This window comes from Triticum urartu, chromosome 3A, assembly GCF_056163025.1.
Source record: "Triticum urartu cultivar PI428250 chromosome 3A, HENAU_Tu73, whole genome shotgun sequence".
Lineage (NCBI taxonomy): Eukaryota > Viridiplantae > Streptophyta > Magnoliopsida > Poales > Poaceae > Triticum > Triticum urartu.
This window is the reverse complement of record NC_141875.1, coordinates 533,010,222-533,080,950: the sequence shown is the minus strand read 5'-3', so window position 1 is coordinate 533,080,950 and position 70,729 is coordinate 533,010,222. Positions and strand designations below refer to the sequence as shown.

General features: G+C 48.5%; 5 protein-coding genes and 1 pseudogene across 5 annotated transcripts; 2 read left to right on the top strand and 4 right to left on the bottom strand.

Annotated features, from left to right (window-relative positions):
- The first annotated feature begins 28,981 nt into the window (after window positions 1-28,981).
- LOC147980394 (uncharacterized) lies at window positions 28,982-29,293 on the top strand (annotated as a pseudogene).
- Window positions 29,294-29,952: 659 nt separating this feature from the next.
- On the bottom strand, window positions 29,953-31,275 carry LOC125548664 (PLASMODESMATA CALLOSE-BINDING PROTEIN 1-like). The gene is made up of 4 exons (XM_048712227.2): window positions 31,062-31,275; window positions 30,709-30,951; window positions 30,544-30,577; window positions 29,953-30,442 (listed from the first exon to the last, which is right to left on the bottom strand). Exons 1-4 carry the CDS (start codon window positions 31,120-31,122, stop codon window positions 30,190-30,192), a joined length of 591 nt encoding a protein of 196 aa, XP_048568184.2. The 5' UTR covers window positions 31,123-31,275; the 3' UTR covers window positions 29,953-30,189.
- A 2,381-nt stretch (window positions 31,276-33,656) lies between these two features.
- Window positions 33,657-38,531, top strand: LOC147980393 (uncharacterized). Its single transcript, XM_087515593.1, has 6 exons — window positions 33,657-34,752; window positions 36,803-36,875; window positions 36,963-37,286; window positions 37,422-37,654; window positions 38,097-38,294; window positions 38,455-38,531. Exons 1-6 carry the CDS (start codon window positions 33,657-33,659, stop codon window positions 38,529-38,531), a joined length of 2,001 nt encoding a protein of 666 aa, XP_087371719.1.
- A 29-nt stretch (window positions 38,532-38,560) lies between these two features.
- Window positions 38,561-42,733, bottom strand: LOC125544882 (glutathione S-transferase 1-like). The gene is made up of 3 exons (XM_048708662.2): window positions 42,429-42,733; window positions 40,449-40,497; window positions 38,561-39,338 (listed from the first exon to the last, which is right to left on the bottom strand). The coding sequence occupies exons 1-3, from the start codon at window positions 42,576-42,578 to the stop codon at window positions 38,881-38,883; spliced, it is 657 nt and encodes a 218-aa protein (XP_048564619.1). The 5' UTR covers window positions 42,579-42,733; the 3' UTR covers window positions 38,561-38,880.
- Window positions 42,734-55,382: 12,649 nt separating this feature from the next.
- LOC147980392 (uncharacterized) lies at window positions 55,383-56,033 on the bottom strand. Its single transcript, XM_087515592.1, has one exon. It carries the CDS (start codon window positions 56,031-56,033, stop codon window positions 55,383-55,385), a length of 651 nt encoding a protein of 216 aa, XP_087371718.1.
- A 7,236-nt stretch (window positions 56,034-63,269) lies between these two features.
- On the bottom strand, window positions 63,270-63,998 carry LOC147980391 (uncharacterized). Its single transcript, XM_087515591.1, has one exon. The coding sequence runs from the start codon at window positions 63,996-63,998 to the stop codon at window positions 63,270-63,272; it is 729 nt and encodes a 242-aa protein (XP_087371717.1).
- Between the last annotated feature and the right edge of the window lie 6,731 nt (window positions 63,999-70,729).

Genomic DNA, 70,729 nt, shown 5'->3' with positions numbered 1-70,729 from the left:
CCGATCATCACGTGGTGCTTCGAAACGACGAACTTTAGCAACGGTGCACAGTTAGGGGAGAACACATTCTTGAAATTGTAATGAGGGATCATCTTATTTACTACCGTCGTTCTAAGCAAATAAGATGTATAAACATGATGAACATCACGTGCAATCAAATAATAGTGACATGATATGGCCAATATCATATAGCTCCTTTGATCTCCATCTTGGGGCTCCATGATCATCTTGTCACCGGCATGACACCATGATCTCCATCATCATGATCTCCATCATCGTGTCTTCTTGAAGTTGTCTCGTCATCTATTACTTCTACTACTATGGCAAACGCTTTAGCAATAAAGTAAAGTAATTACATGACGTTTAATTTGACACGCAGGTCATAAATAAATAAAGACAACTCCTATGGCTCCTGCCGGTTGTCATACTCATCGACATGCAAGTCGTGATACCTATTACAAGAACATGATCAATCTCATACATCACATATATCATTCATCACATCCTTTTGGCCATATCACATCACATAGCATACCCTGGAAAAACAAGTTAGACGTCCTCTAATTGTTGTTTGCATATTTTACGTGGCTGCTATGGGTTTCTAGCAAGAACGTTTCTTACCTACGCAAAAACCACAACGTGATATGCCAATTGCTATTTACCCTTCATAAGGACCCTTTTCATCGAATCCGATCCGACTAAAGTGGGAGAGACTGGCACCCTCTAGCCACCTTATGGAACTAGTGCATGTCAGTCGGTGGAACCTGTCTCACGTAAGAGTACGTGTAAGGTCGGTCCGGGCCGCTTCATCCCACGATGCCGCCGAATCAAGATAAGACTAGTAACGGCAAGCATATTGAACAAAATCAACGCCCACAACTTCTTTGTGTTCTACTCGTGCATAGAATCTACGCATAAACCTGGCTCTGATACCACTGTTGGGGAACGTAGCAGAAATTCAAAATTTTCTACGCAACACCAAGATCAATCTATGGAGTAATCTAGCAACGAGGGAAGGAGAGTGCATCTACATACCCTTGTAGATCGCTAAGCGGAAGCGTTCAAGAGAACGGGGTTGATGGAGTCGTACTCGTCGTGATCCAAATCACCGATGATCCTAGTGCTGAACGGACAGCACCTCCGCGTTCAACACACGTACAACCCGGTGACGTCTCCCATGCCTTGATCCAGCAAGGAGAGAGGGAGAGGTTGAGGAAGACTCCATCCAGCAGCAGCACAACGGCGTGGTGGTGATGGAGGAGCGTGGCAATCCTGCAGGGCTTCGCCAAGCACCGCAGAAGAGGAGGAGGAGAGGGATGCAGGGCTGCACCAACGAGAGATCGAATCGCGTCTGTTATGGGCAGCCCTAGGCCTCATATATATAGGGGAAGGGGAGGGGCTGCGCCCCCTCTAGGGTTTCCACCCCTAGGGGGGGCGGCAGCCCTAGATGGGGAGCAAGGGGGCGGCCAAGAGGGGATGGGAGAGGGAGGCGCACCAATATGGGCCCTAAGGCCCATATCCCATTAGGGTTTGCCCCTCTCTATCTCTTAGGCGCATGGGCCTTAGTGGGGCTGGTGCCCTTGGCCCATGTAGGCCAAGGAACACTCCCTACAGCCCATGTGGCCCCCCCGGGGCTGGTGGCCCCACTTGGTGGACCCCCGGGACCCTCCCGGTGGTCCCGGTACGTTACCGATAAACCCCGAAACTCTTCCGGTGACCAAAAAAGGACTTCCCATATATAAATCTTTACCTCCGGACCATTCCGGAACTCCTCGTGACGTCCGGGATCTCATCCGGGACTCCGAACAACATTTGGTAACCACATACAAACTTCCTTTACAACCCTAGCGTCATCGAACCTTAAGTGTGTAGACCCTACGGGTTCGGGAGACATGCAGACATGACCGAGACGTTCTCCGGTCAATAACCAACAGCGGGATCTGGATACCCATGTTGGCTCCCACATGTTCCATGATGATCTCATCGGATGAACCACGATGTCAAGGACTTAATCAATCCCGTATTCAATTCCCTTTGTCTAGCGGTACGATACTTGCCCGAGATTTGATCGTCGGTATCCTGATACCTTGTTCAATCTCGTTACCGGCAAGTCTCTTTACTCGTTCGGTAACACATCATCCCGTGATCAACTCCTTGATCACATTGTGCACATTATGATGATGTCCTACCGAGTGGGCCCAGAGATACCTCTCCGTTTACACGGAGTGACAAATCCCAGTCTCGATTCGTGCCAACCCAACAGACACTTTCGGAGATACCTTTAGTGCACCTTTATAGTCACCCAGTTACGTTGTGACGTTTGATACACCCAAAGCACTCCTACGGTATCCGGGAGTTGCACAATCTCATGGTCTAAGGAAATGATACTTGACATTAGAAAAGCTTTAGCATACGAACTACACGATCTAGTGCTATGCTTAGGATTGGGTCTTGTCCATCACATCATTCTCCTAATGATGTGATCCCGTTATCAACGACATCCAATGTCCATGGTTAGGAAACCATAACCATCTATTGATCAACGAGCTAGTCAACTAGAGGCTCACTAGGGACATGGTGTTGTCTATGTATCCACACATGTATCTGAGTTTCCTATCAATACAATTATAGCATGGATAATAAACGATTATCATGAACAAGGAAATATAATAATAATCAATTTATTATTGCCTCTAGGGCATATTTCCAACAAAAATAATATAAGTGAATCATGAGAGTTCATCTATTTCTATAAAATAAAACCACCACCGTGCTCTAAAAATATATAAGTGAAGCACTAGAACAAATAACAAACTACTCCGAAAGATATAAGTGAAGACTCTCTAACATTTAAGAATTTAAGATCTTGGTATTTTATTCAAACAGCAAGCAAAAAAAAGTAAATAAAATGACGCTCTAAGCAAAACACATATCATGTGGCGAATAAAAATATAGCTCCAAGTAAAGTTACCGATGAATGAAGACGAAAGAGGGGATGCCTTCCGGGGCATCCCCAAGCTTAGGCTCTTGGTTGCCCTTGAATATTACCTTGGGGTGCCTTCGGCATACCCAAGCTTAGGCTCTTTCCACTCCATATTCCATAGTCCATCGAATCTTCACCCAAACTTGAAAACTTCAGAACACAAAACTGAACAGAAAACTCGTAAGCTCCGTTAGTATAAGAAAATAAATCACCACTTAGGTACTGTAATTAACTCATTCTAAATTCATATTGGTGTAATATCTAATTTATTCCAACTTATCTATGGTTCATACCCTCCGATACTACTCATAGATTCATCAAAATAAGCGAACAACACATCGAAAACAGAATCTGTCAAAAACAGAACAGTCTGTAGTAATCTGGATCAAACGTATACTTCTGGAACCCCAAAAATTCTAAAATAAATTTCTGGACCTGAGGAATTTATCTATTAATCATCTGAAAAAATAATTAACTAAATGTCACTCTCCAAATAAAAATGGCAGCAATTCTCTTGAGCGCTAAAGTTTCTGTTTTTTTACAGCATGATCATAAAGACTTCACCCAAGTCTTCCCAAAGGTTCTACTTGGCACAAACACTAATTAAAACATAAAACCACATCTAAACAGAGGCTATATGAATTATTTATTACTAAACAGGAGCAAAAAGTAAGGAACAAAAATAAAATTGGGTTGCCTCCCAACAAGCGCTATCGTTTAACGCCCCTAGCTAGGCATGATGATTTCAATGATGCTCACATAAAAGATAAGATTTGAAACATAAAGAGAGCATCATGAAGAATATAACTTGCACATTTAAGCCTAACCCACTTCCTATGCATAGGGATTTTGTGAGCAAACAACTTATGGGAACAATAATCAACTAGCATAGGAAGGCAAAACAAGCATAACTCCAAAACATTAAGCACATAGAGAGGAAACTTGATATTATTGCAATTCCTACAAGCATATGTTACTCCCTCATAATAATTTTCAGTAGCATCATGAATGAATTCAACAATATAACCAGCATCTAAAGCATTCTTTTCATGATCTACAAGCATAGAAAATTTACTACTCTCCACATAAGCAAATTTCTTCTCATGAATAATAGTGGGAGCAAACTCAACAAAATGACTATCATGTGATTGAAAATTAAGATCAAGATGACAAGTTTCATGGTTATCATTGTTCTTTAAAGCATATGTGTCATCACAATAATCATCATAGATAGGAGGCATGCTTTCATCATAATAAATTTTCTCATCAAAACTTGGGGGACAAAAAATATCATCTTCATCAAACATAGCTTCCCCAAGCTTTTGGCTTTGAATATCATTAGCATCATAGATATTCAAAGAATTCATACTAACAACATTGCAATCATGCTCATCATTCAAAGATTTAGTGCCAAACATTTTAATGCATTCTTCTTCTAACACTTCAGCACAATTTTCCTTTCCATCATACTCACGAAAGATATTAAAAAGATGAAGCGTATGAGACAAACTCAATTCCATTTTTTGTAATTTTCTTTTATAAACTAAACTAGTGATAAAACAAGAAACTAAAAGACTCGATTGCAAGATCTAAAGATATACCTTCAAGCACTCACCTCCCCGGCAACGGCGCCAGAAAAGAGCTTGATGTCTACTACACAACCTTCTTCTTGTAGACATTGTTGGGCCTCCAAGTGCAGAGGTTTGTAGGACAGTAGCAAATTTCCCTCAAGTGGATGACCTAAGGTTTATCATTCCGCAGGAGGCGTACGATGAAGATGGTCTCTCTCAAGCAACCCTGCAACCAAATAACAAAGAGTCTCTTGTGTCCCCAACACACCCAATACAATGGTAAATTGTATAGGTGCACTAGTTCGGCTAAGAGATGATGATACAAGTGGTATATGGATAGTAGATAATGGTTTTTGTAATCTGAAAATATAAAAACAACAAGGTAGCTAATGATAAAAGTGAGCATAAACAGTATTGCAATGCGTTGTAACAAGGCCTAGGGTTCATACTTTCACTAGTGCAAGCCCTCTCAACAATAATAACATAATTGGATCACATAACTATCCCTCAATATGCAACAAAGAGTCACTCCAAAGTCATTAATACCGGAAAACAAACAAAGATATTATGGTAGGGTACGAAACCACCTCAAAGTTATTCTTTCCAATCAATCCGTTGGGCTATTCCTATAAGTGTCACAAACAACCCTAGAGTTCGTACTAGAATAACACCTTAAGACACAAATCAACCAAAACCCTAATGTCACCTAGATACTCCAATGTCACCTCAAGTATCCGCGGGTATGATTATACGATATGCATCACACAATCTCAGATTCATCTATTCAACCAACACATAGAACCTCAAAGAGTGCCCCAAAGTTTCTACCGGAGAATCACGATGAAAACGTGTTCCAACCCCTATGCATAGGTTCATGGGCGGAACCCGCAAGTTGATCACCAAAACATACATCAAGTGAATCACGTGGTATCCCATTGTCACCACAGATACGCATAGCAAGACATACATCAAGTGTTCTCAAATCTTTAAAGACTCGATCCGATAAGATAACTTCAAAGGGGAAACTCAATCCATTACAAGAGAGTAGAGGGGGGAGAAAACATCATAAGATCCAACTATAATAGCAAAGCTCGTGATACATCAAGATCGTGCCAAATCAAGAACACGAGAGAGAGAGAGAGAGAGAGATCAAACACATAGCTACTGGTACATACCCTCAGCCCCGAGGGAGAACTACTCCCTCCTCGTCATGGAGAGCACCGGGATGATGAAGATGGCCACCGGAGAAGGATTTCCCCCTCCGGCAGGGTGCCGGAACGGGTCTAGATTGGATTTGGTGGCTATAGAGGCTTCTGGCGGCGGAACTCCCGATCTATTGTGCTCCCCGATCGTTTTAGGGTATATGGAGATATATAGGCGGAAGAAGTACGTCAGGGGGCCACGAGGGGCCCATGAGGGTGGAGGGCGCCCAGGGGGGTGGGCGCGCCCCCTGCCTCGTGGCTTCCTCGTGGCTTCCCTTACGTGGACTCCAAGTCTCCCAGGTTGCTTTCCTTCCAAGAATAAGTTCCGTGAAGTTTCAGGTCAATTGGACTCCGTTTGATTTTCCTTTTCTGCGACACTCTAAAACAAGGAAAAAATAGCAACTGGCACTAGGCTCTGGGTTAATAGGTTAGTCCCAAAAATAATACAGAAGTGTATAATAAAGCCCATAAACATCCAAAACAGAAGATAATATAGCATGGAGCAATCAAAAATTATAGATACGTTGGAGGCGTATCAGGCACCTCCGCTGTCGGTGTCAAAACCGGCGGATCTCGGGTAGGGGGTCCCGAACTGTGCATCTAGGCGGATGGTAACAGGAGGCAGGGGACACGATGTTTTACCCAGGTTCGGGCCCTCTTGATGGAGGTAAAACCCTACATCCTGCTTGATTTATTCTTGATGATATGGGTATTACAAGAGTTGATCTACCACGAGATCGAAGAGGCTAAAGCCTAGAATCTAGCCTATGGTATGATTGTATGTTGTCCTATGGACTAAAACCCTCCGGTTTATATAGTCACCGGAGGGGCTACAAAGGAGGAGATATCCATATCCGTACTTCCTAAGCTTGCCTTCCACACCAAGTAGAGTCCCATCCAGACACGAGATGAAGTCTTCAATCTTGTATCTTCATAGTCTAACAGTCTGGCCAAAGGATATAGTCCGGCTGTCCGGAGACCCCTAATCCAGGACTCCCTTAGTAGCCCCTGAACCAGGCTTCAATGACGATGAGTCCGGCGCGCAGTGTTGTCTTCGGCATTGCAAGGCGGGTTCCTCCTCCGAACACATGACAGAAGAGTTTGAATACCAGGATAGTGTCCGACCCTGCAAAATAAATTCCACATACCACCGTAGAGAGAATAATATTTCCACAAATCTTAATCTGCTGACATGCTTTGGCAACATGACATCAGGCCATGGCTCGGTGATCATTTGAATCGTTTTTCTTCAACCAGCTCCACACATAACGTGAGGCGGTTTCTTGACATGTCTTGTCAAAGCAGAGATCGTGTTCCCCTAATTACGGGATTCTCATCAATACGGTCGTGGGTAACCCAACCGGGCCTAGGACTCCTAGATTTTAGGCAAGTCCCAAACGGCCACTAGGAGGACGCTTGATATTCACCCTCTTTATAAAGGGACAAGGCTTTTACTTTTCCCTCTCGTGCTCAATCGAATCCTTCCCCCGCCTCGAGTTCTAACACCCAAAGCCCAGGTCAGGTGCTTCGGACCTTCAATCATGTCCGAATCTAGCCTTCATGGCCAGTGGATGCCCTCCTCCGTTACGGAAGAGGATATCAAGAAGTTGAGGGAGGCCAGATACCTGACCGCCGAGGTTTCGCATCGGCTGCCTGCCCGAGGGCAGGTCGTCCCTACTCCCGAACCCAACGAGAACGTTGTGTTCATCTCCCACTTCCTCCGAGGTCTAGGCCTCACTCTGGATCCCTTCGTTAGGGGTTTGATGTTCTATTACGGGCTAGATTTCCATGATCTAGCCCCGAACACCTTTCTCCACATCTCGGCATTTATTGTCGTATGTGAGGCCTTCCTCCGCATTACCCCTCACTTCGGCCTGTGGCTCAAGACCTTTGACGTGAAGCCGAAGATGGTCGAGGGGCAGCATGTAGCGTGCGAAGGCACATTAATAAGCAAGATCGCTGGAGCTCCATGGCCAAAGGGTTCCTTTCGAGAGGTGTCCAGATTATAGCAACGGGAGTGGTTTTACATCACAGCTCCCAGAAGTGCCAAGTGGGTGGCTGCCCCTGCTTTCCGCTCGGGCCCTCCACCACAACTGATGTCATGGATTAGCAGAGGGCTGAGCTGGGGTCCAGCCAAGGACGTTCCTATACTACAGAGCTGCATTCAAGATCTCTTTGAAGGAGATTTCAGTCTGGTTACGGTGGTGCAAGTCATGCTGGTTCGTCGAGTCCAGCCTTGCAAACGCCGGCCCCTCCGCATGTGGGAGTTCAACCCAGAAGGACCGTGCACTATTCAGAATTTCCTCGGCCTGATGCACGAGGAGATGTATAAATCATTCTTCGGACCCCAAATAGAGTGTCCGGATACTACCGAGGATGTGGGCCTAAGCAGCAACCGCACTGCCGACCAAGTAAGTAATCCTCTAGCCGAACACACCGTCTTTCATTTATCATGACGTCATTCTGAGAAATCGCTCTTTGACCAGGACTGGCTAACAAAGGCGAAGATGATTCGATGTTCGGCCCCCCTTCCTGAGGGTTTGGACAATCCGGTACTGGAAAAGATGCTCGAGCTAGCACCTTGCCCGGAGCCCTCAAAGGAAGATAAAGGGGGGAATAATGAGGGCAAAAGCGGGCCCCCACCGCTACCAATTCCAACCGAGGGAATGAGCGCCTCCACGAGGGAGGATAACAAAGGGGAAGAATCCGACATTCTTTTGCCCCAGGGAAGGAAGAGGACCGCCTCTAAAGATCCGAAAGCCAAGGCTTCCAAACGGGAGAAGAAATCTCCACCAGAGGGTCCGGCCCCGGAGGATGCTCTTGCCACACAAAGTTCGTGCGGAGATCAGCCCTCTAACGAGCTGTAAGTTATCGAAAAATACTTGATAGTAAAGATATTCTACCTTTCTTCCAAGCAAAATAACCGAAGCATTTCTCTTGCAGTTCGAATCTCAGCCCTTCTCAACAAAGCTCCTCTTCGGGGGATCTTCTACCAGAGATGATGGAGAGCAAAACGCCTCCCCCGGACTCCTCCGCTCAAGAAGCGGGCAACCTTGAAGTGTCGTCTCGGAGGGCCTCCCCGGATCCGGTGAGGCCAGAAGATAATCCTATGGTCACCCGAAGTCCCCAGTATCCGGCTCTTGAAGAGAGCAAACAGAAGAGTCCGGCACCGTCTGGTATGCGGTCGGACATACTGAGGGAGCTGTTGGAGCGAGCGGCCATCTCAGAAGAACACTGTATGTTGATGGGTACGGTGACGGAAAGAATTTTGTCAGCCGAAAGCGGATTGCATGAGGCCTTTATGAGTCTACTGACGGGATTTGAGGTATGTGAAATGATATACTTTTTGATAGTACCGCACATTTTTAGGTGTGCCCTGTGTAGATAGTAGCCCCTGAGACTCTAGTTGTCGTCGAGAACGGCGGCGAACAGAGGATCGTAGTCCCAGGCAATAACCAAACTGCCTTTATGTGCAGGTGGCTGGAGCTCCGGTGGCTGGCCGGACTCATGAGACTGCCAAACTAAAGCGGCAACTGGATGTGGCGGATGCCGACATCGAGCTTGTTAATAAGCGGCTTGACGAGGCACAGGGTAAGTGATATTTTCTGGTGAATGTCACATAGTAAGAGCAGCGTGATGCCAGTATCTTTAATATGTTGTGACTGCAGATGGAGCTGCCACCATGGAGACCCTTCGGGCGGAACTTGCCCGAGCCAAAGAACAAACAAGAATTAGTAATGCGGCCGCTTTAAAGGCGGCCGAAGACTTAAGAGCCGAGAAGGCCGCGCATGGCGAGACCAAAGAGAAGATGGCCGAAATGGATGTAAAGTTAAAAAGACACTGCCGACCGTTGCCAGTTCCTTGAAGAAGAAAACCGAGCGAAGGCGACGGACCTTGAAAAGGCCACGATGGCGACCAAAGACACCCGCTCTGCTACGAGAGCGAAGAAGGAGGAGCTGCATGAAGCCAGTGATATTGTGGCTGGGAAGCCCTTTATGCTGCGGAGGAAGTTCGGAGATCCGCGGTATGCCCCTCTAGATCGGCTGTGGAGTTCGGCAGACGCATATCTGGACTTGGCGGCGAGCGCGGTCGATGCGGCCGAATACTTCCGAGATCAAACAGATCGTGAAGTGGACAAGCTGTTCTGGTCACAGTTTAACGTTCCAGAGCGTCCGCTTCCATTGACTGATCAGCTAGCCGAATGGGCCGAACTCAATAGGTTGTCTAGACTCGCCATGAGGTCTGTCATGGATCAGCTGTGGCCGGAAAGGCCAAAGCTGAACAGCTATTTTAGCCTGGTGCAGCAGTTCCTTGGTGCGGTGCCGCGCATCAATGCGATGAAGAGGTCGGCGTGCATAGAAGGCTCGCGGATGGCCCTTGCCCATGTCAAAGCATACTGGGAGGAGATGGATGCTACCACTGTTGCGGCGCAGGGTTCGGCCATAGGCCGAGTGGCTGCTGAGCACTCTTTTGAGGAAGTTCTTGAGGGTGCTCGTTTGATAGAGGCCCAGTGCTCGAAGAATATTATGTTTGAGTGACATGTATTCCCATTGTAAAAACAATGTTTTTATTAAATTTATCAAGGCTGTATTTATACTTTTGTCCGAAAGTAATATGATGCCTCCTGTGCGGCCGTTTACGTATATATATATGTATATCCTGAAAGATTGCAGTCGTCGGCTTCAGCCCCCACACATATAATGCGGGGGTGTTCGCAGAAGATGCGTGTTCACAATTAATCCAACGTCTTGGTCCTATTAAGGAGGTGATAGCGCAGCGAACTAGGCAACCGGACTATAATGCTTTAACACTTTCACTTAGCCAGAGGAGTTTGACAGTGGGGCTACTATATAGCCCCTGGTGGCTCCGCACTCACCCGAATTCGGGGTGCGTACATGCCTGGCCGGGAAACGGCCCTTCGTTAAGGTGGAGGAATTCTAAGATTCCGATAGGTCATCGAGTGGTTGACCAGTCTCACGCTATATCATGACAGTCAGTTTTTGGCTTTCTCTACTGAGGTGTTCGTCCGGATGAACCAGGGCACAGTCGCAGTAGTTCTCCTGGTGCCGCCTTAGCCGATAGAGCGGAACGTAAGGCAGCAAAACACAGGAGCCGGGCAAACCCAACATTTGACCAAAGACATGATTCGGAGCTGATGCATATAAGGCCAAACTCGCGACACCGAACACTCCCTAAGGTATTCGGTCTTTATTGTGGGCCCGAACAGTGCCCTTTGTAAGAAGCCCCTGGTGTCCAGGTACGTGCATTACTCTGACGTGGCCACATGCCAAGACGTCAGCATCCTTCTCAATTGTACTGAGAATCCGAGGGATGTGTATCAACAAGAGACAGTAAAAGAGGTTGACGCAGGGTCTTAATCTAAAAAGAATCCTTGGAACGGGTCCCTGCTGCACGTCTGCGCCTGTGTCTCCGTTGTGTCGTATCCTGGACGGGTGTAGCACGATGGTCATTTGTAAAAGAGAGGAACTTAGGCGAAAAGTTCTCGTGCAAAAGGTTAGGTTTAAAGAACCATGTACAATTCAAGATGAGTAAAAATTGCCACTTGTCTGCACGCGTTGAGCCCCTTGTATTTGTAATAGGGGTGTGGCCATCAAACCTGTATGAATTACATATAGCTGCGTCGGACTCGTCTAACCGTGTCCATAGTCTTGACGACCTATCGAATGCTTTAGTTGGTGAGGCCATTTTAGTGTGCGGCTGCCAAGGCAGCCGCACTCTCTTCGGCGCGCAGGGATCGCTCAATATTTCCATTTACTGTAATGATGACACGTGGACTGGGCATCTTAAGCGTGAGGGAAGCGTAATGCGGTATTGCATTAAAGCGAGCGAAAGCTTCGCGTCCAAGTAGTGCTTGATAGCCACTTTGGAACGGAGCAATGTGGAAGGTTAAATTTTCACTATGGAAGTTACCGGGGAAGCCGAATATAACCTCTAGTAGTAGGGAGCCCGTGCAATGAGCCCCTGGGCCTGGCGTTACTCCTTTAAAGGTAGTATTGTTGTGGCAAATTTTCGTTGGGTCTATCCCGATTTTGCGGATTGTGTCCTGATATATCAGGTTTAGACTGCTGCCACCGTCCATCGGGACTCGTGTGAAGTGGTATCCGTCAATTATTGGATCTAATACCAAGGCAGCCCATCCTGCGCCGGATACTTGCCGAGTAATCCTGATGGTCGAAGGTGATCGGTTGAGACGGCCAGTGGCAGAACTCCGCGGTGATAGGCCCTTGGGCATATTTATCTAGGAGTGCCGCTTTGTTTCTCCCCTTTATCACATGTAACACATTTACTGTTTTGACTTCAGGTGGAAATTTCTTCTGTTCCCCAGTGCTTTGCTTGCGAGGCTCATCCTCGTCTTCGCTTGGTGTATCCTGCCCCTTATGTTCGGCGTTGAGCTTGCCGGATTGCTTGAAGACCCAACATTCTCTGTGGGTATGATTTGCAGGTTTATCGGGGGTGCTATGGATCTGACATATTTGGTCCAAAAATTTTTTTAGGCTGGACAATTCATCTCTGGCGCCTTTAGAGGGCGGCTTTTGCTGACCTGGCCGAGAACTTCTGAATCCGGCGTTTACCGCCGTGCTCTTCGGGCTGTCTTCTTTATTCCGGCGCTTATTATTTTTGCTGCATCGTTATTTCCCGTTTCCATCTCTAACTTTGGATGTACTTGGGTCGCTGGTGCTGCATCGGGCTATCCAGCTGTCCTCGCCCGCGTAAAAGAGGGTCATGAGGCTTGTTAATGCTGCCATTGTTCTCGGCTTTTCTTGGCCGAGGTGTCTGGCAAGCCATTCGTCTCGGACGCTGTGTTTAAAAGCTGCCAAGGCTTCGGCGTCCGGACAGTCGACTATTTGGTTCTTTTTAGTAAGAAACATGTTCCAAAGCTTTCGGGATGACTCTCCGGGCTGTTGAGTTATATGACTTAAATCATCCGCATCCGGAGGTCAGACATAAGTCCCTTGAAAATATGCCCGAAAAGCGTCTTTGAGCTATTCCCAGCTTCCAATGGAGCTTTCGGGGAGGCTTTTAAGCCAGTGCCGAGCTGGCCCTTTGAGTTTGAGGGGTAAATACTTAATGGCATGGAGATCATCTCCTCGAGCCATATGGATATGGAGGACATAGTCCTCAATCCAGACCCCAGGGTCTGTTGTTCCGTCGTATGCCTCTATGTTTACGGGTTTGAATCCCTCTGGAAATTCATGGTCCAGCACCTCGTCGGTGAAACATAGGGGGTGTGCGGCACCCCTGTATCCGTGTTGTTCGGATGTTTGTTGTGTTGCATCGTATGCTAGAGCGCGCTTGCGTAGTCCATAGATGGATCTGGTTGTGCCATCCTTTTGATGCGAGCCTTCGCGTGGATCGTGTATTGGCTTATGTGCGGCGTTGTTTGCCGCTCTATGTTGGCCGTGAGGTCGTCTATCCGGCCAGATGGCCATTTTAATTTTTGTTTGCGGGGCATCTAAGGCCTCCTCATCAAATTCAGGTAGCAACTTCCGCTTCGGGTAGCTCTTGGTGGGGCGATTACCACCGTACTTCGCTGCTGTGTTGAGTACTTTACTCCATCTGATTCTGAGTGTGTCTTGCGTAGCCTTGAGCCTTTGCTTTTGCTTTTTAGACTCCTCGCGGTGGCAACAAGCCTTTGACGGGCATTCTGTTGCTCCCGGTGTCTGTCCGGTGTGATGTCGTCCGGACTATTATCTTTGACAGAGTCGGGTTGTTCTGTTTGATTCTCCGTGTTGCCGTGGTCCGGCGATGGTTCACCCTGCTCTAACGCTGGGTCTATATGATCGTTGTTTCTGTCGAGGTGGGATTTGGAGCGGCGCTTACGCCACTGCTTTGACTGCTTCTCGATGGGACAACCCTTCGTTGCGTCCTTCCGTTCCTCATCGTCGTTTTCTTTTGGTGTGTCCACCATGTATACGTCATGTGATGAAGTGGGCGTCCAGTGCCCTGTGGGCAGTGGTTCCTGTTCGTCTCCTGCATCGTTGTCCATACCGTCGATGTCTTCGGAGTCGAAGTCGAGCATGTCGGTTAAGTCATCGACAGTGGCTACTAAGTGGGTGGTGGGTGGGCGGCGAATTTCTTTGTCATCCGCATCCCAATCATGCCGGACATAGTTCGGCTAGGACTCTCCTGACAAGGAGAGAGACTTTAATGAATTCAGTATGTCACCGAAGGGCAAGTGCTGAAAGATATCCGCGGAGGTGAACTCCATGATTGGCGCCCAGTCGGATTTGATAGGCACGGGCGCAGGCGGTTCAGAGTCCGTGGCCGGAGGAGGATCGGGCAGTTTGGCAACACGGCTCTCGTGAAGGGTAAGGTCGATATTCGGCTCGATCGCCGCTGAGGATACGGCCTCCGTGATGGGGTCTATCCACCCGTCCATGGACGGTGCAACTGGCTCCGAATTGAGGCTCGGAGTGGCTGCCGGTGCGATATTCTGAATGTGGTCCGACGGTAGAGCTAAATCATACTCATCGTGACCGCGTGGCGCACAAGGCAGGGGCTCGAATCCGTCGAAGATCAAGTCTCCGCGGATATCGGCCGTGTAATTTAAGCTTCCAAACCTGACCTGATGGCCAGGGCGTAGCTTTCGATCTGCTCCTGATGGCCAAGCGAGTTGGCCCGCAGTGCGAAGCCGCCGAACACAAAGATCTGTCCGGGGAGAAAAGTCTCACCTTGGACTGCATCGCTATCAATGATAGAAGGAGCCATCAAGCCTAATGGCGACAACACAGAGGAACTCTCAATGAAAGCACCAATGTTGGTGTCAAAACCGGCGGATCTCGGGTAGGTGGTCCCGAACTGTGTGTCTAAGGCGGATGGTAATAGGAGGCAGGGGACACGATGTTTTACCCAGGCTTAGGCCCTCTTGATGGAGGTAAAACCCTACGTCCTGCTTGATTTATTCTTGATGATATGGGTATTACAAGAGTTGATCTACCACGAGATCGAAGAGGCTAAAGCCTAGAAGCTAGCCTATGGTATGATTGTATGTTGTCCTACGGACTAAAACCCTCCGGTTTATATAGACACTGGAGGGGGCTAGGGTTACACAAGGTCGGTTACAAAGGAGGAGATATACATATCTGTATTGCCTAAGCTTGCCTTCCACGCCAAGTAGAGTCCCATCCAGACACGAGACGAAGTCTTCAATCTTGTATCTTCATAGTCCAACAATCCGTCCAAAGGATATAGTCCGGCTGTCCAGAGACCCCCTAATCCAGGACTCCCTCAGTAGCCCCCGAACCAGGCTTCAATGACGATGAGTCCGACGCGCAGTGTTGTCTTCGGCATTGCAAGGCGGGTTCTCCATATTTCAAGCATTTGTAAAGCAGTGTCCGATCCCATAAATGTTTGGACCTCTTGGCTTCTGTGCCCAATAAGGGCTATCTCCCGCGCGTCGAATGAATACGAGGCGCGAGGGCGTTTTTACATTCGCCCCCCTAGCTAGATAAATAAATTGTCTATTAAAGGGATGTGGATTCTTAGATCCGATCCATACCATCCTCCCCCAGCGAGAATCCATCAGAGCGCGTTTCGGAAAGATCCATTCCAGCATGGACGACCTCCGCAGCTCCTCCTCCTGCCCCCGTAGCCCTAAGCCCGGTGATTGGGAGAGGTGTTCAGTCCCGCACAGTCGATTGGTCGAACTGCAGACTAAGGGATTTCTCCCTCCGGCGTATATGGTGCCCGTTCGAGCCGGGCTTGCCACCTACAATGGCGGGGAGCAACGGAGAGCTTTCCCTGTCCCTCCATGGGGGAACGGGTCTGCCTTGTTCCTTATTTACTAAGGGGACTCGGATTTCCAATTCATCCGTTCCTCCGCGGGCTCCTGGAGTTCTACGGCCTCCAATTACACAATCTCACCCCTGCCTCCATTCTACATATCGCCGGCTATGTTGCTCTCTGCGAGTTGTTCCTGGGTTGCGAGGCTCACTTCGTGCTGTGGAAAAGGCTATTTTGCCTCATCCCTCGCATACAGAGGAGATCACTTTATCAAGTGGGCGGAGCCGAAATATGGCGCATCGCCGATACCGGATACCTGTCCGGTACCCCGAAGAACTCGTCCGAAGACTGGCCTTCAGAATGGTTTTATATGGAGGACGTTCCCCTTCCGGACCCTGTTCGGCGGGGTCTTCCTGAGTTCAATAATGCTCCTCTGAAGAAGCGCCGAAGTTGGCATCCAGGGAGCCCCCAGGCAGAAGACAACAGAGAAGTCCTCTATCTGATGAATCGGATCAAAGCACTGGCTCAATCAGGATTGATAGTAATCAAAGTTATGTCGATTTGCATAATGCGGGGAGTGCAGCCACTTCAATATCATGGGCACCCCTTGTGGTGTTATAACGGGGCGGATGACGCCACCCGCTGCAGACGTAAGGGTCCGGACAATGCTGCCGCTCTAGCAAAAATTCTGTCCGAACTGTTCAAGGGTGAGGAAGAGGAGTTCACCCGCATCAAGCCACGGGATGGATTCTCCATGTACAATCCTCCAAGCTGGGTAAGTTATATCTCCCTGCTCCCATTTTTCCCGCATTCTTTGTCGTAAGTATTCACCTTGCCACTTTGCGGCAGGAACTGCAAAAAGCCATAAAGGAGGTCAGCAGCCCTTCTCCACAACCAGAGGACCCCAACCGGGCCCTCGACTCCGGACTTCAAGAAGATTCGGTTATATTCGTGGAGCTGATAGACTGGCAGTTCTATCAATTAAGCTGGGACGATGCCATGGTGGCCATTATGGCCGACTATCCCGGACTGCTCCCTGCATCGCAAGTAAGAAAAGACAAAAATCCCAACTCCAAAACTAGGATCCCCTTTTAGGCACTTCACCCACCATATACACATTATAGGGAAGGCATTCGGGACGCCTTGCCGAACCCGCAGCAACGTGCCAACAGGAGGCACCGAGGCCGGGTAGGCCAAAAAGGAAGGCGGTCAGGACGAAGACGCCGGCGCAAAGGTATAACAAACCACGCTCCGTGGTTTTCATCTTTCTCGAAATGTAATGACGCCCGTGTTTCTTTAACAGAAAAAACGCTCACCAGAATATGTCCGGCGATGTTGCCAATCACGCGTCCGCCAGTCGGGCACCAGGATCGGACATGGAGGCAGAAGCCGATATGGGGCAGGCGCCGGATAATCCCCCTACAGAGGATGCGGATAGATTATCCGCTACAAACTCAGAAGTGGAAAGCGCCATGAATCATAGGCGCCGTCGGACCGTACTCCGTGACGCTTGTTTCCCACCAGGGGCGTTTGATGCCTTCAATTCTGGAGAGGCGTACCTCCGTGCCACTCAAGATGGTCTAGCCAGAGCCACGGATCAGTATGTAAAGGATGTACGGGTGAGTAAATCTGGTGATTTATATGTATCAGTAGCCCCTGAGACTTGAAATAGTTAGCAGAACTGATTTAAGGATCATCTTTATTGTGCAGGTTCTTACAGAGAAGAATACTAGGCTGTCACAGGAGCTGGAGGAATGCAAGACCCAACTGCGGGCTGCTATGGCCGCATTGCAGGAACCGAAAAAGTCACCTGCTAGTAACATTTACTTTAAAGAATGATGGTTACCATATAACGTGCGGCATGACTGCAGATCTAACAACAGATGTTGCAGATGAATCCGGAGAGAACCCGGAGGACCAGCATGTTATGTGACAGCTAGAGGCTGGCAAACGCATGCTGACTGAGGTTAGGCGGGAGAAAAACAATCTCCAAGATGCCAATATTAAGCTGAGCGTGGAACTAAAAGACGTTCGGGGCCAGCTTGCAGACTCCGAGAAGGAGAATAAGCGGCTTCAGCGCGGCATTTTCAGTAAGTGCTTGAACGAATCCTTTTAAAGGAGTTCGGCGAAGAAGCCGACTAACAGCGTTATGTCTGTAGGTATGCTGATGGGTCGTCCCGCTGAGGAGATGCCCGGGTCTGCGGGTGATCTTCTGTCCGAGCTGTCACATCTGCACGAACAAGTTCGGCAGGTGGTGTAGGGTGTTGCCCAGGCCTTGTGGCCGTCCGTCTCCCTGCTAGAGGGTGTTGCAGAGCTTGCGGAGAAGCTCAAGGGAGCACGGCGGCGCTTTTGATTATGGAAGATATCAGCCTGCCGACAAGGTGCCAGAGAAGCCTGGGCCATGGTGAAGACGCGGTATACCAAGGCAGACCCAAATCACATGGCCGAGGTCGGACCTGTGGGGCCTTACGGAAAAGAGGTCCCCGTTAGCTTAGTTTATGGGCAAGTAGAATTAGCCGCAAAGTATTCCCAACAGGATTATAAGCTAGACCGCCTGTTGGATGGTATAGAAGAGGAATTTAGTCAGTCTGCATGACTATGTAATTAAAGTGACATGTATAATGCCTTCTAGCCGGATTGTAGATCATTTGTCGTTGCGGACCTTTTCGCTTCAACCTCCGGGCCCAATAGTCCGGAGTGTATCTGAATACCCGCTCAGTTATATAAGAACCGGGGTATGCGTGGAGACCAGGCGTAGGGGTCATTAGTGCTTTATCAGACAAGTGCCCAACTAGTTATGTTATATTACATGGGTAGTAAGAAACATCTTCCAGGGAGAATAGTTCCGTTAAGGGTTCCTTTCCCTGGGTAAGCATGCCCTAAAATGCATGTCCGGACTGCGATAGAAAACACAGGAAAAACATCTGGAGGCAGATATGGACAATAAATAAAAATCATCTTTTGTTCACCGACCGAATATTCCCTTAAGAACGCTAGCTTTCGGCTTCACCCAGTCTGAGGTACACATCCGGCTGACCCGACAGTAACAATCGCATAGATGCTCCCCTTATGCCCTAGCCGAATTAACGGGAATGTAGGGCATAAATACAAGAGCCAGGCAACCCAGCTTGGCCAAAACTTAAGTCATATCGGTGCATATAATGGTGAAAAAAGGTACATGCGGAAGTATAACACATGTGTTGGGCATGAGGCCCAGATAAATAATTTAAGCTTCTGTGAAGGAAGCCCCCAGGTATGAAGAGTGCGGCTAGCGCATCTGTAATGTGCAAGCGAGGCACAAGGTGACCCTTGAAGGCCTAGAGAAATAATAAAAGAAAGAAAGAAAGAGAAACAAGACAGATAATGCATATGCAAAAAAAATGGACAAAGGGAGGGGACTAACATAGAGTCCGGTGCTAGGTGTAGAATCTTCGGAGCCTGGCCACGTTCCATGGGTTCAGCTCGAGTCGACTAGTCGATGCATCCCGCAGTCGGTACGCTCCACCAGTCAGAACTTGGTCAATAATGAAGGGACCTTCCCATTTGGGCTCGAGCTTGTTCTTTTTCTTATCCGGCAGGCATAGAACTAGTTCGCCAACGTTATAAGTTTTGGCCCGTACTTCTCTGCTTTGGTATCTGCGAGCCTGTTGCTGATAAAATGTGGGACGGGCTTTGGCTACATAGTGCTCCTCCTCCAGGGTGTCCAGACTGTCCTGCCAATCGAGCTCGGCTTCTCTTTCTTCGTACATGCGCACTCAAGGTGAGTCATGAATTATGTCACATGGCAAGACTGCCTCTGTGCCATACACCATAAAGAAAGGTGTATATCCGGTACTACGATTCGACGTGGTCCGCAACCCCCAGGGTACGGAGTCGAGCTCCTCTACCCAGTGCGTGTTAGACTCCGTTAAGGAACGCACCAATCTAGGTTTAATGCCGCTCATTATAAGACCGTTTGCTCGCTCGACTTGACTGTTGGTTTGTGGGTGATAGACTAGAGCATAATCAAGCTTGATGCCCATTTTGCTGCACCAGAGTTTTACCTCGTCGGCCCTGAAGTTCGTGCCATTATCAGTGATGATGCTATGGGGGACGCCATAACGGTGTACAACCCCGGATATGAAGTCTATCACCGGTCCGAATTCGACTGTTTTAACAGGTTTGGCCTCTATCCATTTGGTGAATTTATCCACCATGACCAATAAGTATTTTTTCTTGTGGGTTCCCCCTTTAAAGGGTCCAACCATGTCAAGCCCCCAGACCGCAAAGGGCCATGTAATGGGGATTGTTTGGAGGGTGGTGGGTGGCATGTGGCTTTGATTTGCAAAGAGCTGGCAACCGGCGCAATGTTGTATCAAGTCCTGTGCATCTGCCCGAGCCGTTGGCCAATAGAATCCTGTACGGAAGGCCTTGCTTACAAGAGCCCGGGCTGCGGCGTGATGACCGTCGAGTCCGGCGTGAATTTCTGCCAAAAGATTCCGCCCTTCCTCTTCGGAGATGCACCTTTGAAGGACTCCGGTAGTGCTTTTTTGTACAATTCCCCTCATGGACCCTGTAGGCCTTGGATCGCCGCACTATGCAGCGTGCCTCATTTTGGTCCTCCGGAAGTTCCTGTCTAGTTAGGTAGGCCAGGAATGGTTATGTCCACGGGGCAATAATGGCCATTATTTCATGGGCTGAAGGTGTTATTCTGGTGGCGGAGCCTCCGATTGTGTCAGAGAGTTCGGTATCGGGTATTTTGGCTGGGTCCGGACTGTTGTTACCGGTGTCCCCTTCCCATACTACGGATGGTTTGAACAGCCTTTCCAAAAATATGTTGGGGGGACCGCATCGTGTTTTGCGCCGATGCGGGCGAGGATATCCGCCGCCTGATTGTTTTCTCGAGCCACATGCTGAAATTCGAGCCCCTCGAACCGAGCTGACATTTTTAGGATGGCGTTTTGATAGGCCGCCATTTTCGGATCCTTGGCGTCAAAGTCTCCATTTATTTGGGATATTGCGAGGTTTGAATCCCCACGCACCTCCAGGCGTTGAATACCCATGGAGACTGCCATCCGAAGACCATGCAACAGAGCTTCGTATTCGGCTGCATTGTTGGAGTCTGTATACAATATTTGCAGTACGTACTGAATGGTATCTCCAGTTGGGGACGTCAGGATGACACCAGCCCCTAGACCAGCCAGCATTTTAGAACCGTCAAAGTGCATGATCCAATTGGAGTATGCGCCGTACTCTTTAGGGAGTTCAACCTCCGTCCATTCGGCGACGAAGTTGGCCAATACTTGCGACTTGATGGCTCGTCGAGGTTTGTATGTTATGTCAAACGGGAGGAGCTCAATGGCCCATTTGGCAATCCGGCCCATAGCATCGCGGTTGTTTATAATATCATTAAGTGGCACTTCCGAGGCTACCGTAATCAAACACTCTTGAAAGTAGTATCGCAGCTTCCGCGATGCCATGAATATCGCATATGCTATCTTTTGATAATGTGGGTACCGTGATTTGCATGGAGTGAGGACAGTGGATACATAGTATACCGACTTTTGAAGAGGGAATTTATGTCCGTCTGCTTCCCGTTCGACAAGGAGCACCGCGCTTACAACTTGATGAGTTGCCGCAATGTATAACAACATTGGTTCGCCGATGTTTGGCGCGGCCAGGATTGGGTTGGTTGCCAAAATGGACTTTATTTCTTCCAATCCGGCTGTGGCCGCATCCGTCCACTCGAAGTGTTTGGTGCGCCGAAGGAGGCGATAAAGGGGTAAATCCTTTTCTCCTAAGCGGGAGATAAAGCGTCTTAGAGCCGCCATGCATCTAGTTAACTTCTGGATTTGTTTGAGGTCCGTTGGGGTAGCCAACTGTGACAAAGCTCGGATTTTGGCCGGATTAGCTTCAATACCTCTACTGGAGACAATGAAACCCAGGAGCTTTCCGGCTGGTATGCCGAAAACGCATTTTTCTGGATTGAGCTTGATGTCGTATGTTCAGAGGTTGTCGAATGTGAGCCTCAAGTCGTCTATCAAAGAGTCGACGTGTTTGGTTTTGACGACCACATCGTCTACGTATGCCTCTACTGTTTTGCCGATTTGTTTCTCCAGACATGTCTGAATCATGCGCTGATATGTTGTGCCGACGTTTTTGAGCCCAAAAGGCATTGTGTTAAAACAGAAGGGACCGTATGGTGTGATGAATGCCGTTGCGGCTTGGTCGGACTCCGCCATCTTGATTTGGTGGTAACCGGAGTATGCGTCGAGGAAACACAATGACTCGTGTCCTGCGGTAGCATCAATGATGTGATCGATGCGTGGGAGGGGGATGGGATCCTTTGGGCAAGCTTTATTGAGGTCTTTGAAATCGACACAAAGGCGCAAGGATTTGTCCTTCTTTGGTACCATCACCAGGTTTGCTAGCCAGTCCGGGTGTTTTATTTCTCTGATGAATCCGGCCTCCAATAACTTGGCTAGTTCCTCTCCCATGGCCTGTCTCTTAGGTTTGGAGAAACGCCAAAGAGCTTGCTTGACCAGCTTGAATCCCTTTAGGATATTGACGCTATGCTCGGCCAGCCTGCGTGGGATTCCTGGCATGTCTGAGGGATGCCAGGCGAATATGTCCCAGTTCTCGCGCAGGAACTCTCATAGTGCGGCGTCCACAGCGGGGTTTAACTGTGCCCCGATGGAGGCTGTTTTTGTAGGGTCCGTTGGGTGGACTTGGAATTTGACTATTTCATCCGCTGGTTTAAAAGAGGTGGACTTGGATCTCTTGTCGAGTATCACGTCGTCCCTGTCCACTGTGGAGCGTAGCGTGGTTAATTCCCCGGCCGAGAGGGCTTCAGATAATGCCTCGAGGGCCAATGCGGCTGTTTTGTTTTCGGTGCAGAGTGCTGTGTCCGGATCGCTGGCGAGAGTGATGATTCCGTTGGGCCCGGGCATTTTGAGCTTCATGTACCTGTAATGGGGTACGGCTTGGAAGATTGTGAACGCCTCCCGTCCTAAAAGAGCATGATAACCACTGCTGAACGGGGCCAGTTGGAATGTAATTTCTTCGGACCTGTAATTATCCGACGTGCCGAATACCACATCTAGTGTGATTTTCCCAGCACAACGTGCTTCCCGACTGGGGATGATTCCTCTAAAGGTTGTGCTACTTTGCTCAATGCGGTTCCAGTCTATTTCCATCTTTTGAAGAGTTTCCTCATAGATGAGGTTTAATCTGCTACCGCCGTCCATGAGTACTTTGCTGAGTCAAAAGCCGTCCACGATTGGACTGAGGTTCGTCACTGGCATTGAAGGTAATAACCGTGTCACTCCATGGATTTATTGCTGCTACGTGGCAGATTTCGGCCATGCTGCGGAGTGTTCGCTTGCGCCTATTATTTGACGCGAAGGTCTCAAACACTGTTAACACCGTATTGTTATCCACGGGATGGTGCTCTTTGGTATTTGGGAGAAGAAGATCCTCACCACTTTTGGCCACCTGCTGGAGTATCCAACATGCTCTAAGGCTGTGCGTTGGTATTGTATTCGCTGTACTATGAATTTTGCAGGGTCCTTTGAGCCATCCCTCCAGTACGGTTCCATGCCCTGTAGAGGGTTTTTGCTTTTTGGTAGTTGACCCGGGTGTATTGTGATAATGCACCCTTTTATTTCGGACTGGGTTTGTATTCGGGGTCGGATTATCCCAAAAGTTTGTTTCGGTTTTCCAGGCACTTTCCATCGCACAGTACTTTCATACTATGGACGCCAAGTCAGCGAAGCGTGTTATCTCACGGCGATTTATGGCGTTAAGGATTCCCTTGTCCGTGCAATTATTGCAGAAAAATAGGATTGCATCTTCCTCGCGATAGTCCTTAACCTTGTTCATCGCAAGGAGGAATCTGGCCCAATAGTGATGTACTGTTTCCTGGGGCTCTTGCCTGATGTGGGAAAGATCGCTTATGTTTGGGTGGGTGGGTGGAATTGAATCCGAACCCTTACCCGATCTGGGATCCAGGGGCCGAGGGGTTTCCAATTTTGGAAGTTCCGGTTCCGAGGTGTTACCCGATAATCCTGGCCCGCTGCCTGACTCTAAGTTCAGGGATTGGATGTTGTCCTCCCGCGAACGGGCGTCCGGCTCGGAGAGCTCGGGAATCCGGACATAGTTGGTCCTCAAGATAGAGGAAAGGTCGCCGCATTGTTCCTCCACCACTGCAATATGATGGGTGACCGGTGGAGAGTTAATCTCCCTTAGATCGGGTTTAAGCCCAATCCGATCATAGTCCGTAGCGACTCCCAAGGCGGAGATGCGATCCAAGAGCTCGTTTAAGGAGGCGAGCTCCATTGGATCCATCTGTTCGGCGAGTGCCGATTTGACGTGGAGGCTGTTTTCGATGACCCAAGAAGTCATCGTCGGCGCGGCGGCCGAACAGGCGGTCATGACGAAACCGCCTAGCCGGAGAGTTTGGCCGACAGCCAAAGCTCCCCCAACAGTAGTACCGTCTTTAAAGACGAGACGGGACATCCTTCCTTCTGGCGACGGCACAGAGGAACTCTCAATGAAAGCACCAATGTCGGTGTCAAAACCGGCGGATCTCGGGTAGGGGGTCCCGAACTGTGCGTCTAAGGCGGATGGTAACAGGAGGCAGGGGACACGATGTTTTACCCAGGTTCGGGCCCTCTTGATGGAGGTAAAACCCTACCTCCTGCTTGATTTATTCTTGATGATATGAGTATTACAAGAGTTGATCTACCACGAGATCGGAGAGGCTAAACCCTAGAAGCTAGCCTATGGTATGACTGTCTGTTGTCCTACGGACTAAAACCCTCTGGTTTATATAGACACCGGAGGGGGCTAGGGTTACACAAGGTCGGTTACAAAGGAGGAGATATACATATCCGTATTGCCTAAGCTTGCCTTCCACGCCAAGTAGAGTCCCATCCGGACACGATACGAAGTCTTCAATCTTGTATCTTCATAGTCTAACAGTCCGGCCAAAGGATATAGTCCGGCTGTCCGGAGACCCCAACATGGCGCCTCCGCACTCCGCCTGGCGGCCTCTCACTACCTTCGGCTTGACATTAAAGGTCTTCAGCCATAAGCCGAAGTGGGGCTGGATACGGAGGAAGGCCTCGCACACAACGATAAACGCCGAGATATTGAGAATGAAGTTCGTGGCCAAATCGTGGAAATCAAGGCCGTAGTAGAACATGAGCCCCCGGACGAATGGGTGGAGAGGGAATCCCAGTCCGCGGAGGAAATGGGTAAGGAACACTACCATCTCATGGGGCCTAGGGGTGGGGATGAGCTGCCCCTCATCTGGGAGCTGGTGCACGATGTCGTCGGACAGGTATCCGGCTCTCCTCAGCTTCTTGATGTGTCCCTCCGTAACGGAGGAGACCATCCACCTGCCTCCCACTCCGGACATGGTTGGAGAGGGTTGAGGTGGGAAGTGCGGACTTGGGCGCTGGAGAGGTATCTCCGGGCCCACTCGGTAATGCATCATCATAATGAGCTCAATGTGACTAAGGAGTTAGCCATGGGATCATGCGTTACGGAACGATTAAAGAGACTTGCCGGTAACGAGATTGAACGAGGTATGGGGATACCGGCGATCGAATCTTGGGCAAGTAACATACCGATGGACAAAGGGAATTGTATACGGGATTGACTGAATCCTCGACATCGTGGTTCATCCGATGAGATCATCGTGTAACAGGTGGGAGCCAACATGGGTATCCAGACCCCGTTGTTGGTTATTGGCCGGAGAGATGCCTCGGTCATGTATGCATTGAAGGAAATATGCCCTAGAGGCAATAATAAAGTTGTTATTTACATTTCCTTATATCATGATAAATGTTTATTATTCATGCTAGAATTGTATTAACCGGAAACTTAGTACATGTGTGAATACATAGACAAAACAGAGTGTCCCTAGTATGCCTCTACTTGACTAGCTCGTTAATCAAAGATGGCTAAATTTCCGGACCATAGACATGTGTTGTCATTTGATGAACGGGATCACATCATTAGAGAATGATGTGATGTACAAGACCCATCCGTTAGCTTAGCATAAATTATCGTTTAGTTTTATTGCTATTGCTTTCATCATGACTTATACATGTTCCTCTGACTATGAGATTAGACAATTCCTGAATATCGAAGGAACACCTTGTGTGCTATCAAACGTCACAACGTAACTGGGTGATTATAAAGATGCTCTACAGGTGTCTCCAATGGTGTTTGTTGAGTTGGCATAGATCGAGATTAGGATTTGTCACTCCAATTGTCGGAGAGGTATCTCTAGGCCCTCTCGGTAATGCACATCACTATAAGCCTTGCAAGCAATGTGACTAATGAGTTAGTTACGGGATGTTGCATTACGGAACGAGTAAAGAGACTTGGCGGTAACGAGATTGAACTAGGTATGATGATACCGACGATCGAATCTCGGGCAAGTAACATACCGATGACAAAGGGAACAACGTATGTTGTTATGCGGTTTGACCGATAAAGATCTTCGTAGAATATGTAGGAGCCAATATGAGCATCCAGGTTCCGCTATTGGTTATTGACTGGAGATGTGTCTCGGCCTTGTCTACATAGTTCTCGAACCCGTAGGGTCCGCACGCTTAACGTTCGATGACGATTTGTATTATGAGTTATGTGATTTTATGTACCGAAGGTTGTTCGGAGTCCCTGATGAGATCACGAACATGACGAGGAGTCTCGAAATGGTCGAGACGTAAAGATTGATATATTAGAAGGCTATATTCGGACATCGGAAATGTTCCGAGTGACTCGGGTATTTTTCGGAGTACCAGAGAGTTACAGGAATTCGTCGGGGGAATTAGTGGGCCTTAATGGGCCATACGGCAAAGGAGAGAAGGGCCTCAAGGGTTCCCCCCCCATGGCAAGTCCGAATTGGACTAGGGAGGGGGCAGCGCACCCCTCTCTTTCCTTCTCCCTCTCCTACTCCTTCCCTCTCTCCCCTCTTGGAAAAGGAAGGGGACTCCAACTAGGATTGGGAATCCTAGTTGGACCAATCCTAGTTGGACTCCTCCTATAGGCGCGCCCCTCCTAGGCCGGCCTCCTCCTCCTCCCTCCTTTATATACGTGGGCGGGGGCACCCCAAAAGCACTCCAAGATTTGTCTTAGTCGTGTGCGGTGCCCCCTCCACAGTTACACACCTCGGTCATATCGTCGTAGTGCTTAGGCGAAGCCCTGCGCCGATAACTTCATCATCACCGTCACCACGCTGTCGTGCTAACGGAAATCTCCTTCGGCCTCAACTGGATCAAGAGCCCGAGGGACATCATCGAGCTGAACGTGTGCTGAACAGCGGAGGTGCCGTACGTTCGGTACTTGGATCAGTTGGATCACGAAGACGTTCGACTACATCAACCGCGTTACTAAACGCTTCCGCTTTCGGTCTACAAGGGTACATAGACACACTCTCCACTCTCGTTGCTATGCATCTCCTAGATAGATCTTGCGTGATCGTAGGTAAATGTTTGAAATACTGCGTTCCCCAACATGCATGGTTCCCGAACCCGTAGGGTCTACACACTTAAGGTTTGGTGATGCTAGAGTTGTAATGGGAATAGTATGTGGTTACCGAAGGTTGTTCGGAGTCCCGGATGAGATCCCGGACGTGACGAGGAACTCCGGAATGGTCCGGAGGTGAAGATTGATATATTGGACGAAGGGTATTGGAGTCCAGAATTGTTCTGGGAGTACCGGGTGACGACCAACGTGACCGAAAGGAGTTCCGGAGGCCCCGGCAAGCGTTGGGGGGCCTTATGGGCCAAGGGGAGGGGGAACACCAGCCCACTAAGGGGTTGTGTGCCCCTCCCACCCCATCTCACATAATCTGGAGAGGTGGGGCGCCTCCCCTAGGGCAGCCGCCCCTCCCGGCTTGGGGGGCAAGTTTCCTAGGGGTGGGGGCGCCCAAACCCATCTAGGGTTTCCCCTGTGGCCGCCGCCCCTCCCCTAGGGAAACCCTAGGGCGCCTCCTCCTCCCCCCTTCCCCCTACATATAGTGAGGGAGAGAGAGGACAGCCGCACCCCTTCCCTGGCGCAGCCCCTCCTTCCTCCAGCACCTCCTCCTCCGTAGTGCTTAGCGAAGCTCTGCCGGAGAGCCACGAGCTCGACAGCCACCACGCCGTCGTGCTGCCGAAGTTCTCCCTCAACTTCTCCTCTCGCCTTGCTGGATCAATAAGGAGGAGACGTGCTCGGGTTGTACGTGTGTTGAACACGGAGGCGCCGTCCATTCGGCGCTTGGATCGGATCTTCCGCAATTTGAATCGCCGCGGGTACGACTCCATCAGTCGTGTTCTTGTAATGCTTCCGCTTAGCGATCTTCAAGGGTATGAAGATGCACTTCTTTCTCTCGTTGCTAGCATCTCCTAGATTGATCTTGGTGACACGTAGGAAAATTTTGAATTATTACTACGTTCCCCACCAACGGCCGCTTAGAGCATCTCCACTCGGGACCCCAAGACGCCCCCCAAGCACCTTTTTTTAGCATCGTTGGTAAAAAAAGGTCTCATCCATGCCCTCAAGACGTTGTTTTGCGTCGGATTTAGGCAAAACTAGCCCCGGCAACCCCAGGCCAAACCCAGGGAGCCGGGGGTCGTCGTAGGCGCCGGCGCTACTATTTGCATGCAACAGGCCCACTATCAGCCTCCCATTCCCTCTCTCTCCTTCCCCTCTCTCTCTCTCTTGCATGCAACAAGCCCACTCACGTGCATGCCTCTCACCCACTTCATCTCTTTTTCCTCTCATCTCTCTTGTCTTCTAGTGTTGGGTGGGGGCACAGTTGAACCCCCCCCCCCCCCCGCCGCCAAAATTTTCGCTGGCATGACCCCAACCGGCTGAAAAAGTGGCTTCTGGGGAGCGAACGAGTGGAGATGCTCTTAACATTTTTTTTCTTCGTGCCTATAGAAACCGTGTGTGTGCAGTGATTGATCGATGGCTAGTTTAGCGCCTATCGCTAGCCCTCGGCGTCGGGTTAAGAGCATCTATAGCCATGCGCTATAAACCGGCTTCAAACGCTTCGGCGGTCCGTCTGGTCACTGACCGGTCATCATTTTTTTTATCCAGACGGACCCCTCAAACGGGTCTTAAATGCCCGGGCTGACCGGCACCTCTCATATTCGGCCCAAATATGGGGCGGATATGAGGCATCCGGGCGCGTCTGCCACGTCGGTCTGACGACGGTGTCCACGCGATAACACCCGGAAACCCGGCGGTCCAATGGACGCCGCGTCCGTCGCCGTGGTGTGAACACCGCATGGCGCCGCTCCGGCTCGCCGCACGAAACCATAGTTGGCCATGGTCTGGAGGAAGATCACCTACTACGCAATGCTCACACCGGAGCGCAGAAGATCCGGGCGAGGTAGGCTGCGCGCGCCGCCTGCATCGTTGTCGGGCTGCCTCCGGACTCGCCGGAGCTAGAGGAGGAGGATCAGCAGCTGGGGAAAGAGGAGGGGGAGGAACTGGCTCCGATGAAGGTGGAGGAGGCGGAGCAGCCGGAGCCGGAGCTGCTGGGCTTCAACATGAAGCAGGCGGAGGCGGAGTTCGTCATCGCCCAATCGGAGAAGATGGCGGAGAAGCAGACCATCCTAGAGTCCATCTAGGCCAACCGGGCGTTCCTCCGGCAGGAGCAGGCGGCGTCCGACGCGCTCTTCGCCGAAGTCGACGCGGAGATAGAGGCGGAGGAGGCCGGAGCGGAGCAGCCGGGCGAACCAGAGCTGCAGCTGCTGCCCATGCTGCCGGAGCCGGGCACGGAGATCGTCGACATCTCCGATGACGAGTAGATAGGTGATCAACGTAGTACATATGTTTATTTAGTTTGCATGTCTTTGTATGGATTTGAGGATCTAGTATGAGATGTCCGGATGCAACTATTAAAATTTGAGACATGTCCGATCACTACATGTATGTGGATGCGCACGGGCATGCCCGCGGACGTTTAGGGAACCTATTTGACATATCCGGCTATAGATGTTCTGATAGGCGCTTCACAGTTTTTTCTTTAAATATCTTTTCCTCTTTAAGCGCCTACATAAGGCCTCTCAATGGAGATGCTCTGAGTAATTTTGGACATCATGTCTAGTTCGTGCACCACCTCGACTGAAACTTAATTAAGTTTCAATCTTAGCAATCCCGTTTTGGATACTCTCTTCTTCCATCTATATAGGGCTTAATATGTTTTTCAAGGCTAACTTTGACTAAATGTTAGAGCAATAATATATGACATGCAACTTACACAAAGCATATCGTTAAATTCGTATATAAAAGGAGCTTTCAATGATATAATTTTCACATTATATATTTCATGTAGTATTAATTTTGTGAATAGTCAAAGACGGTCTTGAAAGACGGATTAGGTCTTATATAGATGGAAGGAGAGAGTATATAAAGTGAGCTTGGTTTTTTAAAAATGGCACAATAACATCATCCGCCAGGCAAAAAATGCAGTAACATCACATGCATGATGCAAATTGTTTCACGGGACACAGGTACGACATCGACATGAGGCAAAGAAATTAAACTCCATATACATGGACTAAAAGGGCATGAAAGACGTACACAGACAAACACTAGTAAAGCAGAACGACAGCCACATCTCCACCAAAGCAACAACGCACTGATTGGAGATGATTAAAAAGAATGCACTACGTTTCTCGCTGCTTCATGATCAACACCGCACCTAGAAAGCGAGGACGAAGGCCACGGCGACGCCGACGAGGCCGCGGACCCCAGCAAAAGCGGCCGCAGCGGCGGCAACACCGCTGCTCTCCGGGCCTATGATGCTCGCCGTAGGGCCGGACGCGCTGCCGATCGGCGTGGTGAAGCTCCCTCCCATGCCGGGCGTAGCTGGGTTCGTCGAGCCCGGGGAAGAAGAGTTGGTGCCGGTGCCCGTGCCTGTCGCCGTGCCGTTCCCTGTGCTAGTCCCTGCAGCACTGCGCAATTTACATAGGGAAAATACGTCAGCTCATCATGCAATGATAAATGTTTGGTAAGTACTCGTTATGATTTGCCCGGGCACAAGGGATTATATTACCTTGCGGTTGCAGGGTATTTGCAGGTCCCCGAGCCTGCAGCAGTTACAAACACATATGCATGGTGAGGTGAGGTCGATAGAACTAAAAAAACATGCTGATCGTCCCTTTGCCAAAAAAACATGCTGATGGAGTTACAAGGGGCGGGGAGAAGGCACGGCACGTACTGGGGTCGGCGGAGGAGAGGGTGGCGGTGCCGCCGAAGTCGCAGGTGGCGCCCTTGGTCTGGCTGTTCCGCTGGTAGTAGCTGTTGACGGCGTAGGAGCAGTGCGCCGCCACCGAGTCGGGGCTGTGGCAGCTCCCTCCCGTGCCCACCGGCGCGCAGTCCGCGCCCTGCCCGCACGCGTAGTCCAGCGTCTCCTGCAGCGCCGTCTCGTTCGCGTCCGACCTGCACACGCACCACTCCGCCTCTGCATGCGCCCGAAACACGCGCACGCACACAACCGGCGTCACATACAGCTTCAGAGCCACTCACCACCGCGCCACAACAGCGAAATCCACGTAAGTATATCTCGCTCACCTGATCCCCTGATGGACACGGCCAGCAAGAGCAGCAGCAAGAACACCGGACTCCGCATCATAACGACCCCGCGCGCGTCACGGCCAAGTGTTCGTGGAGGGTTCGAGCTAGTGCGCGCTCTCTTCAGCTAGCTGGCTCGAGTTGAGTGTCCGACGTCGAGAGCTGCTGATGTGTGGGTACGCCAGAGAAGTAGTGCGGCGTGAGCTTTCCTCCGGCTATATGCTTTATATCGGCAGCCGGCCGGCCACGTCTTTTTCCTCTCCCCTCTCCTTTCCGCTCTTTCCGACCATTCCGCTGCGTGTCGACTTTGGGCCGAGCTGCCATGCATGTTTCTTAGGCGCGAAGTTTTGCGCTCTATCGCGAGCGCCATGTCACACGGGACACCTGGTGGTTTCGGCGGGCTGCTCTAGCTAGCTAGGTCGGGTATGCGAGCCACCGTCGGCCAAAGTAAAAGGCAAGGAAGGTTGCAAAGTTGTGTGTGAGCTCTGTGGCATGTGCGGTGCTGTTCTTTTTTCGTAGTGGTAGTGCTTACCAGACCCAGAGGGCCCTTGTATTCTTTTCCGAGGGAAAAGAAGAAATGGCAAATTAAAGTTGTATATCAAGCTAATGATGGTATGGTAGATAGGTTCTTTTGTTGAAAAGAAGGGAGACAATATATCTTGCATATACTCTTACATATGACTTTTTACCTCCAATGTTTATTATTAGAGGGCGCGGACATGACTTTTTACCTCCAATGTTTATTATTAGAGGGCGCGGACAGAGGGCACAAGTTGATTCAGCTCACGCATCGCCCTGGTTTAGAGCTCACAAGTCACACCTCGTCCCAACCTCAAGCATTCCTTGGTATGCCATGTCAACACCTCGACGCAACAAATAGTCTATGTCTTGTTACGGTGTCAAACCTCTTCATTGTGTGTCAACTCAATGTAAGTGTAGGGATGTCCATGCAAAGCTATATCAATCATACGGTGGTATGGTTGGTACTACCTCCATCCTGGTTTATTGGTCCTCTTTATAATTTATGTCAAATTTTAACTAAAGATTTAACTAATGGAATGTTAATGCATGTCAACAAAAGTTATATCATTGGATTCGTATTTGAACATAGTTTTCAATGATATAATTTTTGGTGACATGCATGAACATATTGCACAAAATACAATGGGTACCAATAAACCAGGACGGAGGTAGTACTTGGTATATTATTTTGTGGCGGGAGGGGGGGGGACAACATTTCTTGCACATACTTGGTAGGTCTCACTTTATACCCCTAATACTTTATTATCAGAGGGCAGAGACTCCCCCTCCTCCCACATGGTCCGGCCATTGAGCTCGCACATCGCCCTGATCTAGACCTCACACATCGTCCCACCTCAAGCTCATTCCTTGCTATGCCACCTCAACAAGTCGACACAACAAAGAGCCCATGCCTTGTTATGGTCTCGAACCTCTCTTCATCGCGCAGCAACTGGACGTCAAACCTCTCTTCATCGCGCATCAACTGGACGCCAAACCTCGTGCCTTGTTATGGTGTCAAACCTCATGCCTTGCTATGGTGTCAAACCTCATGCCAAAGAGGATATGCCTTGTTAATTGCAAAAAAAGCCCATGCCTTGTTATGGTGTCAAGCCTCTTCGTCGCGCATTTACTCGATGTCAAGTGTGGGAAGGTCGATGGTGAAGATATGTCAATTGTAGGATTGTATGGTTGATAGATTATTTTATGAAGAAGGGACAATATATCTTGCACATACTCGGTGAATCGTAATTTTACCATGATGTTTTATCGTAGGGTGAAGACAAAAGGCATTACCTGAACATTCATTCCATTGCCGAACAGGCTCCGTCTATTAGGAGGCTGGTGGAATGATCTAACAAGATAATGGCAAAATGCAAGGAGGGAAAATGCACGACTATTGTTGCGATGTATATCATGTGGAACATACTGAAGATTCCCTTGGGGGGTGGGGGCGCTTGCGCTGTTGTTGTGGTTTTCATTCTAGCACATTGCAAGCCTCCACATCATCAATCACATGCAAGTCCATCACATTGAATCTTTTCTAACACATGAAAAACCCTCTCCATCATCAAACACAAGCAAACCCTCCATGTCAATAGATTCTTTTACCTTTTACCTTTTAGCAACATATCATTTCACAGTTTATTGCTAAAAATCTCACAGCAACGCACGGGGTGTTATCTAATTATTATAACAGCACGCGTCTAGACAGACAAACATCGGGAGACTGTTAGACAACGTTACATACATGTCACGATCCCAACCAGGAGGTGGTGTTCGGCTGGTGTTAGGTGTTAGGCATAGAGATAGATTTGGTTGTTAGAGTTTAAACATATTACAATTGTAACTATCTCTATCTCCTTATCTCCTCTACAAGTAATCTCTCCTGAGATTCCCTCTCTGTACCGATCGTCCTGATCTCCTTGTATCGATCGTTGGGGTCGCGTCCCTCCTCTCCTTATAACGTGAATCACATCCCTCGAGAGAGGCAAGACGTTTTCCGCTATCGCACATGGTAGTCAGAGCCTTCCTTTTCCCATCTGAAGCTTCTGTCGAATCCATCTAAGCCTAGCCATGTCTTCCTCCTCCGCCTCCGGTGCCTCCTCCTCAAACCTCAATAGCCAGGTCACGGAGAAGCTGTCCCGCACGAACTACGTGCTATGGCGAACACAGTTCACCCCCCAACTGCGTGGCGCCGGCGTCTACGGCTACGTCGACGACACCACACCGGAGCCGGCGAAACTCCTCATCACCACCAAAGACGGCAAGGAGACTTCATCACCCAACCCTCTCCACCCTGTATGGGTCCGGGAGGACCAGCAGGTCCTTGGCTTCCTGCTGGCCAACCTCACAAAGGAGGTTCTGGTGACGGTGACCACGGTCACCACGGCGAGCGCGCTCTGGACGACGCTCGCTACCATGTTCTCGTCGCACTCGGCGAGCCGCATCAACAACATCCGCACCTCCCTCATCAACGCGCAGAAGGGTAATCTCTCGGTTGCCTCTTACTTTGCTGCTATGCGCGGATATGCAGATGAACTAGCCACGGCGGGCAAGGCCATCCAGGATGAAGAACTAGTCTCCTACATCATCCACGGGCTAGACACCGATTACCAGCCTCTGGTATCTGCTCTCGATGCTCGTGTCACCCCCGTCACACTCGATGAACTCTACGCCATGCTCTCCAACTTCGACCAGCGCATGGCTCATTACCACGGGTCCGGCGGCGACGGCTTCAAATCTTCAGCCAACATGGCGTCGCGTGGGCGGGGTGGCGGCTCCCGTTCACGTGGCCCTCCTCACAACAAAGGGCGATCTGGTGGCGGCGGCGGCAGTGACCGTGGCTCCTCTCCTCAGCGCGCGGGCGGCAGAGGCCGTGGCCGTCACGGTCGTGGCAGCGGCAACAGGACGCGCCCCGACACTCCACGATGCCAAATCTGCGGGAAACCTGGACACACAGCAAGGGATTGCTGGTACAGGTACGAAGAGGATGATGATGATTCCCAGGATGATGACAAGGTTGCTGCGGCGGCTGATGGGTCCTACAGCGTCGACACAAATTGGTACGTCGACAGTGGGGCCACAAACCACATCACCAATGAACTCGAGAAGGTGACCCTGAAGGAAAAATATTGTGGCAAGGATCAAATCCACACTGCTAGCGGAGAAGGTATGAGTATATGTCATGTTGGTCACTCAATATTTCGTACCCCTAGACGTAAACTACACCTTAGAAAATTTTTGCATGTCCCTAGCACATAAAAATCTTCTTTCTGTTCATCGCATTGCCATCGATAATCATGTTTTTCTCGAGTTTCACCCTTTTTTCTTTTTGATCAAGAATCAGGCAACGAGGGAAATACTCTATTGCGGTAGATGTGTTCGAGGGCTCTATCCGTTGATTCCAGAGTTTAGAAGATTCAATAAACAAGCTTGTGGTGCTATCAAGCTTACGTCCACACGATGGCACGATCGTTTAGGACATGCCTCTTTTTCTTTAGTTGAAAAGTTGCTTAGGAAAAATAAGCTCCCGTTTGAGCATCATGTTGAAACAATTTGTGATTCATGTCAACGAGCAAAAAGTCATCAATTACCATACCCCGTTTCTACTAGCGTTTCTATCAAACCTCTCCAACTTATTTTTTCTGATGTTTGGGGTCCAGCCCCACACTCTATTGGTAGACACACGTATTATGTCAGTTTTATTGATGACTACAGTAAATTTGATTGGATCTATCTTCTCAAATGAAGATCAGATGCGTTTCAAGTTTTCCAAAACTTTCAAGCTCTTGTTGAACGCAAGTTTGACAGCAAAATCATCGCTGTCCAATCAGACTAGGGGGAGTACGAAAAGTTGAACTCCTTCTTCCAAAACCTTGGTATCTCTCACCAAGTATCATGCCCACATGCTCACCAGCAAAACGGCTCAGCTGAACGCAAGCATAGACACATCGTAGAGGTAGGTCTTGCCCTTTTGGCAGGAGCCTCCATGCCTCTGATCAGGTTTTGGGATGAAGCATTCATCACTGATGTTCACATTATCAACATGCTACCCAGTCGTGTCATTAATAATGAAACTCTGGTAGAACGCCTCCTTCACACAAAACCAGACTACAAATCTCTTCGAGTCTTTGGGTGTGCATGTTGGCCAAACCTTCGTCCCTACAACAATCGCAAACTCATGTTTCGATCAAAACAGTGTGTCTTTCTAGGATACAGCGCCTAGCATAAAGGTGTAAAATGTCTCGATGTCTCCACTGGTCGCGTTTACATCTCACGTGACGTCGTATTCGATGAAACCAAATTCCCATTTGCTGATCTTCACCCCAATGCTGGCGCTCTTCTTCGAAAAGAAATCCTTCTTCTGCCTTCCCATCTCACTAGTTTTGATCAAGGGGGGCAAAATATTGATGATCAATTATTGACTAACTCATCTAATGATCTGCATGAGCTTTGTGTTGATGATACAGGAGAAATCCATGAAGAAATTGTTGTTGAAAAAAAATTCAGATGGACCATATTTTATGTGTCCCACCAGAGGAGACAGATCCTCCTCGGGATCTGTCCAGGGGCAGCAAATTAGATCTGCTCCGGGATCGCAGCCCAACGCAGGCGCAGGCGAGCATGCAGTCTTCCCCGATTCCCGTAGCGCCGGTCCCACAAGCGACACGCGGGCCTCGTCCGCTGGCTGCGCTGGCTCCCCTGCTCGCGCCAATCGCCGCCCTCCACTTGGCCGGCCCCAGGTGGCCCAGAAGTTGCGCGTCACCCCATCCAACCGGTGACGTACAAGAGGCGTAAAGGTACGCGGTCCAGGGAGGGCGCGGGGCCTGACGCGGGCCCGACCACCCCTGGCACGGAAACTCGCGCGGATCCAGCCCCTGACACGGCCCCTGGCGCGGAAACTCGCGCGGATCCAGGTGCAGATCCGACCGGCACGGAAATTCAAGTGGATGTGGCAGCTCCGGGATCTTCTGTGGCTGCTTCAGGCGTCCCGCCTCGCGTTTCAACCGCAGAAGATCCGACGCTGATGGGTGGCGCTGCTGCTACTGCTGCCGAATCCCTCTTGGGTTCTGGTCCAACCAATGATTTGGGAACTACGGGATCCTCTGTGGCAGCGGATACGAGTGCTCAGCAGCCACGTCGCACACGCCTTCAACAAGGGAAAATTCTACCTATCAACTACAAGCATATATCCAAGTATGGTATGGTTTGTTTCACAGGTGAACCAGATGAACCTAACACCCTTGAAGCAGCATTGTGTGATGATAGGTGGAAGAAAGCCATGAATGAAGAGTATATGGCATTGAAGAAAAACAAAACATGGCATTTGGTTCCCCCACAGCAAGGTAAAAATTTAATTGATTGCAAGTGGGTTTTCAGGATTAAAAGAAAAGCTGATGGAACTATTGATCGTTATAAGGCTAGGCTAGTAGCAAAAGGTTTTAAACAGAGATATGGTATAGACTATGAGGACACGTTTAGTCCAGTGGTAGAGGCTGCCACCATTCGTCTTGTCCTATATATTACTGTTTCCAGAGGATGGAGTCTCAGACAGCTTAATGTTCAGAACGCGTTTCTCCATGGTGTTCTGGAAGAGGAAGTGTACATGAAACAACCTCCTGGGTTTGAGAGTAAGAATGCTCCTTCATATGTATGCAAGCTTGATAAGGCACTATATGGGTTGAAACAGGCTCCAAGGGCATGGTATGCTCGTCTCTGTCACAAAATGCAAGCACTTGGTTTTGTTCCCTCTAAATCTAACACATCATTATTCATCTACAACAAGTCCAACACATGCATATTTGTTCTCATATATGTTGATGATATTATTGTAACCAGCTCATCTGATGAAGCTATCAGAGGACTTCTTAAGGATCTAAGTGCAGAATTTGCTCTAAAGGATCTTGGTGATTTGCACTATTTTCTTGGGATTGAGGTGAAGAAGCACAAAGATGGACTTCTGCTCTCTCAAGAAAAATATGCCACTGATTTGGTTAAGAAGGCTGGGTTACAGGGATGCAAGCCTTCCCCCACTCCATTGTCTAGTTCAGAAAAACTGTCTCTTGTAGAAGGTGAGCCCTTGAATCAAGAGGACAACACAAAATACAGGAGTTTGGTAGGAGCTCTTCAGTACCTTACGCTTACCAGACCGAATCTGTCTTTTGCTGTTAACAAAGTCTGTCAGTTTCTTCATGCACCTACCAATGTTCATTTGACAGCTGCAAAACGTATAGTTCGGTATGTGAAGGATACTCTGAACTTGGGACTGAACTTTAGCAAATCACCCTTCACTCTTGTCAGCAAGGTTGTCAGAATCGCGATTCTGTTATATGATTCTACGACTTTACGATCCAAACTAACCCCTATGATTCTACGATTTTAGTTCATAGAATCTACGTTTCTACGATCCTGATAGTGAAGATTCTACGATTTGCGATCTTACCATCGAAGCTCCGATCCGATTCAAAATCGTGATTCTGACAACCTTGCTTGTCAGTGCATTCTCTGACTCAGATTGGGCAGGCTGTCTTGATGACAGACGCTCCACTGGTGGCTTTGCAGTATTCTTTGGACCAAATTTGATATCATGGTGTGCACGTAAACAGGCCACTGTATCCAGGTCGAGTACAGAGGCAGAATACAAGGCATTGGCTAATGCTACACCTAAAATAATATGGGTTCAGTCTATGTTGAAGGAACTTGGTGTACAAAGTAAGCAAGCTCCCTGCTTATGGTGTGACAATCTTGGTGCTACATATCTCTCTACAAATCCGGTGTTTCATGTCAGGACAAAGCACATAGAGATTGATTTTCACTTTGTCAGAGAAAGAGTTGCTCAGAAACAACTTGACATTCGCTTTGTGCATTCCAGAGATCAACTTGCAGATGGATTCACAAAGCCCTTTCCCACAAGAAGCTTTGAAGACTTCAAGCATAATCTCAACTTAATGAAGTTGTGATTAAGGGAGGGTGTTAGACAACGTTACATACATGTCACGATCCCAACCAGGAGGTGGTGTTCGGCTGGTGTTAGGTGTTAGGCATAGAGATAGATTTGGTTGTTAGAGTTTAAACATATTACAATTGTAACTATCTCTATCTCCTTATCTCCTCTCCAAGTAATCTCTCCTGAGATTCCCTCTCTGTACCGATCGTCCTGATCTCCTTGTATCGATCGTTGGGGTCACGTCCCCCCTCTCCTTATAACGTGAATCACGTCCCTTGAGAGAGGCAAGACATTTTCCGCTATCGCACAGAGACAACCCGGCTTCTTTCGTGGATCCCGGTGAAAACTGTGCTAGACACTATTCTGAAAATACGGCTTCTTCAGTGCAGTGATCATCTGGACGGACGGCCTCGCCATCAGACCAGACCACCAGGCTTTCACATGCGGATACGCGTCGAACAAAGAAGCGTAGGGTGTAGCCGCCAGGCATGCGGTAGCAGACACATGGTTAAGGTCTGCGAGGCTGAGGAAGTCTCCAGCCAGGTACTTGCACTTGGTCAGGCGCGCCTCGTACACCTCCAGCACCTTCTTCAGTTTCACAAGGTTATCCTCGACAGTTTTCTGGTCAGTGGCTCGCCTGAACATAGGACGGACGAGGCACTCAAGGATAATGGGCTCCAGTGCGGCCGTGTACTGATGGGCCTCCACCTCGAGCCACACATCTACCATTGTTGATTCCTTGAGGTTGCCCTCCTTCAACAGCTCCGGTTTGTTCTTGCGGCATGTGTACTTGCAAATAGCACGCGATTCTAACAAGAAAAAAGAAACATAACCAGAGTTGTGATAATCAGCAACGGTAGTAACGCGGTTCTAACATAAATTGTTCTAAAGCAAACATAACGTATATGCATTTGCCTCGAATCCTGGATAACTAAGACATGTGATTTTTCTTCTCTTTTCTAGTTAAGCTGATGTTTTGAGCATACTAGAATAGGTTGATGACAATTCAGTACGTACCAAATGCCATTTCATTCTCATAAGATTGTGGGTCATCGTTTATCCAAGAACGACCACATCCCTTTCATAGAAATGATGTTGCGCTGTACTTCCCTATGATTAATTTGGTCCTCTGTGATTACTTTGGTTTCTATAATGAGAAAAACATTTCATTATTTGCCTAGTGGAAACATTGTTTCACATAGAAACCAAGTCCCAAAATCTGTACTCCTTTTTCTCTTTTGATGAAACAATGGGAGCTTACTGCCAAAGTGACTACAACATCAAGGAAAACATACAAATAATAAAATCGAAAAAGAAAACAAGAGCTGGCAAAGTGAAGGAGGGGGGGGGGGGGGGGGGGGGTCCTAATATGACAATTCAGTACTTAGCAAATGCCATTTCATTCTAATAAGATTGTGTGTCATCATTTATCCAAGAAATGATGTTGCGTTGTACTTCCCTATGATTTGGAACTCTGCGATTACTTTGGTTTCTATAATGAGAAAAACATTTAATTATTTGCCTAGTGGAAACATTGTTTCACATAGCAACCAAGTCCCAAAATCTGTACTCCTTTTTTTTCCTTTTGACGAAACAATGGGAGCTTGCTGCCAAAGTGACTACATAATTGATAAGGAAAACAAGAGCTGGCAAAGGGAGGGAGGGGGGATCCTAATATAATAACAGCTGACAATTATACATAATTGATATTTTTCTGCATCACGTCATCTTATACGGACAGCTTAGGCACCGTTTCAACAAAGGTGGAAAACTGGAAATGCCAGCTTAGAAACACTTTTGGGAAATAAGGCAGCAACATCAACAGCAAAGCAACAATAATGTCAGAGCATCTTGTCCCTTTTAAGTTTATATTCACGAGGGATGGAAAAGAGGCACATCTCCAAGTGTTAGCATCATACCCCAGACGTAGAAGTCACCATCCTGCAGAACTGGCATCTGACCAAAGGGCTGCAGAGGACCATATGAAGACAGTGAGGTTTTTGTCAATCAGATGTCACGCCTCTAAAAACAGGATTCATCAAATGCCACAGTTACTATAACACTAAGATCGGTTGGTCAAACCAATGTGAATAAGATAACATGCATAGATTTCCATTGTCTTCGTACAGACAAGTTGCTAAACGTACCCTGCAGTAGCAGGCTAATTGTATATATAGATACTAATTGCCATTCAACAAATTTAGCGACTATAAGGCTGGATAAAGCAGAGTGTGGAAAGATCTGCTCAAAGGCCGAATAAATGTTTAGAAGCCAAGTCTGAATTTCGAATAGTAGAATGGATGGTTTGTGCGGAGACAGTTGATCAGGTTCTTGGTGGCTTGGTGCTACTTGCAGAGTGCAGACCCAATTCTTTTGCTCAACATTGGTGGTGGTGAAAAAAGTAGTGCTCTTAAATCCTAATGGCTTAGATTATTCATGTAGTTAGTAGCAGTCGTCTGTTGGGCACTCTCGGCCCTTACAGAAAAGGCTTGTTTGAGTTAATTGCAAGAAACCACCACATTTGGGGCATCGTTTGCAAAAAACCATGAGGTCACTAATTTTTTGTAAAAGCCACCGCGTTTTCAGTAAACTTTTTGCAGAAAGCACTGATCACGGGCTTTGCTGCGTTTGATCACGTTTCCGACAGGTGGGGCCCGCTAGTCAGGAGCTGACTTGAAAAATATTGCCACGTGTGAGTCTTGACCAAGTCTTCTTCCTTCTCCTCTCTTCCACTCTCACACACATTACAACAAACAGGTTGTGTGCGTGAACTGGGAGGGGCAGGGCCCGACGCCGTCGGCTGGGACGGGGAAAGCGGAGCCGTCGGCCGGCGAGCAGCCGCCGCTCGTGTGCGTGGTGCAGAAGGACCCTCGTCCCGCGAGCACGCGCCCCGACGAAGAGAAGGACTGCCTGACGGCCCCGGTGAGGCGGCCACCCTTCTCCCGTGCGAGCACGCGCCCCGGCGAAGAGAAGGACGGCCTGACGGCTCCGGTGAGGCGGCCACCCTTCTCCCGCGCGAGCACGCGCCCCGGCGAGGCGTACTCCCTCCTCCAGCCCGAGCATGCGCCCCTTCCTTCCGACGAGGCGGCGTCCCTCCTCCCCGCGAGCATGCGCCCTGAGATCCGGTGAGCACGTGCCCCTGACCTCGCGCGCGAGCACGCCCTTCAACACGTCGCGGTACAGCCGTGCACGCCGGCCGCGTCCTCCGCCGCGGCCGTAGCAGTCTCCGCCGCCGACGGCACGACGCGCCCAGCGAGGCCGCAAAACAGAGGGAGTGTTGGAGGGAGCGAGGCCACCGTGTAGAGGCTCGGGCTCGCGAGGCCACTTGTGCCAAGAGCGCGGCGGCTGTTGCTCGCCGGGCGATGCAGCAGCGGGTGCCCTGGTCGTGGGTGTTGAGGGAGCGGCCGGCGGCGAGCAGCGGTGAGACTCTCCTCCATAGCCTACACACGACGGGGGAGGGGGTTGATTGCTTTTAGTTTTAAGATCTAAGGGTGTATATGTAAATGTTTTGCCAAGTCAGCTCCCGACAATTCGGTCCCACTTGTCAAAAAGTGATTAAACGATCTAAATCACTTGATCAGTACTTTTTGCAAAAAGTTTACTGAATGTGCGGTGCTTTTTGCAAAAAATTATTGACCTCGTGGTTTTCTGCAAACGATGCCTCAAATGTGGTGGTTTTGTGCAATTAACTCGGCTTGTTTTGATAACTACAGTAGTTGATTAGGTCCCCTGCTGAGGTCATAGTATGTTTCATGTGTTCGTTTCTGAGATTTTAGTCAGGGCTTCATATAAGGACAGCAAACAGGCATGGGTTTCAGGTGCACCGGAGACCCCTTTTGAGACTAGACTAGAAGCATATATGGAGGGCATTGCAAACTGAAGGCGGTAAGCATGCGTACGTTCCTGGCGAGGTGGTCGGGGGTCTTGTGCTCGCCGGCGCCGAAGTCGATGGGCACGACGTCGTACTCGACGCCGGCCTCCTCCAGGGCCGCCACGCACCTCGTCACGTTCCACGACATGGTCATGCCGTACAGCTTCACCAGAGCCATCGCCACGCCCTGTTACGACCCGATCTGGAGGGTAGGTGAGAGGAGTCAGGAGAGGAGAGCAGCTGAGAAAGGAGACGGCGGAGGTGAGAGGAGAGCACACGCTTCTCATTTCTTTTTAAACCCCAAGGTTTACACTTCTTTCTTCTTCCTTTTTTTTGTGAGAAGAACACAGCCACACACTTAAATAGCCACTAGGCCGATCCCACATTGGGCCACTCTCGGTCCCTCGTTACAAGGCCGACGGCCCACAGGCAGCTCTCTTGCACTGCAGGCGTGATAGCCTCGAAATCACTAATTGAGGAGCGTTCCTCGCAATGATTAGTTGGAGAACGCTTCGCACGTGCCAAGTGTCACGTGTGGAGCGGTCGGGAGACTTTTCCGAGGCGCTCCGCGCGCGACACTTGTCGCGCGTACGGCGTCTCCCGTGTTTTTCGGTTTCTGGTTTCCCTTTCTGTTTTTTTTTCACTTTAGTCCTTATACTTTTAATGTTTTATAAAATCTTTTGATCTGTTTTGAGATATGTTTTCTCTCTGGTGTGGGCGAACCGTCGTGGAGCACTGTTCTTTCTTTGCCGTCGTCTTCGTCCGTCGCGGCCGCCGCTCTTGTCGCGTGGTTACGGCGGCCCCTGTCCCGGCCGCCGCGCTTGTTGACTGGTTTTACGGCGGTCCTTCTTTAGCGTCGACCGCGCTTCCCCGTTCGCGTGATCGCCGTTCCCTACCGGTTGCCTTCGTGGGTTCCTTGTTTCCCTTTAACGTTTCTCTTTTTGTTCCCATTATATTTCCGGGATATGGAGATTTACGGGGTAGTTACGGGTGGGGACTACCAACACTATCAGATGTCAAGTTTCAACTGGGTTTTGTGTGATTAGTTCTTGATAATCATTGTGTTCCTTGCAGTTATGGCTTGTTCTTTTTGCCATATGCCTGGTGGCCCGTGTTCTTCTGTTGATTCTTCTGTAATGGGTTCAGTGTGGTCCTTGATCGGCGTTGTTGGAGGTGTGTTGTAAGAATACCATTTTATAATTGTTCAATTTTTGGCACACACGTTTATTTCTTTTGGTGCTGCTCATGTTGTCTAGGTTTTGATTATGATCCTTGTTTTGATTTGTTCTGCAGTATGTTCCGTGCAGTGTTAGAGCTCATCTTGCTCGTTACATCGAGGAGTGCAGGGCTTTAGCCATAAGGAGGGGTGACGAAGATACTGATCTTGCTTTTCAGTGCAATGAGGGTTATTTGTATGGTGTTTTGTTTAGTCATGGTCGGTTGAGGAGTAAATTCCATGGTCCTTCCTGGGAACGATTGGTCAGTGATTATGGTGTTCGTCCTCGTGATATAATGACCATTAGGCTTGAACACTATGGAACATGGATTGGTATTGATTTTAATCGTGTTGGTCGTGGAGATGCATTGTCTCCTTTACCTTCTGTTGGTAAGGTTTATTTTTAAGGAACTTTTTAGCTTGTTTTATTGCACATGATGATTTTTCTGTTCCCTTGAGACTGTGTAATTATATTTTGTAGCTCTTGATGGTTTGAGCGACTCCGAGATGGAACTTGTTGGGAGTTGTTATTACACCCGTGGTGTTTTTCTTAATTATCAGCAGATGTATTTCATGAGGTGTCAACTCTTTGATGATGTCTACATACCGTGTTGTCCTTTTGTTCACAGGATTGATTCCATGAATGTTAATGGTTATCATATGGTCAGATTTTGTTCCACTGTTTTTTCTTTGTTTCTGTTTATTTATTTATTTTTATTATCTCTTCTATTTATAGTTTTAAATTTTTGTTCTATTTTCTGATAGCTTGATGTTTTTGTCAGGTTATTCCTGATATTGTTGTGAGGAGTTTGAAGGAGTTTGTGACTTTTCCTAGGACTGGCGTTTTAACCCTTGAAGTTACTTTGGAATCTGGTGATGATGATGTATATGTGAGCACTCCTTGCTCCTACTTCATTGGCTTGGGTAGTAGAATGGTGTTCAAACATGAAGGTTTCAGTGATTTTCTCCAAGCATCGTCTATTGAAGTAAACATCTTGGTGCTGATAACTTTCAAAGAGCGTGATGGGAGGCTTGTTGTTATCTTCAATCTTCTGCCGCGGTGATGTTAGTTATAGCCTTTGAACATAAATGGATTTTGTTTAAAAATCTATTCTACGGGTTAATGTTGTCTTGATATATGAAACGATATGAACCTAAGAACCTAAGTGTTCATTGCTGTTGTATGTTTGTAAAAGAGGTATGGTTGTGCATCTCTTTTAAAGATGTTTGAGGGAGTCCTGGATTAGGGGGTGTTCGGATAGCTGGACTATACCTTCGGCCGGGCTCCCGGACTATGAAGATACAAGATTGAAGACTGCGTCCCGTGTTCGGAAGGGACTTTCCTTGGCGTGGAAGGCAAGCTTGGCGATATGGATATGTGGATCTCCTACCATTGTAACCGACTTTGTGTAACCCTAACCCTCTCCGGTGTCTATATAAACCGGAGGGTTTTAGTCCGTAGGACAACATACACAACAACAATCATACCATAGGCTAGCTTCTAGGGTTTAGCCTCTCCGATCTCGTGGTAGATCTACTCTTGTACTACCCATATCATCAATATTAATCAAGCAGGACGTAGGGTTTTACCTCCATCGAGAGGCCCCGAACCTGGGTAAAACTTCGTGTCCCTTGCCTCCTGTTACCATCCGGCCTAGAAGCACAGTTCGGGACCCCCTACCCGAGATCCGCCGGTTTTGACACCGACATTGGTGCTTTCATTGAGAGTTCCTCTGTGTCGTCGCTGTTAGGCTTGATGGCTCCTACGATCATCAATAGCGATGCAGTCCAGGGTGAGACCTTCCTCCCCGGACAAATCTTCGTCTTCGGCGGCTTCGCACTGCGGGCCAATTCACTTGGCCATCTGGAGCAGATCGAAAGCTATGCCCCTGGCCGTCAGGTCAGATTTGGAAGCTTAAACTACACGGCTGACATCCGCGGGGACTTGATCTTCGACGGATTCGAGCCACTGCCGAGCGCGCCGCACTGTCACGATGAGCATGATCTAGCTCTGCCGCCGAACAGTGCCCTGGAGGCTGCACCCGCATCGGCTTCGACCCTTAATTCGGAGCCAACTGCGCCGATCGAGGATGGGTGGTTGGACGCCGTCTCGGGGGCTGCGATCCCAACGGCGATCGAGCCGAACACCAGCCCCGCACTCCGCGAGACTCGTGACTCCAAGGAGCCAGACTCCTCTACGGACTCCGAACCCTCCGCACCCCTGCCGATCGAATCCGATTGGGCGCCGATCATGGAGTTTATTGCCGCGGATATCTTTCAGCACTCGCCTTTCAGCGATATTCTGAAGACACTGAAGTCTCTCTCTTTATCAGGAGAGCCCTGGACGGACTACGGTCAGCAAGGTTGGGGTACGGACGATGAAGAAATTCAAATCCCACCCACCACCCACTTTGTAGCCACTGTCGACGATTTAACCGACATGCTTGACTTTGACTCCGAAGACATCGACGGTATGGACGTCGATGAAGGAGACGATGAAGAACCAGCGCCTATTAGGCCCTGGAAAGCCACCTCGTCATATGACATATACATGGTGGACACCCCAAAAGAAGGAGATGGCGATGGAACAGCGGAGGATGACCCCTCCAGGAAACAGCCTAAGCGCCGGCGTCAGTGGCGCCGCTCAAAATCTCGCCAAAACAAATACGGTGATTCCAGCACGGGAGATAATAATACTCCGAAAAGTGCCGAAGAGAACCCCCTCCAGCAAGATTTAGCACAGGAGGATGGAGAAACCAGCCCTCATGAGAGAGCGGCAGACAGAGAGGTCGAGGACGATAATTATATGCCTCCCTCCGAAGACGAGGCAAGCCTTGAAGACGACGAATTCGTCGTGCCAGAGGATCCCGTCGAGCAAGAGCATTTTCAACGCAGGCTTATGGCCACGGCAAGAAGCCTCAAGAAAAAACAACAACCGCTTAGAGCTGATCAAGATTTGCTAGTCGACAGATGGACTGAAGTCCTTGCGGCCGAAGAGCATAAACTCGAACGCCCCTCCAAGAGCTACCCAAAGCGCAGGTTGCTACCCGATTAGAGGAGGAAGCACTTAAACCTACATCACCCGCACTCGATACGACCGACCGGTCACCTCGTGGCCGCGACAGAGAGGCCTCTCGGCCCTCCACTCAAGCCGCACCCCGTACCAAGGCACGGGAAAATGCGCCGGACCTGCGAGATATGTTGGAGGACAAGGCAAGGCAAACAAGATCGATCTACGGATCGCGTGGGCGCCCCACGACTCGAGACGGTAACCGTCACGCCGGCCACAAATTCGGCAGGGCCGAGCACAGTAGACAAAGCTCATTGGAGCTACGTCGTGATATAGCCCAGTACAAAGGCGCCGCACACCCACTATGCTTCACAGACGAAATAATGGATCATCAAATCCCCGAGGGTTTCAAACCCGTAAACATCGAATCATATGATGGCACAACAGATCCTTCGGTATGGATCGAGGATTATCTCCTTCATATCCACATGGCCCGCGGCGATGATTTCCACGCCATCAAATACCTCCCACTCAAGCTTAAAGGACCAGCTCGGCATTGGCTTAACAGCTTGCCAACAGGATCAATCAGTTGTAGGGAGGACCTGGAAGCCGCATTCCTCGACAATTTCTAGGGCACTTATGTGCGACCCCCAGATGTCGATGACCTAAGTCACGTAATTCAGCAGCCAGAGGAATCGGCCAGGCAATTCTGGACATGGTTCCTAACAAAAAAAATCAAATAGTCGACTGCCCGAACGCTGAAGCCCTAGCAGCCTTTCAAGCACAATATCTGTGACGAGTGGCTTGCCCGGCACCTTGGACAGGAAAAGCCGAAACCTATGGCAGCACTCACGACACTCATGACCCGCTTTTGCGCGGGAGAAGACAGTTGGCTTGCTCGTAGCAACAACATGACCAAGAACCCTGGTAATTCGGATACCAGGGACAGTAGTGGCAGGTGACGTCGCAACAAGCAGAAGCGCCGCATTAACGGCGACAATGCTGAGGATACGTCCAGTTTGGATCGAATACTCGACCGCTTGTGCTAGATACATGGCACCCCCGAAAAGCCGGCCAATCACACCAACAGGGATTGTTGGGTGTTCAAGCAGGCAGGCAAGTTAAATGCCGAAAATGAAGACAAGGGGCTGCATAGCGATGACGACGAGGAGCCCCGGCCGCCGAACAACAGTGGACAGAAGGGTTTTCCCCCACAAGTGCGGACGGTGAACATGATATACGCAACCCACGTCCCCAGAAGGGAGCGGAAGCGCGCGTTAAGGGACGTATATGCGGTAGAGCCAGTCGCCCCAAAGTTCAACCCATGGTCCTCCTACCCGATCACCTTTGATCGAAGGGACCATCCCACTAGCATCCGTCATGGCAGATTTGCCGCATTGGTTCTAGACCCAATTATTGACGGATTTCATCTCACTAGAGTCCTTATGGACGGCGGCAGCAGCCTGAACCTGCTTTACCAGGATACAGTGCGGAAAATGGGCATAGATCCCTCGAGGATTAAGCCCACCAAAATGACCTTTAAAGGCGTAATACCAGGTGTAGAGGCCAGCTGTACAGGCTCAGTCACACTTGAAGTGGTCTTCGGATCTCCGGATAATTTCCGAAGCGAGGAGTTAATCTTCGACATAGTCCCATTCTGTAGTGGCTATCACGCACTGCTCGGGTGAACCGCATTCGCCAACTTCAACGCGGTACCGCACTACGCATACCTTAAGCTCAAAATGCCAGGACCTCGAGGAGTAATTATGGTCAATGGAAACACCGAACACTCCCTCCGAACGGAGGAGCACACGGCGGCCCTTGCAGCGGAAGTACAAAGCAGCCTCTCCAGGCAGTTCTCCAGTCCGGCCATTAAACGACCGGACACCGTCAAGCGCGCCCGGAGTAACCTACAACAAGACCGCCTGGCACGATCCGAGCAGGCGTAGCAATGCAGCCCTAACCCCAGCCCTCGCAAAAAGGCGACGCCAGTGCTTCGCGTACATAACTATGCTCTAGAAATACCATGGGTACAGGGGGAGGGGCACCATCACGGCACGCCCGAAATACGGCTTAAACCGCACCAGGGGCTACCGATTTTTTTTTAATTTTCTCTTACTTTCAAGACTCCATTCTTCGGAAGGCCTGTTCGGCAGTTCAATTGCCGCACAAACGATGCAATAACCAGGGAAGCAGACAAGCCACACCGCATTACGGAACTCCCAGGTGGTCTCTATCACGAGCAGTATACCTGTTTCGCATATCATTCTGCAGCCTGCCCCTGGAGCAGACATGTTAAATAGTCCAACCTTTTGCTTATCGCATTATTTGTATCGTTCTGCTTTGATCGCAGCCCTTTTTAATAAACAATGCATAGCTTTTGTCTATTTTTGCATTACTCTTTTTTTTCTATATATATATATGTTCCTTAACGACATGTTGCACCCGTACACGTTGGTACGACCAAAATACGCCAGGGGCTTTAGTACCCCTCAATATGGTGTGAGAAGTCCGAACACTTTAACAAGTGCGGCACCCCGAACTTATAGCATTATATGCATCGGCTCCGAATCATGTCTTGGGTCAATAGTTGGGTTTGCCTGGCTCCTATATTTTGGCGCCTTACGTTCCGCTATATCGGCTAAGGTAGCACTAGGAGAACCACTGCGATTGTGCCCTAGTTGAGCTGGGTCGAGAACCTCAGTGGAGAAAGCTAAAACTGACTGTCATGATGAAGCGAGAGCTGGTCGCTGTTCGAGAGGTTTTTCGACTCCCTAAAGACTTATGCCGCTTAGAGCGAGGAGTCGGCTCTGTCCGGCCAAGGCGTGGATAGCGCCCCGAACTCGGTCTTCCGAATACCAGGGGCTTCGCCGAAATTTAAAATTATAGAATTCTATGGCTAAGTGAGAGTGTTCATGCATTATAGTCCGATTGCCTTGTTCGTTGGGCTGAGCACCTCCCTCGAAGGACCCAAACATGGGAAAAAGAGCGCTCAGGTTTATCCCCGAACACCCCAGCACAAGCGGCACGGGGGCAGAAGCCGACGACCCGCCATCTCTCAGAATTGATAAACAGCCACACAGAAGGTAATATTTTAAATTCCAACAGCATTGCTCAGCGCATATGAACAAGTTTTCAGCGCACAGGACAAAACGAGCGAGTTTTACTCAAAAAATACATCCTTGGAACATTCATCCGCCACAAGGCAGGCACCCTTCAGAACATCCTTATAGTAATTCTCGGGCTTGCGATGCTCTTTCCCCGGTGGTGGCCCGTCCTTCACAAGCTTCTCAGCATCCAGCTTGCCCCAGTGCACCTTAGCACGGGCAAGGGCCCTACGGGCACCTTCAATGCAGACGAAGCGCTTGATGACTTCGAGCCTTGGACAGGCCTCCACTAGCTGCCGCACCAGCCCAAAATAGCTCCCAGGCAGAGCCTCTCCAGGCCACAGCCGAACTATGAGGCCCTTCATGGCCTGTTCGGCAGCCTTGTGGAGCTCGACCAGTTGCTTCAGCTGGTCGCTCAGGGGCACGGGGTGTCCGGCCTCAGCATACTGAGACCAGAACACCTTCTCTGTCGAGCTGCCCTCCTCGGCTCGATAGAATGCGGCGGCATCGGATACACTCCGGGGAAGATCTGCGAACGCTCCTGGAGAGCTCCGGATTCGGGTAAGTAACAAGTAACTCACGTTTATGTGTTTGCTTTGCATAAAGAATGCCTTACCCGCCGCTATCTTCTTCACCTCATCCAACTCCTGCAGGGTCTTCTGGGATTCGGCCTTGGCAAACTTGGCATTTTCAATAGCCGGCGTCAGCTCGGACGCTCGCGTCTTTGAGTCAAGCTCCAAACTCTCATGTTTTTTCATGAGAACCTGGAGCTCTTGCCGCACCTTGCCAACCTGGGCCTCATACTTCTCCCGCTCGGTGCGCTCCGTGCCCACCCTCTTCTCGGCCTCGAGCAGCGCTTGCTTAAGGGTCGCCACCTCAGACGTGGCCCCTACAATAGCCAAGATAATCCTGTCATTTTTTGCAATTGCACCTTTTTATATATATTTAAACAAGGTATTTCTTACCTTCATTGTCCTCGAGCTGCTTCTTGGCACGCCCGAGCTCTTGCTCGGACCGCTCGAGGTTCTGCTTCAGCGTGTCCACTTCCACAGTCAGTGTGGCGGACGCAAGCAGAGAAGCTTGCATACGCATATTGACTCCTTTTTGTTAGACTCCTGCGAATTTTATTTGATCCTCTATTCGGCTTTTCTTCCCGAACGCCAAACAGAGCATCAGGGGCTACTGTCTATGTGGTAATATTATTTACACATTCTTTAACTTACCTCAAAGCCTGTTAAAAGGCTAGTACAAGCTTCAGTCAGTCCGCTCTTGGTGGACTGAACCTTCTGGACCACCGCACTCATAATGGCGCGGTGCTCCTCGTCGATGGAGGCGCCTTAGAGCGCCTCCAACAGATTGTCCGGCGCCTCCGGTTGGACGGGGGTCACCGGCACGGTGGACTTGCTCCTCTTGGAAGGAGGTCCCCCGCCAGACTCTGGAACCTTTGAAGGTTCCGGAGCGGTGTCCGGCTTAGAGCCGGACTTGGAGCCCTGGGGGGTTTTATCCCCTTTACTCCTGGAGTCCGGGAGGTCGCCTTGCGGCGCCTCCAGGACCACCTCCTCCCGGATTGGAACCTGTTGAGACAATACTTCGGCGTCGTCCGTAGGGTGGGGGGAGGAAGCCGTCGGAAGCGAATTCACATCCGACGAGTCCAGTGAACCACTCGACGATGCGTCGAGCTGGTCTTTGGGTGGGCTGCATAATCATATTCGACATAAGGGAAAGCTGTGCAATAAAGGAATACTATGAATTACTCTAGTCTCCGGATACTTACGATTTCGCCAGGGGCTTGGCCCTGAGCGGCCACTCTTCTCCACCGTTGTCGGCGTCGGTGGAGTAGTCCGGGGGAAGGGTTCTCCCCTTCTTGGACCCTCCGGCCTCCGCAGAGAGGGCGGCCTTCCTTTTCTTCTCTCCTCCTGCTAGAGGGGGAGAGGTCTCTTCTTCTTCCTCCTCGTCTTCACAGGAGGAATGCGCCTCGGAGCCGTCGGATGATGGATCCGACACCTCCTGGCGCCGGGCACTCTTTCGAGTCCCTGTGGCCTTCTTCTCCGGCACCACATAGGGTGCCGGAACCAACAGCTTCGCCAAGCGGGCATCAGCTGGGTCTTCGGGCAAGGGAGCCGGACAGTCGATCTGTCCGGACTTCGCCTTCCAACTCTGTCAAAGGTAAGGGAGCTTAGATCCCACATTGAGTTAAACTATGGAAAACTAATACCCTGTAAAAGGTACAAACTACTTACCGCGCTAGCATGATGCTACGCGCTGGATCCGCGATCCTCGGTGGTGTATGCGGGAGCCTCGGTGCCCTTGAAAAGCACCTTCCATGCATCTTCGTATGTCGTGTCGAAGAGCCTGCTCAGAGTTCGGTGCTGCGCCGGGTTGAACTCCCACAGATTGAAGGCCCGTTGTTGACACGGGAGGATCAGGTGGATGAGCATAACCTGGACTACATTGACAAGCTTGAGCTGCTTGTCCACCAGGGTTTGGATGCATGTTTGCAGTCCAGTCACCTCTCCTTTGTTGCCCCACGACAGGACCGTCTCTTTTCAGGACATGAGCCGCGTTGGGGTCCGGACCGGAACTCAGGGGCTGCGACCCACTCAGGGTCGCACGGCTCGGTGATGTAAAACCACCCCGATTGCCACCCCTTCAGGGTCTCCACAAAGGAGCCCTCGAGCCATAAGACGTTGGGCATCTTGCCCACCATGGCGCCTCCGCACTCCGCCTGGTTGCCGCGCACCACCTTTGGCTTGACATTGAAAGTCTTGAGCCAAAGGCCGAAATGGGGGCAGATGTAGAGGAAAGCCTCACACACGATGATAAACGCCGAGATGTTGAGGATGAAGTTTGGGGCCAGATCATGGAAATCCAGGCCGTAGTAAAACATGAGTCCCCGGACGAATGGGTGGATCGGAAAGCCCAGTCCGCGGAGGAAGTGGGGAAGGAACACTACCCTCTCATGGGGCCTTGGGGTGGGGAGGAGCTGCCCCTTTTCAGGAAGCCGGTACGCGATGTCGTTAGACAAGTATCCGGCCTTCCTCAGTTTTTTGATGTGTCCCTTCGTGACGGAGGAGACCATCCACTTGCCCCCCGCTCCGGACATGGATGGAGAAGGTTAAGGTGGGGAGTGCGGACTTGGGCGCTGGAGCTCGAGTGCGCGAGAATGGATAGGCAAAGGAGGAAGAAGGCGTAGGTGAAAAGGTGGATCCTTATCCCCTTATATGGGCGGACGCAACTGTGTGTCGCCACCAGCCTGGTAAAACTCGCTTATCTCCAAGCACCGTAATCAATGGTGCGGTTGGGTTACCCACGCCTGTATTGATGAGAATCCCGGAATAAGGGGACACGATCTCTGCTTTAACAAGACGTGCCAAGGAAACCGCCTCGCATGATGCGCTGAGGTCGGATAATGAAACGACTCGGATAAAGGCTTGGCCGTGGTGTGTCGCACTACGGAATACGTCAGCAGATTAGATTTGTGTAAATATTATTCTCTCTATGGCAATATGTGGAAACTTATTTTGCAGAGCCGGACACTATCTTTGTGTTCAAAATCTTCTATGAAGTACTTGGAGGAGGAACCCGCCTTGCAATGCCGAAGACAATCTGCGCGCCGGACTCGTCGTCATTGAAGCCTGGTTCAGGGGCTACTGAGGGAGTCCTAGATTAGGGGGTGTTCGGATAGCCGGACTATACCTTCGGCCAGGCTCCCGGACTATGAAGATACAAGATTGAAGACTTTGTCCCATGTCCGGAAGGGACTTTCCTTGGCGTGGAAGGCAAGCTTGGCGATACGGATATGTGGATCTCCTACCATTGTAACCGACTTTGTGTAACCCTAACCCTCTCCGGTGTCTATATAAACCGGAGGGTTTTAGTCCGTAGGACAACATACACAACAACAATCATACCATAGGTTAGCTTCTAGGGTTTAGCCTCTCCGATCTCGTGGTAGATCTACTCTTGTACTACCCATATCATCAATATTAATCAAGCAGGACGTAGGGTTTTACCTCCATCGAGAGGGCCCGAACCTGGGTAAAACTTCATTTCCCTTGCCTCCTGTTACCATCCGGCCTAGACACACAGTTCGGGACCCCCTACCCAAGATCCGCCGGTTTTGACACCGACAATGTTCTTTTGGACAGATGTTATTTAATTGGGGTTATAGTTTTGAATACAGTAGAGGCACATGTGTTGTTTACTCTGAGGCACAGATGTGTATCTCTTTTATGTGAGGCACGTGGATTAAGTAAATGAAGGCGCGTAATAGAAGTCAGTGCAGGCATGGTCGTGAGGAGGCACGGGTATACTGAGAGCTACGTGTGTGCAGCACCAAAGTTGTACGGGCGAGATACTATGGGTTTTATGCGAGAGGCACGTGCGTGTGTAGGACTTAGAGTTGCTGTTGGTTTTATGTGAGGCACGTGGATTGAGCAAAACGGAGGCATGGAATTATAGTCAGTACAAGCACGGTTGTGGAGGTACGGGTATAGTGAGAGATGCATCTGTGCAGCACCAAAGTTGCATTGGCGATCACGCGTGCGGAGCACGTAGAGTTACTTTGGGTTTCAAGTGAGGCACGTTGATCAAGCAAACAGAGGCACTGCAGTCAGTACAAGCAAGGTTGTCTGGAGGCACAGTTTTGAACCCACTTGCTGGTGTCAAGATTCTAGAGGCACGGATGTACGACAGTAGAGGCATCGGTCCGAATATCTGGTTAGAGGGGCTTGGTTAATGATGCACATGTGTGTAGTCTCTAGGGTCACGGGTGCGTGGCACCACAGGCACGGATTGAGTAGACACTTAGTGAGTCACGCTTATAAATAGGTCAGTTGCACACAGTAGTGTAGTTTTGTGGCATCGTGCAGAACTGGTGTACGGAGAGGAACCTGTGTACAATAGCTAGGATGTTCTGAATGGACAGAGCGGTTTTGATGTGAAATGGAGGCAAGGATTTTTTTCAATGTGGTTAAGGTAACAAAGTTCTCGTCGCTTGTGACAGTGTACCGAATGATCTTCTGCAATATTTATGAATTGATCACGCCAATGTTTAATAAGCATTGTACTGAGAGTTTACAACGATATCATCACATATTCTTGTAAATGCACGATGCATCCTGTAAAGGTTGACTATGACAATTATAATACAATATCGTGCGAGATATCTCTCGTTCTATAATCATGGATACAATATATGCTTGCTCAGTACTGGGACATAAGTTACTAATTGCATTTAGACATAACTTACTAATTGCATTTAGACATGCAAAACGTAGTATCCATTTGTACATGAGCACACCACTGTGTTGAAAGTTCAAACGTAAAATAGTAATACAATACACACAACATCTTTGAGCAACAACAAACATATTTAGAACATAGGTTCATACAATCCAAATTAGTACATGAGCACACCACTGTGTTCAAAGTTCAAACGTAAACTAGTAATACAATACACACAGCATCTTTGAGCAACAACAAACATATTTACAACATAGGTTCATGCAATCCAAATTATGATAATAGTAGTTCCTACTAGTTTAATGTAGACATCCATTTTCTCGCAATTTACCAACCACTGTTTCCCTTCCGGCGCTTCCAGCCGCTGGAAGATCCCCCGTCATTGCTCTTATGTGGGCGGAGTCTTTATTTCATTGGTTGTTGGTGGAGATGACGTAGCCCGTTCTTGATGATTAGGATTCTACGGTACAACTCGTAGCTAACATACCCGTCCTTTGCCGCGTACTCAAGGTGTATCGAGGAAAGTGGCTTCCACTCCCAGAACTGGTGCTTCTCCTTTGGGAATGATTTCTTCATGTTCTTGTATGAGGGGTCAATGATGGCCGCTGCAAGGTCAGCCATGGAGTCCCTTTCTCCATCACCCTTGATGCAGAATAGCCTCTGGATGTCGACATGGTGCTCGTCTAGAATTCTGATGCATGCACGGGCAAGCATGGTCTTGTCGTTCCTGGTGTCGACGCTAGTGAAAGTTACCGCTTTCCGTTGCAGGAAGTCAACTAACGCCTGGGAGCGCTGGGACCTGCAGTAGTGGTATACAAGGACATACTCGCGCATGGAAAGTTGGATGACGGCGATCCCTTGTCGTATGTAACTGCTCTTACGTGTGTACTCGAGGTCGAGGCCGACGAACTTGTTCTTCTCCTCCTTTAGCCATTCTTCATACTTGTTGATGATCCGCTCCATGGTCCTTGAGTCGTTGGTGTACACCACCTCGAGCACGGTTGTACCGTGGGTAGTGATGTGTTCGGTGAATGTTGTTACTTTCCCGTCATCCATGGCTAGAGGTGTGCGGTGGTGAACTGCGGCCGGCGAGAAACTTTCGAGGAAGAGGATGAAATGGAGTCGGAAAAGTGAAAGGGTTGTTTTGTCGTGCAAAAAAGGAAACCGCCAAAGAGTAGTTGCTAGTCACGCGGCGGTTCCAGGTGTAGAATTTCGGAAACAGGGTTTTTTATCTATTTTTTTAAGATTTTCACTTGTCTTTGTTCATTAATTTTTTTATTCGTTGTGTGCTGCCTTCGTGATGCATCTTTGGCTGTGATAGTAGTCGTGTAAACGTTAGAACATTCAGCAGATGCATGGTCGTGCCTTTGTTGTGAAACATTTTTTCCAGTTAATAATCTTCCTTGGTTAGGGAGGCACGGTTTTTATGTTATTCGGTGTACAAGTGTGTTTAGGAAAAGTTGAACTAAATATAGTTTGGACTTGAAAACGTAGTCCTGTTTGGTTTTTAATTGAGATATGTTTCACTAGATGGTTTGAATAAGTTTGATAACATCGTATTGCTAGAGGTTTTGAATCACAAACTGATTCTTGTTTCGTTTCATTTTTGAAAATGAAACTTTTTGGTTTTTGGTTTTTTGAATTGTGAACTTTTCAAAGGATAAGAACTACATTTTTTCGATTGAATCATTTCGATGGTTCAAACAACATTTGTTCTAAAGGATCATTCCGATGGTTGAAACAGCAAGTTGAGTGTCTGTAAGAGCTACATAAGTTGCAGAAGAATATTCCTATAGTTCAAGCAAGCACATGGTCCATAATAATTAAATTACTCTACCATCCTATCTAGCAAACTTATAGTAATCAGTGTTTTTCTCCTGGAGGCATCATGATGAAACAAGCGTTGAACATTCTAGGAGATGCACTGTTTGCTTCCATTTTAGGTGCTGGTTCCGACGGAATCAACATGATGCTTTGAATGATGATGGACACAGAATGGTCATTTCGCTCTTTGAAAGTGATTAGAACAACGTTCTTTTCAACGAAGGATGCAGCTGATATGAAGTCTCTGAAAGAAGACTTTTGTATTACCATCCCGCCGTCGTTTTTGGAGATGTAGTACTGTGACGCCTACATAATTACGCTACAGTAATCCCTGTTAACGATGCCATGTAACCATAATTACTGTTGTTGATCTCGCATTAGTTCAAAACCGGTTCAAATTAAAAATTCAAAATCAAGCAAACAATAGAAGCTTTCCAATATTAAAACTAAAATGTTCAATAAATAGTAGATAAATCAGAGGCTAGGATAAAATTGTAAACAACATTTTTGAAATTTGATAAGTCATTTAAACAACCTCAAACAGTGGTTGAATACATTATTTAATAACCTTTTAATTAATCTATATCTAATATGAAATAGTATTTCACCCAAACTAGTTTTTGGTGCTAGGATCTAATGCACTGCAATTTATGAGCTAGCTCCCATATTTTACAAAAAAATCAATTAGGTGCTAAACATTTTTTTGGAAAAAACAAAAAAGGATAAATAAAAAGAAAAGAAAACAAAGAACCCCCCACCCCCTGGGCCACGGCCCAGTTGGCCTAGCGACCCGGCCGGCCCAGCCGCCCCCTCTCTGGCCTACTTAGGCCTCCCCCCCACCAAACCCTAGCCCACACCCCACTACCCCGATCCCCTCTCTCTCTCTCGCTCGGTTCCTCTCCTCCCCCCTCACGACCCGATCTGGATCGGGCAACTGCCCCGACCCCATCTCCCCACATCGCCAGCGCCCCGACCCCGTCGCCGGACTTCCCCACCGCTGCGCCCGCCTCCGCCACCACTGCCGTGGCGACACCCTCCCCCATTGGTGCCCCGCTGACCGGACTGGGTCCGCGGCTGCTCCTCGCGGCGCCGACGAGCACGCCTGCACCCAAGGGCTGCCACCTTCGCCCCGCAACTTCTTCACCGTCCTCGCGCCGCACCTGCAGCACCACCGTCGCCGCCCGGACCACTCGCCGTCCTCTCCATCCTCGATCTCGTCCCCGCCATCGCTGGACTCCGCCGCCTCAACCTCCATCGAGCCCGCTGCCCTGGACCCTACTCCCCGCCGGTGAGGCCACCTTCGGCCTCCACTCCCTCCTCTCTTCGCCGCGCACGCACGCTCACCGCCCCACCGTAGCTGTCCCGCGTCCGCGCCTGCGGTCACCCCCGACGCCGTGCGCGCCCGTTGGCTGTCCACCGCGCCGGGCCAAACTCACCGCACCCCGAACGCCTCCCCTGCGCCACGCCCTGCTCGCGCCGGCCATCTCCGTGACCGGACGCGCCACCCGCGCGTACCCTCCTCCCCTGTGCCCGCTCACGCGCTCCCACAGCCGGCCGGCGCCCCGCCGTGCCCCCTGCTCCTAGCTGCTGCTGTCGTGCTGGACCTCGTTCCCTCGCCACCGCTCATTGGAGCCGCCGCATCGCGCCAAGCCGCCTCACGCGCTGTCCCGTTCACCGCGCCCGGCGCCCGTAACCACCACCGCTCACCCCGCGAGCGCTGCCCCGCCTCGCCGGCGTTGCTGCTGCCTCGCCGCCGGCGGCCGGACTAGCCCCGACGCGCCGCTGGTCTCGCCCGAGGCCAATGCCCGGGTTGGCCCCTGTCGGGCGCCCCCGCGCCCGTTACCAGTAGCGCTCGCCCCGGTTTGGCCCCCTGGGGCCTATGACGAACGGGGCCCACGCCCAGACCGAAAATGAATAAAATAATTAAATTTTTTTTAAAAAATAATAAATTAATAATAAAATTAATTAATTAATTAACTAAATAATTAACTTCAATAATCCTGTTTAGTTAGCTAATTAACTTAATTAACCTGTGTTAGTTAACCTAATAACCTAATTAGTCTTTTTAATCTGTTAGGTTAGTAAAACAGTGTATAACAAGGGGGCCCACCCCCTGTTGACCAATCAAAGTTTGACTGGTCAACTGGGACCCCTTGGACCCACATGTCAGCATCTCTGGTACACTTATGTGTACCCAGAGCCGGGTGCACCTAGCAATTCACATTATTTCGAACTAAATTAAATTTAGAAAACGAATAAAACTTTGAAAATTAATATAAAATAATTTGTAGCTCGGATGGAAAAACTTTGTACATGGAAGTTGCTCAAAACGACGAGACGAATCCGAATACGCAGTCCGTTCGTCTGCCACATGTCCCTAGCACAGCGAACACGCAACTTTTCCCCTTCGGTTCGTCTGTCCGAAAACGCGAAACACCGGGAATACTTTCCCGGATGTTTTCCTCCTTCGCCGGTATCACCTCCTACCGTGTTAGGGCATACCTAGCACCGCGTATTGCCATGTTATACTTTGATTGCTATGTTATTTATTGTGTTCCCCTTCGTTACTTCTTTCTGGTAGACCCCGAGACTGCCGGCGACCCCCCAGTTCGACTACGGTGTCGACGACCCCTCTCTCTTGCCAGAGCAACAAGGCAAGCCCCCCCCTTGATCACCAGATATCGCCTACTCTTCTCTATACTGCTTACATTAGAGTAGTGTAGCATGTTACTGCTTTCCGTTATTCCTATCCTAATGCATAGCCTGTCCTTGCTACTACTGTTGTTACCTTTACCTACTATCCTAATGCTTAGTATATGATGCTAGTGTTCCATCAGTGGCCCTACACTCTTGTCCGTCTGCCATGCTATACTACTAGGCCGTGATCACTTCGGGAGGTGATCACGAGCATATGCTATATACTTTATACTATACATTACTTATGATACTGTTCGGAGTTGGGGGCTGAAGGGGCAGGTGGCTCCATCCCGGTAGAGGTGGGCCTGGGTTCCCGACGGCCCCCGACTGTTACTTTGTGGCGGAGCGACAGGGCAGGTTGAGACCACCTAGGAGAGAGGTGGGCCTGGCCCTGGTCGGCGTTCGCGGATACTTAACACGTTTAACGAGATCTTGGTACTTGATCTGAGTCTGGCCACTGGCTTATACGCACTAACCATCTACGCGGGGACAGTTATGGGCACTCGACGTCGTGGTATCAGCCGAAGTCTTCGTGACGTCAGCGACTGAGCGGCGCGCGCCGGATTGGACTGGAATGCCTGCTAGGCTAGGTCTGCTTCCGGCCGCATTCGCAACATGCAGGTGTGCAAAGGTCGATGGGCACAGACCCCTGCGCCATAGGATTTAGACCGGCGTGCTGACCTGTCTGTTGTGCCTAGGTAGGGCTGCGACGTGTTGATCTTCCGAGGCCGGGCATGACCCAGAAAAGTGTGTCCGGCCAAATGGGATCGAGCGTGTTGGGTTATGTGGTGCACCCCTGCAGGGAAGTTAATCTATTCGAATAGCCGTGATCTTCGGTAACAGGACGACTTGGAGTTGTACCTTGACCTTATGACAACTAGAACCGGATACTTAATAAAACACACCCTTCTAAGTGCCAGATACAACCGGTGATCGCTCTCTCATAGGGCGACGAGGGGAGGATCATCGGTTAGGATTATGCTACACGATGCTACTTGGTGAACTTACCATCTACTCTCTTCTCCCGCTGCAAGATGGAGGTGGCCAGAAGCGTAGTCTACGATAAGACTAGCTATCCCCCTCTTATTCTGGCATTCTGCAGTTCAGTCCACATATGATACCCTTAATCCATTTGATACCAATGCATACATATGTAGTGTAGCTCCTTGCTTGCGAGTACTTTGGATGAGTACTCATGGTTGCTTTGCTCCCTCTTTCCCCCCTTTCTATACTCGATTGCTGCGACCAGACGTTGGAGCCCAGGAGCCAGACGCCACTGTCGATGACGACTACTACTACTCGGGAGGTGCCTACTACTACGTGCAGCCCGATGACGACGACCAGGAGTAGTTTAGGAGGATCCCAGGCAGGAGGCATGCGCCTCTTTCGATCTGTATCCCAGTTTGTGCTAGCCTTCTTAAGGCAAACTTGTTTAACTTATGTCTGTACTCAGATATTGTTGCTTCTGCTGACTCGTCTATGATCGAGCTCTTTTATTCGAGCCCTCGAGGCCCCTGGCTTGTAATATGATGCTTGTATGACTTATTTTATTTGTAGAGTTGTGTTGTGATATCTTCCCGTGAGTCCCTGATCTTGATCGTACACGTTTGCGTGTATGATTAGTGTACGGTCAAATTGGGGGTGTCACAAGTACGATGAAGGAGTGATGACATGTGTATGTTCATCAGGAGCTTCAAGGGTTACCCTGCCATTGGTTGGCATGTCCACCCATCTCTTCAGTGTTGAGACAACGCTCCTCGGAATTTTCTAGAAGAAAATCAAAATTAAATAGAAATTTAAAACCGTTGATTCGTCACTTGGGCAATAAATAAAAGGATGTTTGAATATGGTGAGTGCACAAACATTAAGAAATTCCATATTCGAAGTAATATAGTTCCTGGCATGTTCAGGTTTGTGTGTAAACAGATAAAACAACATATTAAGAGAACAACGGAAGTTTTGTTGTTTTAGGTTTGAATAAATAGGTTTTTTTTTATAATTTTACTTATAAGCAATATTACGTCGGTATTGTTTATATTACATATGAGAAAAATACATTTGGTATTTTAACAAGGACAGTTGTAACCAACCATGACGTAGTCTTCGGTATTAGTGTGAGTCAGGACATGGACAAATGGACGGCAACGGATGAAAGTATCTCTGAAAAGGCGCTGTAGAAAGAATCGTGTCTGGTCATAGGTGAGCTCAATATCCTTAGAGTAGACATAGCAGTGAACATGGTCGAAATCGTCTGAAGAAAGATCGTCGAGAGTTAGAAAAAGAAAAAGCTTTTAAAGTTAGATAAAGTTACGTCCAACACGGGGTTAATATTATTCAGTTCGATTCATGCATATAAAATTACAGCAAAAGAAGATAAGTCTGTAATGTTTGTAATATTAAATACCTACCAACGTCGGGTAATGGAAGCAGCCTTTTTTTATCTCGATATGTTTGTATTTCGAGATTGAGACCCTCGTCTGGTAGTTCAAATTCTATGCGGTGTCCTGAGGTACACTGAGAGCTACGTGTGTGCAGCTCCAAAGTTGTACGGGCGAGATACTATGGGTTTCATGCGAGAGGCACGTGTGTGTAGGACGTAGTGTTACTGTTGGTTTTATGTGAGGCACGTGGATTGAGCAAAACGGAGGCATGGAATTATAGTCAGTACAAGCACGGTTGTAGAGGTGCGAGTATAGTGAGAGACGCATCTGTGCAGCACCAAAGTTGCATTGGCGATCACGCGTGCGGAGCACGTAGAGTTACTTTGGGTTTCAAGTGAGGCACGTTGATCAAGCAAACAGAGGCACTGCAGTCAGTACAAGCAAGGTTGGCTGGAGGCACGGTTTTGAACCCACTTGCTGGTGTCAAGATTCTAGAGGCACGGATGTACGACAGTAGAGGCATCGGTCCGAATATCTGGTTAGAGGGGCTTGGTTAATGATGCACATGTGTGTAGTCTCTAGGGTCACGGGTGCGTGGCACCACAGGCACGGATTGAGTAGACACTTAGTGAGTCACGCTTATAAATAGGTCAGTTGCACACAGTAGTGTAGTTTTGTGGCATCGTGCAGAACTGGTGTACGGAGAGGAACCTGTGTACAATAGCTAGGATGTTCTGAATGGACGGAGCGGTTTTGATGTGAAATGGAGGCAAGGATTTTTTTCAATGTGGTTAAGGTAACAAAGTTCTCGTCGCTTGTGACAGTGTACCGAATGATCTTCTGCAATATTTATGAATTGATCACGCCAATGTTTAATAAGCATTGTACTGAGAGTTTACAACGATATCATCACATATTCTTGTAAATGCACAATGCATCCTGTAAAGGTTGACTATGACAATTATAATACAATATCGTGCGAGATATCTCTCGTTCTATAATCATGGATACAATATATGCTTGCTCAGTACTGGGACATAAGTTACTAATTGCATTTAGACATAACTTACTAATTGCATTTAGACATGCAAAACGTAGTATTCATTTGTACATGAGCACACCACTGTGTTGAAAGTTCAAACGTAAAATAGTAATACAATACACACAACATCTTTGAGCAACAACAAACATATTTAGAACATAGGTTCATACAATCCAAATTAGTACATGAGCACACCACTGTGTTCAAAGTTCAAACGTAAACTAGTAATACAATATACACAGCATCTTTGAGCAACAACAAACATATTTACAACATAGGTTCATGCAATCCAAATTATGATAATAGTAGTTCCTACTAGTTTAATGTAGACATCCATTTTCTCGCAATTTACCAACCACTGTTTCCCTTCCGGCGCTTCCAGCCGCTGGAAGATCCCTCGTCATTGCTCTTACGTGGGCGGAGTCTTTCTTTCATTGGTTGTTGGTGGAGATGACGTAGCCCGTTCTTGATGATTAGGATTCTACGGTACAACTCGTAGCTAACATACCCGTCCTTTGCCGCGTACTCAAGGTGTATCGAGGAAAGTGGCTTCCACTCCCAGAACTGGTGCTTCTCCTTTGGGAATGATTTCTTCATGTTCTTGTATGAGGGGTCGATGATGGCCGCTGCAAGGTCAGCCATGGAGTCCCTTTCTCCACCACCCTTGATGCAGAATAGCCTCTGGATGTCGACATGGTGCTCGTCTGGAATTCTGATGCATGCACGGGCAAGCATGGTCTTGTCGTTCCTGGTGTCGACGCTAGTGAAAGTTACCGCTTTCCGTTGCAGGAAGTCAACTAACACCTGGGAGCGCTGGGACCTGCAGTAGTGGTATACAAGGACATGCTCGCGCATGGAAAGTTGGACGACGACGACCCCTTGTCGTATGTAACTGCTCTTATGTGTGTACTCGAGGTCGAGGCTGACGAACTTGTTCTTCTCCTCCTTTAGCCATTCTTCGTACTTGTTGATGATCCGCTCCATGGTCCTTGAGTCGTTGGTGTACACCACCTCGAGCACGGTTGTACTGTGGGTAGTGATGTGTTCGGTGAATGTTGTTAGTTTCCCGTCGTCCATGGCTGGAGGTGTGCGATGGTGAACTGCGGCCGGCGAGAAACTTTCGAGGAAGAGGATGAAATGGAGTCGGAAAAGTGAAAGCGTTGTTTTCTCGTGCAAAAAAGGAAACCGCCAAAGAGTAGTTGCTAGTCATGCGGCGGTTCCAGGCGTAGAATTTCAGAAACAGGGTTTTTTTATCTGTTTTTTTAGATTTTCACTTGTCTTTGTTCATTGAATTTTTTTATTCGTTGTGTGCTGCCTGCGTGATGCATCTTTGGCTGTGATAGTAGTCGTGTAAACATTAGAACATTCAGCAGATGCATGGTCGTGCCTTTGTTGTGAAACGTTTTTTCAGTTAATAATCTTCCTTGGTTAGGGAGGCACGGTTTTATGTTATTCGGTGTACAAGTGTGTTTAGGAAAAGTTGAACTAAATATAGTTTGGACTTGAAAACGTAGTCCTGTTTGGTTTTCAATTGAGATATGTTTCACTAGATGGTTTGAATAAGTTTGACAACATCGTATTGCTAGAGGTTTTGAATCACAAACCGATTCTTGTTTCGTTTCATTTTTGAAAATGAAACTTTTTGTTTTTTGGTTTTTTGAATTGTGAACTTTTCAAATGATAAGAACTACATTTTTTCGATTGAATCATTTCGATGGTTCAAATAGCATTTGTTTTAAAGGATCATTCCGATGGTTGAAACAACAAGTTGAGTGTCTGTAAGAGCTACATAAGTTGCAAAAGAATATTCCTATAGTTCGAGCAAGCACATGGTCCATAATAGTTAAATTACTCTACCATCCTATCTAGCAAACTTATAGTAATCAGTGTTTTTCTCCTGGAGGCATCATGATGAAACGAGTGTTGAACATTCTAGGAGATGCACTGTTTGCTTCCGTTTTAGGTGCTGGTTCCGACGGAATCTACATGATGTGCTGAATGATGATGGACACAGAATGGTCATTTCGCTCTTTGAAAGTGATTAAAACAACGTTCTTTTCAACGAAGGATGCAGCTGATATGAAGTCTCTGAAAGAAGACTTTTGTATTACCATCCTGCCGTCGTTTTTGGAGATGTAGTATGATGAAGGAGTGATGACATGTGTATGTTCATCAGGAGCTTCAAGGGTTACCCTGCCATTGGTTGGCATGTCCACCCATCTCTTCAGTGTTGAGACAACGCTCCTTGAAATTTTCTAGAAGAAAATCGAAATTAAATAGAAATTAAAACCGTTGATTTGTCACTTGGGCAATAAATAAAAGGATGTCTGAATATGGTGAGTGCACAAACATTAAGAAATTCCATATTCGAAGTAATATAGTTCCTGGCATGTTCAGGTTTGTGTGTAAACAGATAAAACAACATATTAAGAGAACAACGGAAGTTTTGTTGTTTTAGGTTTGAATAAATAGGTTTTTTTATAATTTTACATATAAGCAATATTACGTCGGTATTGTTTATATTACATATGAGCAAAATACTTTTGGTATTTTAACAAGGACAGTTGTAACCAACCATGACGTAGTCTTTGGTATTAGTGTGAGTCAGGACATGGACAAATGGACGACAACAGATGAAAGTATCTCCGAAAAGGCGTTGTAGAAAGAATCGTGTCTGGTCGTAGGTGAGCTCAATATCGTTAGAGTAGACACAGCAGTGAACATGGTCGAAATCATTAGAAGAAGAATCGTCGAGAGCTAGAAAAAGAAAAAGCTTTTAAAGTTAGATAAAGTTACATCCAACACGGGGTTAATATTATTCAGTTCGATTCATGCATATAAAATTACAGCGAAAGAAGATAAGTCTGTAATGTTTGTAATATTAAATACCTACCAACATGGGATAATGGAAGCAGCCTTTTTTTATCTCGATATGTTTGTATTTCGAGATTGAGACCCTCGTCTGGTAGTTCAAATTCTATGCGGTCTCCAGCACGAAGTTCATAATCAGCCGCAAAGATGTTCCACTTACCACCGCAGAACTTTGTGTAAGAAGGGCTGGCTCTACCTGCTGTTTACACAATTTTCTTGCTTCTTTCTTCTCTTCTTCAATGTATTCAGTGAGAAAAGCTCTGACATTACAGGGTACATACTGAAAAAACAGTGCAAATAACAACCTGTAAGTATAAATTTGAACTTGCGTGCTGTTAATGTTAAAAGTTTTCTTAAATTTGATATGAATTTTTGATAAGAATTACAGATAACAACATAATTATATTATAAATTAATGGACTATATTAATCAGGGCATAGGGAAGCAAACTAATGGAAATTGAAAACACAAGGCAGGTGCGAAGAAGTGGCGGCAGGGGGGCCTAGTGTAGGTGCAAGGGGGTATGAGTGACAGTGACGATTTTTACTGTGTTGTAAGCAACTAATTTGTTAGTGATGCTTACTAACCATGCGGCTCCAGCAATTTTCATCAAGAATAACCTCAAACTCCTGGATAACTTCAGGGTGTGGTTCGCAAGGGCCGCCTGGTTGGCGGCAGGCAGGGCAATTCATACCTAAATATTTCAGAAAAGCTATGTTAAGAAAACAAGAATATCATAACAATTTAAAAACAAGCTTCAATGTGGAAGGTAGACAATGGCTAGCTTCAAATATGGTAGCTATATTGAAGGCAGGCAACAACTACAAATTTACCATAAATCTTCTCATCTAGTCCTTCGAGAAAAGCAGTATGACAGAGTTTATAACACTTGTTTAGAACCTCAAATGGTTTTTATATTCCATTAGAGAATGAAGTCATTGTACCGGATCTGATGCTTCAATAACTATCAAATGAAAAACCTAAACGTAAAACGTAAATACGGATCGGAGCATGCTGCTTACGCATATGCTTTTTACCCGTGATAGAAGAAGAACGAGGGTTGACGAACGGAGATTTGGGTAGGGGAAGCTTAGGGAAAGCGCACACGGCTAGCAAAATCTACGAGAGAAGCATGGCTTGGAAGTTAATCAAGAGACCCAATAAAAACTCTTCAATAACTTGTTTGAAATGAGACTGTGTGCGAGGAAGAAGCACGAACCTTAAAAGTAGGCGGACGGATAAGCAGATGGCTTGTGATGGGAAGCTTAGGGCAAGCACCCACGACCAGCAATCTATGAGAGAAGTATGGCTTAGAAATTAATCGATTGTGTGCGGGTTAGAAGCACGAACCCTGGAAGCAGGAGACGGAGAAGAAGCACGAACCCTAGAAGCAAGCGACGGAGAAGGCAAATGAGTTGTGTTGTGGCTGAGGGAGTCGGAGCTTATTGAAATATAAAGGAGATGGGAGAGAGCAAGAGTAGTAATGAGTGCTTTTTGTTTTATTTTTTATTCTGCGAAATGGAATGAATGCTGGTTGTAGATGGTGTGCGTGTATTCCGAGGTGTTATGGGGACACGAGATGTTTGACTCGTCCAGCTGCCTCCCATTATAGTTGTCCAGCTGTGCTGCGTCCGAGCGGAGTTTTTTACATGCCTATGCTGCCTCACATACTTTTTGCGAGGCATCGTTATACATGCTAAAAAGCATACTCCTGCTTCTGTGTTTTAATTTTTTTAGTCACATGTTTAATCAGATATGGTTGGGTGTGTCTTTAGGAGAGGAACGGTGATGATGTTATTAGATGCACGGTCGTTGTAGCAGGAGAGGCATGGTCGATACGTCGGGGGAGGCAAATTGAGGGGAGGCATGATGGTTCCTAATGAGAGGCACTTTTGTATCTGGAATGGAGTCAGGGTTCATCACTCTGTTATTGCAATTTTTTTTCAAGCAGTTGTTGACCCAGGGAGCCACTATTTTTATGTGCGTTGGGTTCAGGCAGGAATATCTATGATAGCCCACAGTTATTTGTATGTGAGAAGCATGGACAGACATAGAGATGCAAGTCCGTTGATATCACTGAGGTTTGTCTTTAAAGCAAAGTGGAGGCACGCGTGTGGCTTTTTTGCTGGCCGAACCGTGCTTCTATTTTTCATCAGTCCCCGTGTAGTATTTGTACGGCAGGGTCATCTTGTTTGCTTCCTCTCATTGTTCTCTCGGTCAAAAGATGTGCTGGTGACTGATGGGATGGCTATTTATTGTTAGTATTCATTGTGCCAGATACCGTGCTAGAGTCAATCTAGGTGCTCCTCGATTACAGCATGGCAGTCGTGACTTTTCAAGTGCATGGTTTCACGAGCTGCAGAAGCACAATCGTCCATTCACCATTTCCTTAGCAATTAAATGGGCGCATGGTATCTCAGCCGTCTCTCCCCAAAGGTTAAGTAGTGGTCTATTCCTGGAGGTTATCGTGTCTTATTCCCTCCAGAGAAGTGCAGGTAGCTCCCGTCATCCTCGACTCGTACGAGAATCATAGTCAAACTCCATTGTTGTCTCAACCTCGGTTCCATGGACGACTTCAGGAACACTACTGAGCGTCTCTCTATAGTTGCTGATGGTAATACTAAGCTCGATGTGTTGTACACCAATGAGCCCCACAAGGTGGAGGAGATTCTTACTCTCTATGAGGAATGGCTGCGTGAGGACAGGTACAAGTTTGTTGGTCTTGATCTGGAGTACACACAAGAGGATTATTTTGATCGTAGTAGAAAAGTTGTCGTTATGCAACTGGCGATGCGCAAGCATGTTCTTGTTTATCACTTGTGCAAGGCCAGGACGGAATGCGTTGCTCTGAAGGATTTCCTTCAGAACAAAGGTATAATTTTCGCTAGTGTCGACGTCAGGAACGATAGGGATGTTCTCGCAAACAGTTACCTCAAAATCCCAAGAGAGTGTCACATCGACCTTCAAGAGGAGCTCATGATCAAACGACGCAACTAAGGGATTCAATGGTAGATTTGGCAAGAGCCGTCATAAACAAATCTTACTTGAGTATGAAGTCGTCTTTTCCACAAGGTCTGCATGACTACTGGGAATGGAAGCCGCTTTCCCTTGAACACCTGAAATATGCGGCAATTGTAAGTGAAAATTTCGTCTTTATATTTTTGTTTTATTGCAACAACAGTACCTTTTCCCCTTACCATATATCTTCATTCTCATCCGCTTTTTATTTTAGGATGGGTATGTCAGGTATGAGCTCTACCGCCGAGTTCTTTCTATGAAGGACATGATGCATCCTCGTTGTCTTCCTGACCCCGGACGCCGTTGATGCTTTTGAGCAGAACTCCAATTGAGTATAATCGTCCAGGTGGTGTGAGCAGAATGGATTCCTGGAAGACTTTCATTTCTTTTTTTGTATAATTAATGAGTACTTTTAGTTCAATCCTATGGAGTACCGTCTTATGTTATGTGAATATAATTTCTTATGTTTTTTTCATGTTACAAGTTCATTGTTGACGTTTGCGCGGGTTCATGTATATTGAGAGAACCTGTTGAAGTGGCGCATATGTATTGTTTGGGAGAAGCGCGTTTTGTGTTTGGCTTTTATTCAGTGCCGTTTGATTGTGTTTGTATTGTTGTCTTTTACACGTTTGCACAAGAGAGGCACGTCTGCTAACGTACGAGGCAACATTTTTTTGCAATCATATGATGCAACATTTTAGTTTCGTTTCTTTGTGTGCTTTAGGACCGTGCCTTGAGAATCCATTCATCCGTGTATGTTCAGGCTTCACTTCCGTGGCTTCTTTCCGTCTATGCATGTACATCCGTGAGACACGCCATGTGTGTAACGTGCTGATTTCATACGGCAGTTCCTCTTGACACTACGCATCCGTGCCTTTGCCACCACTCTTTTGTGCGTCCAGGTTGTTTGTACCCGTTCTTTGATAACTATGAGAAGCCGCAATTCCATGTCTGTATATGCTGTAATTCGGTGTCTCCTGTACGTGCATTTGTGTGTCTCAGGCATCATGCTGGCTGTGACTCTACGTGCCTCTGGTGCCCGTCCGTGAGGGGACGCATATGTATTGTTTGGAGAAGCGTGTTTTTTGTTTGGCTTATATTCATCGCTGTTTGTTTGTGTTTGTATTGTTGTGTTTTACACATTCTCACAAGAGACGCACGTCTGGTAACGTACGAGGCAACATTTTTCGGTTTCCTATCTTTGTGTTCTTCGGGACCGTACCTCACGTGACACACGCGATGTCTCTATGTGGTGGTGTCACACGGCAGTTTCTCTTCAAACTACACAACCATGCCTCTGCCATCACTCTTTTGTGCGTTCAGGTGGTTTGTACCCGTGGCTCGAGAACGCTAATTCGATAGACGTACCTGTGCGACAAAAAGTCGTAATTCCGTGCCTGTATGTGCTGCAGTTCTGTGCGTCCTGTACCTGCATTCGATTGTCTCAGGAGACACGCTGGCTGTGACTCTACATGCCCGTGGTGCCAGATGCCTGTCCGTGAGGGGATGCGGTGGCTGTGACTCGTCGTGCCCGTGCTTCTACACGTCCTTGCCTCTAGTCACTTTAAAACTGTGGCTCTTTCACTTCTACCGTTGATTCGCTTCTTGTATTTGATGTATCCTCATGTGATACACTTCACGTGTCTATGTGTCTGCGGTGTCACATGGATGTCCCTCTTGAGAGTTTGCAACCGTGCCTCTCGAACAGAGTGTTCTTACCGATGCCTCTGCTACCTCTCTTTTTTGCATCCAGATGATTTGTATGCAGAGGATTTGTATCTGTGCCTCAATAATGCCAATTCGAAAACCGTGCTTGTGTGTCAGAGAAGCTGCAATTCCATGTCTGTATGCAGAGGGTGTCTAGTCGTGGCTCGAGAATGTTAATTGCAAGGCTGTATTCGTGCCTTGCCAAGCCAAAG

Coding starts and splice junctions, on each gene's coding strand:
- LOC147980393 (XM_087515593.1), top strand. CDS start 33,657: ATGTCTTCCTCCTCCGCCTCCGGTGCCTCCTCCTCAAACCTCAATAGC. Junction 36,876..36,962: donor AAGAAAGCCATGAATGAAGA/GTATATGGCATT, acceptor GTGGGTTTTCAG/GATTAAAAGAAAAGCTGATG. Junction 38,295..38,454: donor GAAGGAACTTGGTGTACAAA/GTAAGCAAGCTC, acceptor TGTGCATTCCAG/AGATCAACTTGCAGATGGAT.
- LOC147980391 (XM_087515591.1), bottom strand. CDS start 63,998: ATGGACGACGGGAAACTAACAACATTCACCGAACACATCACTACCCAC.
- LOC125544882 (XM_048708662.2), bottom strand. CDS start 42,578: ATGGCTCTGGTGAAGCTGTACGGCATGACCATGTCGTGGAACGTGACG. Junction 40,498..42,428: donor CCGACCACCTCGCCAGGAAC/GTACGCATGCTT, acceptor GGTCCTCTGCAG/CCCTTTGGTCAGATGCCAGT. Junction 39,339..40,448: donor TGGTGACTTCTACGTCTGGG/GTATGATGCTAA, acceptor TTTTCTTGTTAG/AATCGCGTGCTATTTGCAAG.
- LOC147980392 (XM_087515592.1), bottom strand. CDS start 56,033: ATGGATGACGGGAAAGTAACAACATTCACCGAACACATCACTACCCAC.
- LOC125548664 (XM_048712227.2), bottom strand. CDS start 31,122: ATGATGCGGAGTCCGGTGTTCTTGCTGCTGCTCTTGCTGGCCGTGTCC. Junction 30,578..30,708: donor CCTCTCCTCCGCCGACCCCA/GTACGTGCCGTG, acceptor TAACTGCTGCAG/GCTCGGGGACCTGCAAATAC. Junction 30,443..30,543: donor AAATACCCTGCAACCGCAAG/GTAATATAATCC, acceptor TAAATTGCGCAG/TGCTGCAGGGACTAGCACAG.